Consider the following 70754-nt stretch of genomic DNA (forward strand, 5'->3'; position numbering starts at 1 on the left):
GAACCAGGGGGCTGCTTATTGGAGTCTCATGTACGGAATGTGAATACCTCAACGAGGTATGCTGGGAGCTGTCGTGATAAGTCGACGTTGAGGCCGACTCTGAAAGCTCATTCCTCTCCTGCTCGATGTAATGTCGAGCATCAGAGAATGTTTTCTTGTTACCATTCGGCTGAACATGCCGAATGGCTTTTCTTGCAACCGTTTCTGGGAAACAGAGTCTTGAAAGATCAAACTGAGGCCGAGTCTTGTCCTTGGGATGAGGAGTCGGCTGTCGGTCCCTGATTGATTTGTTCTTGCCCGTTTGGGCTGACTTTTTGGCCGACTGTTCCTTGGTAGGAGTAGCCGACTTCTTGTTGGTGAGTTGTTTTATCTCACCGCGGAGAGTGCTCACAAGCTTCATGAGCTCGTCTCTGGTTACTGGGTCTGATCCTTCTGGTTGGGTAGAATCAGACGGCTTCTTTGAATGTCCGGATGGTTTGCTCGGAGCATTCTGAGAGTGAGGGCGCTCCCGCTTTTCCTTGCTGCGGATGCGCCTGGAGATGAGGGACCCATCTCTGGCAATATATGTTTCAACGTCACCGTCGTCACCTGAATCATGGTCCGACTGGACCAAAACTTCGTCCAGGGACCGATTGAGATCTGGTGGCTGTTTGGTCTCCGGTGGCCGATTGGTTTCCGGAGGCCGATTGGTTACAGAAATTGGTACAGTTTCCAAAGAGGCCATCTTAGAGGTACTCTCCCCACAGACGGCGCCAAATGTTTCGGGGTTTTTTGAGTCCCTTGGGAGAGTTACAACACTAAGACTGGATGCTCGCTTGGATACCTGTACCTGCAAAACAACGGAGCACCGAATGGTCTGTGGTCCGCCTCCGAAGCTTAAGTTAGTCTAAGTCCGAAGAATAAGGTGCGGAATGTAAAGGGTTATCTGCTCGGATTCCGAGCTCGGGTGTACTGTTCTCTTGAGAGTGACAGTTCTAATAATGATTAGTAATCACTGAGTATATCTCACGTAAAGAGTGTCAAGATGTTTTACGCGTTGCGTATGTATGTATTACGTAACGTAACGTAACGTAACGTAACGTAGCCACAAATGAGGAGGTCATCTCCTATTTATAGGCTTCTCGAAAAACGTGCACTCTCTAGGGTTTCGTGCCCTAGGGAATACTCAAGCAGCCTTTGCAGACCTCGGGATTTGGGCCTGAAGGCCGCCAATCCCAGGTCCTTTTATCCGTCTGCCACGTGTCGTTCCCTGAGAGGTCCAAGGTGGCGCCCCTTTCAGTGACACGTGGCGGACTCTGATTGGGCCAACTGGCCTAGGGTATTTTTACCCGAATCATATGCTATGCAATGTTTTTCTATCCCTATGAGCATCCTAAAGGAGGTGGAAAAAATGTGTAGAAATTTCTTTTGGGGGCAGAAAGGGGAGGATAGGAAGACTTGTTGGGTGGCTTGGAACAAGATGTATCGATCAAAAAATAATGGAGGTATGGGATTTCGAAATATGCAGCTTTTTAATAAAGCTATGTTGGCAAAACAAGCGTGGAGAATAATAACCAATGAGCAATCTTTGATGTCCCGGGTTCTCAAAGGTAAATATTTTCCTTCCTCCAATTTTCTTGATGCAAAAATTGTCTTGGGAATGAGTTTTACTTGGAGATCAATTTTGAGTGTGAGGAATGTGATTGAAAAAGGAGCAAGGAAGAATGTTGGTGGAGGTAGTAGTATTAATATATGGAAGGATCCTTGGGTGTCTAATCTCCCAAATTTCCGTGTTATTTCGTCAATGGGTACAAGTGAGACTGCTCCAACCTTTGTGAATGAATTGTGGGATGAGAAGAGCTGGAATGTGAATATTTTAGCAGAATTGTTTACTCAGAGAGAGATTGATGATATATGCAGCATCCCTATCCCTCTTTATGATGATATAGATGTATGGTGTTGGCATTTCTCGAAGGATGGTCACTATAGGGTAAAAAGTGCTTATAATTTGTTAATTGAAGATGAGGAGTTGAACAAGGCGTCTACTTCTGTTGAAATTCCCACTTTCAAATGGAAGAACATTTGGCACGCAAAAATTCCTCCGAAGATAAAATTTTTTGCATGGAGATGCATAAAGGAAGCCCTGCCAGTCAGAATGCGCTTATTTGCTAGAGGAATGGATGTTGATCGCTTTGTGTCCGATGTGTGGGGAGGCAGAGGAATCTACAATTCATATGCTGCTGCATTGTCCTTCTATTAAGTCTATATGGATGCATTCTGTATTGAGGCTCGATGCCTTGTTTGATGATGCTAGCTGCATTCGTGATTGGTGTGTTTTGGCTATGGAGAAAGTCAAGGAGTCTAAGTGGTGGGATAATTTTTGGAGTTTATCATGGGGAGTGTGGTTAAGGCGCAATGTATGGGTTTTTGAGAAGAAATGCAAGCTTGAGAGTGTGATAATTCACAAAGCTGCTGGGATTGTTGGAGAATTTGATTTAGCTATGGAAAGGTGTGAAACCTCAACACCTGGGCAGCATCTTGGATCAATATGGAAGGCCCCTGAGGTGGGAATATTAAAGCTCAACTCTGATGCATGCTTCCAGCAGCAGCAGCAACTTGGGGTGGGGGGTATCTTGCGAGACCATGAAGGGGCAGTCCTGGTTGCCTTCTGCTCTTCGATCAAAGGAAACTTTGAAGTGGATGTTGGTGAAGCCATTGCGATGCGGCAAAGCTTGAGGATTGCTCTTGATGTCGGTTTCAGACATTTTGTGCTCGAAACGGATAATATAAAGTTGTTCCATCACATGAAGAAAGGGATCACACCCCCGAATGCCTTCGGTAATATAGTGAAGGATATCATGCTTTTGTCTAGGGAGTGTCTGACTTGTTCTTTTTCCTTTGTTAAGAGGCTAGGGAATGAACCGCTCATAAACTAGCTTTGTTAAGTAGCAGTTTTACTGAGTATCGTGTTTGGCTTGAAGAGTATCCCCCGGATATTCGTGGGGCGATTTGTAATGATGTTGAACTCTTGATGAATTAATAAATGCTACTGGTTGGTTTGTGTCAAAAAAAAAATGTCAATAAAATTAATACTCGTATTAAAAAAATTCATGCATAATAAATTAGATAAAAATATTGCCAGCCAATTAGTTAAATTAGATTAAATTTCCGTTCAAAAAAAGATAAATTAGATAAATAAATTTTTGTTGAAATAAATAAAATGTCAACAAAAGAAGGAAATTAAAAAAAAAAAGATAAAAATATTGCCAGCCAATGAGAGGATTTGTGAAGGAAGCAGGGGAAACAGGGAGGCCCAACAAAATGACGTGTCCACCCATCATTGGACATAAGACACCGTAACACAAGCTGTTAAAACCACTCAAAATTACGAAACCACCCCTCACCAAACCAAAACAACTAGCTTCAGCACCCAGTAACCCCTCCTAAAAGGACGAAAATACCCTCACCAAACCGAATCAGCAAGATTCGGATCCAATAAAACCCAAACCAAATAGGTTCGGATCCTATTCGATTACAGCTGTTTACAGGCTGTCAGCAACAAGTCCCTGCTTCCCTCTACCCTTTTTTCTCGTCCTCCAGTTTTGGGTTTCTCACTCTCTTTCTCTCTCTTCAACCAACTTCTCTGTTTTCTCTCTCTACTTTCTCTCTCTACTGTGCGTCTTTCTCTCTCTAAAAGAGGCGGAAGGAGGAAGACGAAGCGAGGTTTGGTGGATCCGAGGTTGAGGAGAAGAAACTCAGGTACTTTTGGATGTTCGATCTGATTATGTTTTTGTTTTTGTTTTTTTCAATTTCTGGAAAATTAGGTTTTCTTTTTGTGCAATGTCTGATGTTAGGGTTTCTGTAAAATAATTTCTGATCTGTGTTGTTGTAATTTGTGTGTTGTTGTTGATGTTTGTTTGTGTTTTTGTGGAATTGATGGAATTTTAATTTGATTGTGCGAGTGAATAAGAGGTGGAATTGAAAGACGAGATTAGGTTGAAATTAGGCGAGTTTTGTGGAATTTGAAGTGTTTTTAGTGGATTGGTGAGTGAATTGGTGAGTGTTTTGAGCAGTTATTTTATACATTGATGATGAATTTTGTTGTATAAGTGAGCGAATTCTTGAGTGTTGCGTTTGAGTTTACTGGTGAGGAATTACAGTCGGTGCGAAGAAGATGATAGCGCGGTACCGCAGTGTCAGTTATAGTGAGAGTGATTTGTGGTTGAGTTGTGAAGGAACTTCAAGTAGGATTGAAGGAATGAGGGTTAAACTTTGGACTTTTAAGGAACGAAAGTAAGTTTATTCGATAATTAGTTTGCTTAATTGTTTCGAAAATGAAGAGCAATCAAGACCGAGTAGATTATACAAGCATTGGAAGATATTGGATTTAGCATTGTAGTGTATGACTTTTAGGTTATCAAGAAGAGTGGAGGATTCTTGGGTGAAGACAGAGTAAATTGTTCGAGGTTGATAGTATATTGTAGGAATCTGTTGTGTGGTTATCAATTCTCAATTAATAGAGTGTGTTTATCATGAACATGTTTGTGTGTCGCCGTGTGTGAAGTATTATTTGAATAATCTTCACAAAGGCATTTCGTAATCATTGTAGGTAGTAATGGCTTTGACTGAGACTTCATTGTAAGTGATGGTGTATGCCCTGCAAACTTAGTTGGCTACATGCCGATGTGTGGGACTCTGTGTGAGTTAGAAGTTTGTTAAATGCATTGATGTTTTCCTTTGTTAGTGAAACTTGTTTGTGTTATTTGGATGCACCCTGATATATCTTATATGTGTATATGCAATTGTAACTGTTGGTGCTCTTCTTATTGATATTTGTGTGAACTTTACTTTTTTTATTTGTTGATGTGTTGTGAAGGAATTTGCATTGTAGCCATTTATGTGGACTGGTGGTTCATTGGTCGTTCTTATTTTCATTCTGTTATTCTGTTTTAAACTAATACTTCGTAGCTTATACTAGCTTAGTTACTTATTCAAAATCTCTATATGCCTTTTGTTTTCAGGTGTATTGATTTGGTTAATCAAAGGAGCCTGATTGATATACCGACAAGTTAATAGAGATTGGGTGCAACTTTTTGTCACAAGGCTATTCTGCACCTCATAGTGCAACAGTCACTTGAAGAAGGGATATTGATCAATTTTTTTTTTTGGTTATTGGTGCTGAAGGGTTTATGTCACTTGATGCTGCTAGGGTTGCTCAATCTCATATTGAGAAGGGAGCTTTGGCTTTATAATAGGCCCACTTACTGTCTCCATGCTGGCGGAGAGCATGCGTGGAATTTGTGCTTCGGGTAATGCCCCTGACCAGTCGAGCCGTCGATGCACTCGGTGTGGTGACAATTTCTCTAGTGGTTCTTTTGGTACTTTTTGGCGTGTTGTGCATAATCTACACATTGTACTTCCGTGCTCGTATTCAGAGATCAGAGCTACGTCGACTCGATTACTTTAACGGACCTTGGATAGTTCGGATCGTTTTTATTTTGTTTGGAATATGCTGGGGGGTTGGTGAAGTCGTCCGATTAAGTTTCTTTAGGCAGGAGGGTAAAGTCTTTCATTCGCTAAGCCTAAGATGGCAGGAAGACATATGCAAACTATACATCCTATCAAATCTAGGGTTCACAGAACCGTGCCTCTTCCTCACTATGAGTTTTCTCCTACGCGCATCCCTAGATTGGAGGGGGTCTGGTATACTAAACCGGAAATGGAACTTCAAGACCATTGGTTATGTTTTGCTTTATTGCCTCCCAGTATTCGTCTTGGATATCTCTGTTGTCATGGTTTCCCCCAAGTTCCGATATGGAAAGATTAAAGTGCTGAGTAAATTGCCAGAACAATTCATCTCAGTATATTGGAAATTTAATGTACCAGGCCACCCTGCCGTTGCTTGCACTTACCCCTTGTTGTCTACTATAATCCATGGACTGTTTGCCACCGTCCTAACTACTTATCTGCTATTGCTTGGGAGGCGGATGGTTGTGTCGGTTATCAACAAAGGGTTGCAGAAGAGAGTTTACATACTTATATTTGTTGTTTCAAGTTTCCTCCCTTTGAGGGTTATTTTGCTTGGTTTTTCAGTTTTGGCGAGGCGTGAGCATTTTCTCTTTGAAGCTCTTGCCTTCTCTAGTTTTCTTGTGCTTTTTTCTTTTGTTGTAGTGGGTATTTTTATGCTTGTTTACTTACCTGTTGCGGATTCTTTAGCCCTTAATAGGGGTCTGGGGTTGCCTGGCACAGAGGGAGGACGGTGCTACACCTCCGAGGATTATGCTGATTCTCTCTCTCTTGTTGCTGCCAACCAGAGCCTAATTGAGACCAGTACGGCTACAAGCCTGGGAAGAAACTCTGATGTGTCAACTAAACGGGGTTCCATTTCATTCCGGACTATGATCAAAGATGAAGCTTCTTCTACAAGTGGCGCATATGAGGAAGAAATGAGCACATTTTCCCCAGGTTTTCGGCCGTTAACTTCATCTCCTGGTTCCCCAGTTTCCCTACAGATGAAACTTCCATCTATATAGTTTGAGGCAAACGTCCTTGGGGGAAACGAAAGGCAGAGAAGCTTTTTTTCTTAGTTCTCTTGTCTTGATGATGATGTTTAAAAGAGGGTTCATCTGTAAGGGCAATTTCTGACAATTAATAAGACTGTATCTGTTCATAGAACCAAGGAATTGCTACCCACTTCAGCGTTATAGTCCTGAGTAAAGTTTTGGCATTGTTTTCAGCATTCATTCTTTAATTTTGTCATCGATAGTTATGAGAGTGAAGGGGTATTTTTCCCTGAAATTAAATCTAAGTGTACAGGTTGGACGTTCATGGCAATTTAGTTATCATTACTGCGAATTAATTGTAGTTAATATGAGCAATTTATTTATTTTTTTAAAAAAATATGAGCAATTTAATTGTTAATAATACGAAATAAAATGTAAGTCAGAAAATCAGAAGCCTTTATAACCATAAATCCTTTGTTGCACTCAGTTAACCAGTATACAAATTTGTTTATTTCTGACATAGATAAAGAGTAAATAACTCAGAAATCACTAAAAATTACATGTAACTTTTTTCTGATACAATAGCTATGAACAGCTTTTCAAATTAAATACCCTCTACCTATGAAGATTTTGTTTTCATTAATCACTTATTTTCTTTTCAATAATCACTCGGCATTCTCACAGCACATCACATTGGATTGGATTGACGCTGAACAAGTACTAGCCTTTCAGATGAGTAGGTATGGAAATTTTGGGAAGATACAATCAAAGTTCATAACCAACTAACAACGTTCACGATTAATGAAACGTGACACTCTCTCAATTTCCTTCATGATCATCTCCTTTTCCTCTTCAAATTGTTCGTCCTCAGAACCTAAACAAAGGACAAGCGGGTACTTTAGAAAAGAGCCCGTAAATCATGGCAATAAAGTTTTTGGCCTGTGGCACAGTAGTACTTCTAACCTTTTCCAACAGAAAGACTGCGTAAAAGATCCAACAACTTTTCACAGTTTTTCGCCAAGATGATTTTGATATCGTGCGTCTTGTTAGGGTTTGCGACAAATACCTGCAGACAGATAAATGAGCTGATCAAGGGCTAAATCTTCAAATATAGAATTATAGACAAATAGATCTATGAATTATAACTCCCTAAATGCTCAAAAACAGAGCTCTATATTCTCAAGACAGAAAGCAAATAGAATTTTCAAAGAAAGTTCGCACCTTGAAAATGTGAAAAGCAGAAAGCTGGATATTTTTGCTCGAATCCTGTCAAAAACCAATATAGAAAGGAAATCAGAATCAGAAAAAGTATTTTGAGCTATATTCAGCAACTTAACAGAAGTACAATGAATTGAGAAGATGAAGACATTTTATCAGCTCCACCTTAAGCATTAATTTACCGAAAAATAGATTTCTGCCGGATAGGTTCTATTATTCAAAGATAATTCTAGAATTTATTTATATTCTTTAAATAGAAATTACAAACCAGCAAAAAAGGATGAAATCAAACAAGGCAACGTAAGTAAATTTGATACCTTCAACAATGTCATGATGACTTTGAGGTAACGTATTTCTAGGATATATTGCTTCATTATGTGTGAATTCGGCGGCTCTAGAAGAAAATCTGAAAGGAGCTACTACCCATCAACAGCAAACTATTAGTGGTGTAAATCAAAAGCATAAAATGGACATGTTTAGTAAATGACGTCAAGTCGTCAACAAACCTTTAGTGATTGTCTTCTAGTCACATAGTTCGTGGATATTAAAAGCTTTTCATACATTTCAAAGAACTGGAAACAAAAGACATGGATTAGAACCAAAATCATGCAGGCAACAATCCTTTGTACATGTATGTGCGAGGGGCCGAGGGGGTCGGTGAAAGGTTGTTTTGTTTTAAAAGCTCAACTATTTTTAAAAACAAGTTTATATGGAGTTAAACACATTGAGAAAATATTACAAACTAAAGCTTAACACATCTACTTTGCCCCAAGTTAATTTTGAGAAACAAAAATGCCTGACACAACACACATTAAAAACCAAAAAGGGTAATATGATAGTTTACTAATCTTTTAGATAAAAATGCTACAACAAAACTTGTTTGAAACATGCAAGCTTTTGCGTTTTGCTAGACGGACTCTTACTAGAGAATTAAATTCTAGCACCTGTTATAAAATGTCATAGTATAAGTCATTTAGGCCTGGGAGTAATAGGAACAAGATTGTACCTCATTATAATGAGATGTCAGATATTCAGCAACTTCTTTACTGTGTTTCGTAAGCAGATCCTGTACAAAAATTTGCAGGGTTACAAAAAAAAAAAAATATTCTAACAACATATGCAAACAGATGTCATTGAGCACTGACCTTGAATGTGGCAAATGCATCTGAAGCAACATCAAAGTTGGGAAGTTCTATATACTTGAAGAACAACTCAAAGCTGGTAGACTCCAATATATATCTGAAAGAATACTATAAAAAAGATATTTCAGAAAAAAATACCTTTGAAACACAGTGCATGTATTAAATTTCCAGCGAAATAATATATCTGAAAGAATACTACAAAAAAGATATTTCAGGAAAAAAAACCTTTGAAACACAGTGCAAGTATTAAATTTCCAGCGAAATAATAGTCTAAAAAAAAAAAAAAAAAATCAAGGCTCTCTAAATCTATGCCCAAATCCCAACAACCTCGCACCCCCCTACTCCTTTAATGAGAACATGAAGAAACAAACACTGAGAGAAAAGGCAGTACAGAATATGAAATTATGTAATGCGAAAAAACTAGAATAACAAGAGTAGTAGCATCTGTAATAAAAATTGCATATCATCCTCTCCGAAACACACATCACATTTGAAGTCTCCTATCAATCAAGGTTCTCTATTATGATCAATAAGTTCGTGGGTTCACCAAAATTTAAGTCCATTCCAAGAACTAATGGTACCCTCACTTGATTAAAACACCTAAATAAAAGCAATACGATTCACAGACATGTGATATAGATGAGAAGAAGAAATAGAAAAGAAAAATTTATAGCACAAGAATCTTCCCAAGGTTTGACTCTTACTCATCATGACATTATTATCTAACCACGGGGAAGGACAAAGAAGAAACCTAGAATACAAATATTCATGGTACAAACAAGAAGCGTAAGTCCTAAAAAACACATCTCATCAGGTCATCCATTGTGCTAAAGACCATAATCGCCTAACAGCCAAACAATCCAACCTCCCACCCTAGTAATAGCCCCTCTTTTCTTACCCCACCCGACCAAGGAAATTACACACGTCTTCCAAAGCTCAAAGGAGCACCATGGAGAATTCAAAAGAGACAAAGAAATTACAAGGGGAAACACACATAAATAGATATAGATAATGTCACAACATTATCTCCCAACGACAAGGTTACATCACTTTTCATAATGCCCCAATGTTATGTCAAATGCACAACGCTTCAAGATACATATGAGCATGTAAAAAATTAACCATATGAATTTCCAAAACAACTCTTAGCGACTAAACACAAGTTATACAACCCAAGGTCCTAACTCCTAAGCCTTCCTCAAGAAAGAAATTGCTTATATCTCAAAGGACCAAGAAATGGATTAAAAAGTAAAGGTGAAAGGGTATCTCCATAGCTCAAACACCTCCGAAAAAAACCCCAAACCACCTCCAAGACAATACATTCATTAACCAACCAATGAAATGCATCCCCTAATCCACTTCCTTCACCTAGATTCAAAGCCTATTAATTCCACGATCCCATCATACACTTTCTAAAGTCAAAAGTCAAAATGTTGTTCTAATCCTCTTATTCTATTGTCATCAACCACATTACTCATGAATATGTGATGCTCCACAAACGTTCTCTAGGCCTCCAATATCATTTAAGAAAAAAAAAACCCTTAACTAATTGAAAGAGCCTTTCTTGGGAATTGAGAGGCATACACATGTTGCCTATTCCAACAACAGTGATGCTAACAAGTCTGTAATCCCTATTTTTCCAAGGCTTTACTTTCTTGGAAATAAAGAATAACACACACACTAACGCCTATTCCGGCAGTCACTCATGACCACTGGCCACTATTGCTCAAGGCATCAGCAAAAGCTGACAGTGCTTCCTCTTAAATATTGCCCGCTTTGCCACTCTATAAATACTACATGCAAGCCTCTCTTGAATCATGCGCTTCTCAATTTTATTTTATTTAAGGCCAAAATGACTCTCTTATTAATGTTAGTCCATACATGCAGCCAACATGATATAATCTCATAAAATCAATTAATAACCTTAAAACGGTTAGCTTAATCCAGCTAGAGTTTGTATAATTCCTTATTTCCTTCACTCTCTGGAATTTTATTGCACGCTGCTACTCTTTCTTCACAAAGGCCTTTCACCTTAATTGCCTCCAAAATCAATGAAGAAAGAACATCCCTCAACCTAATAGAAAGAAATATTTCTTCAGAATTGAAATACAAACACGATACTGTCTTATAGATTCGGTATAATCATGGAAATGAGCACAAAATGCTAACCACCTCTTCACATAACCTCCCAGGACCTAATGTGTTGATCACACCCTATCTTAAACCTGACCAACAGGGAGAAGACACATGATGCCAAAGGTATAAACTTTCACAGACAAACATGCGTTGGCCACTTGGCCCCAAGAAACCTGACCATATCAAGACAACCCATATTTGCTATCAACAAAATGACAACAGGAAAGCACCATAACCTCTTGATTCCCAATTCCTATTTCCTACCTTTGCATTCCAACAACACACTAATCCCAAATCCTTCTTAGCCTTATAAGCACTAACAACTGAGGTCTTAAGTGGGAAATAGTAGAGAGGTTGCTTTGACCAGAATTAGCTCCATCAATTCAAGACTACGCGTAAAAGACCAAAAATAAAATAAAATGGTGCACTCAACAAAAACTCTGGAAAAGCTTTAAGTAAGATATGCAAACTAATCAATGAGCTATTTAAAAGCCAAACAACATGAACGTCTTACTTTGCAAGTGTTTGAAATTTGATACATTCCCTCAACATAGTCCCACAAGTCAAGGCAGCATCTTTGTTATCATAGCTGCTCAAGAAAGGAAACACAAATCCATCAATATAAGACAAAGAACGTTAAAAAATTAAAAACACTTATAGACAATAACCACAAAGATGTTAAAATAATGAATGTAACACAAGCAATCCACATCAAACCCATGGCAGATAAGCACTAGTAAAAAAATACATAGATGGTTAATGCATTGGTTTGCCATATTGATCCTTCACTTTCAAGCAAGCCAAACCATAAGGAAGATTTCCATTTGCATCAAACCTAATTATTCATCAACTTGAGACCGGAAGAGGATAGTAGCAAGACATCCCAGCAGTCTCAAAACTCTCAAATTTTATTTTATTTTTTTAAAAAAAAAATACGAAAAATGGAGAGAAGCAAACAAAAAAATGCACAATAATGATACACTTATATATATATATATATATATATATATATATATAAATGTATCATTATTGTGCATTTTTGGGCAAAAAAAGGTATAAGAAAGCACATACAAAAACATCTCATCTTAAAGAGCTTGACTTTAAATTGTACCCCATAATAACTATGATAATACAGAAAAACAGAACAAAGAGAATACTGCCAAGTTTGTCACAAACAGCTTTCAAGTGTTATCATAACAATCTATGGATAAATCTACTAGAACTACTGAAAAATGATTCTGTTTTTTCTCAGAAATGACTAAGGTAAAGAGTGCAAATGTGTGCAATAAGTCAAAAAAGAAGCCTAGGCGCCTAACTAATCAAGTCATATACAGAGGAAGAATGGGGGATTTAGACCGTTTACCTTTCAAGAATACCCTCACGGCCTCACCAGCCCAAACAAGAAACTTTTTTTAACAGTAAGAGAAAGATGGAAGAGGAAAAACTCAATTAAGCACACAAGGGGATATAAGTAAAATAAAATAAAGCCCCAACTAAGCTTACCAGACAACAAGGAAGTCAAGCAACTCCAAATGATTTTCAATGTATTCGATACAGCAATATGTGTCGTCCACTTGTTGCTTCAACAGTACAGACCAACATGAGACTAAATCTTTTCTCGCCTGGCCACATTTAAAATGGTATATGAGAAACCAAGTGAGGATGTACTTTGATAAAAAATAAGTATATCTATGACTTACTTGCCAACCAAAGACATGTAGCTTGTGAACTAGAAGAGGGATAACATCTTCGTTACATATTTCAACAGTAAGCTGCAGAATCTGATCTGTGTTTGGCTCAGATTCGCTATCTCCACAAAGCATCAGCCTCATCGTTGACAAGTTTCTTCCTACTTCTTCTAATGCCTGTATTATAATACATATAAACTTTGGTAAGAGTGGTGAAAGAAAGCTTGAAAAAAATCAATCAATCAATCAATCAATCAATCAAAGCCTTAATCCCAAAAGTGGGGTCGGCTAACATGAACCAAATATGATTATTCCGTGTAGTCATCAACATAAATCTTTCTCCTCCATCCCTTACGATCCAAAACTTCATCCTCACGTAAATCCATGCACTTCATATCCTTCCTCACTCCTTCCAACCAAGTCATTTTTGGTCTCCCTCTTCCTCGTTTAATCCCTCCATGATCCCACTCTTCCACTCTTCGCACCGGTGCACCCACGGGTCTCCGTCTTACATGTCCAAACCAACGCAGACGATTTTCCCTTAATTTATCTGCAATGTCTGCCACACCTACTTTCTTGCGAATAACCTCATTTCTGATTCTATCTCTTAAAGTGTTTCCACACATCCACCTTAACATGCGCATTTCCGTAACCTCCATCTTTTTAATATGCTCTTTCTTAGAAGCCCAACATTCTGTACCATAGAGCAACACTGGTCTTATGGCAGTCCTGTAGAATTTTCCCTTCAACTGTATTCTCTTAAAGCTTGAAAAAAATATTAAATAAAAAATTAAAAAAAAAACAATAATAAAAAACAGAAAAAGAAATGTAGAATTATGCATTGTCACCAAAAAAAAATTGTCTTTCTCAAAATTCCATATGACGATTGTGGAGAACACAAGTATGTACTTGAGAAAAGTAAGCATGAGCAAAGTAAATCATAAGTAAGATCAAGGCATGTGAATCACAAAGTGATAGAGTGAAAACTAAAGACAAGTGTGACACTTACTAGTCTAGTTGCACCATCCTATAATGATCTCATCTATACAGTGTACACCAGACTTAACAGTTAACATTGATGATGAAGGCTCACATGTCAATGCTATTCTGAGATATGTATATAATGTACTCCAAGCATGGGCTTCAACCCTCTCTACAACATTCCCTCCACTTAAAGGGTCTGATTCACTTTCAAACATTGCTGAACCAAACAATGTGAGGCCCTACACACAATTTAAAAGCAAAACGAATGGGGCCAAAGAATATTTTGGACGATCTAGACCTCCCTCCCCCCTTTCAAAAAAAAAAAAAAAAAAAAAAAAAAAAAAAAAAAAAAAAAACAGTAAACCTGCTCCTAATAGATGATGGCAATGTCGACCAACAATTAAAGAACTCTACTTGGATTTCTTAGTCCTTTTCTACGTCTTCTACAGTCTCTTAAATGACAAACATCTAGAATTTCCTCGGTCTTCTTCAAATGAATGAAAGGATGCTCAGAATGCTCAGCTGTAAATTTGTAATCCCAACAGAGAATTGATGGGGATTAATACAGGAAAGAGGAGCAAACAAATAAGTCCCACATTGTCTTGTAATAAGATGAAATAAAAACTGAAGTCCAGTCAAGCTACAAGCTTGCAATAAAATCATCACTAACCACAGATACAATTGCCCACAACATTTGCACAAACCACGATATGCAAGTCATAGGCAAGCAGAAAGTTGCTTTACCCATCCGCATTAAGCTAAACGTAAAGTTGTCAAATCAGGTGTTCAGTATGGGTTGGGTTCAAGTGATTTTGAGTCAATTGGCTAATTTTTCATGTCATCAGACTCGTGTGATCTTAGGTCGGGTCACTTATCGACAGCTCTAGCTAAACGAATACGAAGTTTATATGTCAAACCCCTACACAGTGTCAGCTGCTACTAAGAATTGGCTTAAAACAGAAGCCACAACATTGAGCATTCTACCAGAGATCTAAAATTAAAATCCCACCTTGCAAATAATCATGAATTAAGATAAATTCCCAACATCAACTATCTTACCCGCATTACATTCCATACATTAACAACAAATTGACATTGATCCAGCCCATAACACAATGAAATCAATTCAATCTCAAAATCCAACAAGAAATGCTCCACCAATGCATCAAAATCAACATACCCACATGTAAATACATCACAATAAACAACCAAAACTAACATCAAACTAAAATAAAAACCAAAATTGGAGCAACAAAATCATATATTTTGAAAAATTAAGATTAACCCATAAAAGATAAGGGATCAAAATAGTAAAAAAAATAACCTTTTCAAGAGCTTTAACTTCGACAACGGTGGGAGTGTCAAGGGCCAAGAGGCTATCCTTGGTAGACCTGACAACCTCTTGCGGTGTTTTAGAGCGAGGTTTGAAGAAAAACGACATTTTTAGTTGTTGTTGAAATGTGATAGTTTTCTCTCTCCTCTGTAATGAATCGCCGGCGGTGAGAGTTCAACAGTCAGTTTTTTTTTTCAGGGGAAATGTCAAATTGTGGGACAAGGGAGAGGTGCAAACGATATTATCTTTGTTGCGTTTCGAAGGGATTTGCTAAGTAATGATTACATTTTTTATTTTTTTTTTAAAAAGGTTAAAAATGGAATTTTGTAATGTAACATGGGTGTCATTTTATGGAATTGGAGGGATAAATAGGGTTAAATGTAGAGGACTAGAGGTGATCTACTTCGGTCCGGCCTGCTAGTTCGACCCAATTCGGTCTGAAAATAAGACGGGTTTGGGCTAGCCTAAAAATACAACTTTAGTTAAAAGCCCAAACTCAAGATCTCATGTTAAGGTCTGAAAATAAGGCGGGTTTGGCTTGTTAAGCCTGCTACTTTTCCCGGGTTTGGGTACAAGGTCTCATGTTAAGGCCCCGACTCGATCCGACATCCGAGATTTAGATTACCTCTAGTTAAATGGCTTAATTGCTTAAAGCTTCAAAGGTAAAAGTCATAGTCATATTGATTAAGAATGAACCACTCGTGAATGGTTTGGATATGAATCAAGATGTTTTGTTAGGTTAAACCATATAATTTTGATCCAAATAATTCAAATCCAAATGCGGGTCTAGGCCGGTGCAGAAGGAGCGACAACTTAGGGCCCCCCAAAAAAGGGCTTAATTTATAAACAATTTGTTTCACAAATAATCATATAAAACTTAAGTGAATCAATGGTTTTGTGGGTTTTTATTCGATTTTTTTTAAAAAAAAAATAGAAAAAAAGAAGAGTAATAGCATATCAATATTTTCCTAAATTAATATTCCCTACAAGATTTATTACAGGAATAATATAATCATTAACACGTGTCATTCCAAATGTGTCTTTTAATATTTATACACTTATTGTACTAAATTAATTCAAATTTACGAACTATTACTCCTTTCGTTCTATAATTTTATTTTATTTTTTACTTTTTTTTTAGTGAAAAAAACAAGGTTAGCCCTTTTGATTGGGGATGCCTAAAGCATCATTTTGGATGATAAGGGAGAGGGAACACAAAATTATGAAAAGACCAAAGTAAAGTTTGATGGTGGTGCCCCTTCTTTACCATGTAGTCTGCCACTCTCGGGTTAGAGCGTAAGCCAGTGATGCTTTTGGCTATTGGACTCAAAAAAATTTTGTTTGCCTACTAATTCACTTACTTGGAATAAGTCAGGATAACAAATTAAGATTTTTCAAGCTGTTTAAAAGAAAAATGGATAGGGCTCGACTCCACTCCTCCCCTCATATCTTTAGCAATTGCGGTTAGTCTAGCAACCTCCTTAGTTGCCGGATGTGGAGTCCCGAAACACAAGGAGACTTTAGGTTGAACTGCCTTAGGAACCCATTTTCTTTTTCTGCTTTTTTTTAATGAGACAAACAGCTTTAAATTGGCCTATTTATCTTCCTGCAACAATGGTGAACGGAGTGAGAATCAAGAGTGTTCAAAGCTACTTCTGTGTCACATATAACGTTGTTGATCTCCCATGAAATTTGCCACATCATCGGTTAGTAAATGACCCTCCGTTAATGATTAGTGACACACTTTAATTTTCTATTTCTATTGTGTGTGTGTGTGTGTGATGTGTGTGTATGAAGAAAGACTAAAATTCTTGCTAATGCATTAATATAAATGTTATTCCGTATCATGTAACATATTTTTTTTGGGTTTATTTTCCATACATGTAAACTAATTGGTATTAAAATGAGTTTTTATAATGTTAATTATTTATATCAAATAACTTTTTTTAATATATAATTTATCAATGTCAAAAAAAAAAAAAAAAAAAAACATACTGGTATAATTTTATATTAGGAATCAAATCAACACATTAACAAATGTGTCAAGACCGTATCAATTAAATATAATATCAATCAATATACCTATACTAAAGGCGAAACCAGAAATGACACTTGTCATAACCTGGTTAAAAATTTTCCCTCCACAAGGTTTTGTTTTTTTTTTTCCAAAGCTTCTTAGAGAAGTATTTAATTTAATACTTTACAATAATATTTCTTTTCTATTTGGCAAGTATATTCATTTTTACACATTCAACAAAGATTTATTTATTTATTTTATGACGGGAACAAAGTCATATAATACAATAATGTATTCTTATCTATAACTTTGTAATGTAATCCATAGTTATTTTTATTAGTCGTGCATGCATTTCTTCCTCCGTTTTCTTTAACGATATTAAGATATTGTAATTGCAGAATTTTCATTCTATTTTGCAATTTGATATTATTTTTTATAGTAAAATAATTGTATTAAACTAATGATAAATATTGCAATTACCGTGCATGGCACGGGATCTAACCTAGTTTATTTTAAAGCCAAATCAATTCATTAATAAAAACAATTAGATACATGCATCGTGTGTGGCTAGAAATGATTCAATGAATCGAAAATCGATAAATTAGACAAGTATTGCATGTATTTAGAAACAGAGGAATACATAAACATAATTATACGGAATAATCAGAAAACTTCCTCCCTCTCTCTCCTCTCTCCCACTCTCTCAGTCCACCATTGAAGCGCGCACTCCACGTTCTCCATTGAAGCGACTTCTGGCATTTTAATCCTCCATTGAAGCATTTTCCGAGGTACTTTGTTGTTTCTCTTTGTAATCATCGAATATCAATTTCATAATCTAGGGTTTACCGTTGACATAATTCTCATTTCTCAGTATAGTGGTTATTCTAAAGTTGATTATTGAACATTTGGTTATAATTACTAAGGTTATGAAATATCATTTTGTTGCTAAAGAAGAATATCATGTGATTTTTTGAGTTTAATTTGATAATTGAATCAAATTTGCATTTAGTGTTAGGTTGGAACTATGAAATTGGAGCATTTTTCAATGAAATATTGTGATTTTTCGAGCCAAATTTGATAATTGAATCAAATTTGGTTGATAATGTGTTGCAGAATCCTTTTAATGTTAGGATGGAACTATGAAATTGGACCTTTTCTCCATTGGGTCAGGGTCGGGCCTGACCGAACCCATGCAAGGAGGCTCAATGAGTTCATTTATCTAATTCCTTGAATGTTCGCATCGGAAAGTCTTAATTTTAAATTTTTAATTTTCATTTCGTCGTTGCTCATTCCCACTAGGCCGGAGTGTTTGGCCTTTTCTTCTCCGCGCCCTCTCACACTTGGCTGTTTTTTTTTACTAGTGATTTTGGTGTTATGTTATTGTTAAATTTTGATTTATTTACTTATATGTTTTTTTTTGTGTTTGTATTCAATTTTTGGCACATTGAAAGACTATATTTAACTGTAAAATTTGTCTGGGATTATATGTTGATGGAATATTGGTGGAAGAATTTTTGGGGTGTTTGGTTAGCTGTATGAAAAGTTAAATTCCCTGTAATTGTTTTCAAATTAATGGTTTGTCGTATAAGTAAGCTTTCTTACGGACCACTTTTTAAAATTGTAAAGACGCTAGGGAGAAATGGACGCCTACTCTGAACCAACATCGTTTTACTGGGTTGAAGATAGTAGGGGGCAAGCTTCAACACCAAGACCGAGAAAGAAGGTAAAAAGGAAGAAGGAATACGTGGGTTGGGGTTCAAGAGAGTTGATTGCATTTCTTGAATCATTGGGCAAGGATTGCGTCAAAGAGATTTCCCAATATGAAGTCACCAATATAATTAATCTTTATATTAATGATAACAATCGTGTCCACCCAGAAAATAAGAGGAGAGTTGTGTGTGATGAAAAGCTGTTTTCTCTCTTTGAAAAGAAGACCATCTTCCGGAATAAGATACATGATTTATTGGAATCACACTTCGCTGAGAATAAAGAAGATTCAGATGACGATAATCTTGGCAGCTCTGATGAAATTGATGAAAATGGTTATTCTGTCCCTAAAAAGCTTAAAATTGTGACAACTCAGTCTAAGAAAAAGGCTCCAGAAGTCTCGAAAAGCTGCTTAGCAGCTATCAATTCTGATAATATCAAGCTCTTGTATCTGAGAAGGAGTTTGGTCCAAGAGCTACTCAACAACCCAGAAACATTTGAAACTAAAGTAGTTGGGAGTTTTGTTCGGGTAAAATCTGACCCACATGACATTTTCCAAAAAAACTCTCATCAGCTTCAACTTGTCACAGGTATCGATCTTTGTTTTGCTGATTCATTCAATCCGCACCTCTGTTTTGCTGATTATTTTAACTCCTACCTAATTTTACTATATTAGAAAAATTCACTTATTAACTTACAGGTGTCAAGGAAGGTACTCCAGCTTGTGAAACAAAGCCCTCTATGCTTCTGCAAATTTTAGGCATGACAGATGTCATTAGCATATCTGAACTTTCAGATGACATTTTTTTAGAGGTAAATTTGGTCGTCTGTATATAAACTGATTAGGACTTTAACCAATTATATATATCTTTTTTTGCAAGTTGGTAATTTACACTGTATATTGTAAGTTTATGCACTTGAAATACTTTTTACACTTTTACTTGTCCTGCCTGTGCAAGTCACTAGTCTGGTGTTAAGGATTAGTTCATTTTAATTGATTCTGCATATGGGATGTGAGTATCAGGTGACAAGCAACTCTAAGTATCATTAATCGTCACTGCAAAAGAATTCTCTAAATTATTGAGTGTAATGTTGGAAATTGTCTTAATCTATCTTCTTACTGTTTGCATGTTTCCTTTTGTGTAATGATCTCATGTCTTAGATTAATTCTTATACAGGCAGCTTTAAATGTTCGCTACATGGAACAAAGCTGATATCAAACCCCTTTATTGTCTACTCAGCTGATACTTTCTGTACTGTAGGAAGAAATTGAGGAATTGCGTAGTAGAGTTAAAGACGGTTTAATGAAGCAGCCTACCATTGTAAGTTGTGGAGATTTTGTTTGTTCTTGATTGTATTTCATTTCCCATTGTCCTCTTATAAGTTTCCTATTTTTCATGGCTTTGCTGTAGTAGGATTTTCATTCATCTTTACTTGCTCGATTTTTTGAACATGAACAGGGTGAACTTGAACAAAAAGTAGTTGTTCTGCACGAGGATATAACTAAGCATGTATGTATACTTTTCTCTCATTGCATTTGATATATTGTCTATGCTGACTATGTAGGCTTGTATTCTTGTAATTTAAAATTTTGTTGGCAAGCTGTCTAGCTCTCTGTTGGTCCGTTTGCATTTTTTTTCCAAAGAAGAAATTGTGCATTTATTCACAAGCTTCTTTATGTCTTCTCAATCTTAGTTTTTACTTGTCTGATGCCATATTTAATATTTCATATCTCCTTAACTTCTTTTGATCTCATCCCAAAATGGAACATAATTATGCAAGGAGTCTATCACTTATCTGGTGGTGCTTTTGAATTTGAAAACTTTCCTTGATTATGAGACATATCCCAGAAACGGAAGAGAGAGAAATGCATCAAAGGCACAGACTACCTGTCGCTGGTTAAAGTTTTACTGGAGTTTTTCAGCTCGTACTTTGATAAAACTTTCAGCTTTAACCTTTTGATAAGATTTTGTTTTAACATGTTAAAACTGCAGATATTCACGACTTATATGAATGATTGGCGACCTTCCTGTTTTCTAAACAACACCAGACGTGCTTAGAACGATAGTTATTCACGACTAATATGAACGATATTATTAATTATACAGTAATATCTTTGTAAAGAAATTGGTGTTGGATATGATAATGAGACCTAATTCCAAACACCCTGTTTTGTAGACTGAATGGTATGAAAGTATGAATCCAATTTGGGTATGTACTGAATATTCAGAATCTTGCCTTTTTCCCAAATGCCCAAGTTGACCTGAAGAGTAGATATAAGGTATAAGTGTATAACTAAGTTACTGGACTCTGCGTGCTTAGAACGATAATCATTTGTTAGTTATTCACAACTAATATGAGCGATATTATTAATTATACAGTAATATCTTTGTAAAGAAATTGGTGTTGGATATGATAATGAGACCTAATTCCAAACACCCTGTTACGTAGACTGAATGGTATGAAAGTATGAATCCAATTTGGGTATGTACTGAATATTCAGAATCTTGCCTTTTTCCCAAATGCCCAAGTTGACCTGAAGAGTAGATATAAGGTATAACTAAGTTACTGGACATCCAACTCTCCCCCCCCCCCCCCCCCCTCCTCTCTCTCTCTCTCTCTCTCTCTCTCTCTCTCTCTCTCTCTTAGCCCGCTTGTGTGCTCTCAATGTTCCTTTTCCTTTTTATTTTTTTTTAAACTTGTTTTAACCTGCTAGTCCTAATCTGATATTATACCATCCAAAGCTTGCATGTATTTAAGTCAATTGTTTGATGACACAGCTGCTTGATAATTTCATAACTTGCTGACACATTTGAGAGGTCTAGTTAAACTAAATGATGCAGACTCTGTTTGGTTTGACAGAAAACATTTCAATAGTTAAGATTTTTATGGAAATCATTTTTTTTAAAGGAATATACAATTGGAACATACAATTGTATTAGCTCTTCTTTGTTTGGTTCCTTACAAGAAAAGTTAGAGAAAAATGGAATTAGAAGGGAGAGCCGGAGAGGAGAGATGGGTGGAGATAAAAAGGGAGTTAAGGATTAGAGAGGGTAGTGAGGCTTCCCTTCCTCAACAAAGGTAAATGTTTTCTACACTTGGCAGAGTTTTTCTTCACCTTTGGGATTTTTTTTTTCTATTCCATTACAAACCAATTTAAGGAAAAATGGGAAAATAACTTTCCTGGATAATATTTTTTCCCATCCAAACTCTCTCATATTAGATATTTCTGAAAATGTGTACTCCCATCAGGATGGCTACAAATTTCATGATATATGTTCCTCTTAATTATTTTGTGAGAGCCCAAAATGCATAGTTTCAGCAGGATATTCTAGAAGAATGTGTAAGGCTTTATGCCCTGAAGAGAACCCAGTTTACCAATAATCTTTCTTGCCAAGGTTCATATATGTGGATCCTTTATGTTCCGTTGCTTCAAACAATTTTTCTTTGGAGTTTAAGAAGATTCACCAAATATGCCCTCTTTTTTTGAAAATAATTATAATTTGAATGGATTGGAAATGAGTTTAGGGCATGAGAGAAAGTTTAAGTGAATTCTCACAGTCTCACTTGTTATATTTATGACATTCTCCAAGTAGGAGATAGGGACATTATTTCCTAGATACGTGTATTCTTACTAGTCTGATTTATGACATTCTTGCAACTTAAAAGTGATGACATTCTTTTTGACGTAAAGAGATAAGTGAATTTGGTAAATGTAGTTATGTTAATTTTTGCTCCTTCATGTAACACAGTCATTACTTGGTTGCTGCTATCTACTCTGTTGAAGTGCTTTTCCTAGTTATTATGCTGTTAACTTGATTGAAGTACACACACCTTGATCTGAGTTTTTTTACTAACTCATTATACTTTGAGCTCTGGGAAAATTTGGATATGCCATGATGTTGCAAAGCTTTGTTTGCTGATTTCGTCATATGTGATAAGTCACGCACTGTAAATCCCTATCTAGCTATTCTACATATTGTTTATAACATTAAATTGCTCCCTAAAATCACAGTTTCAGCATCCATATCCTTAGTTGAGTATGTAGTGACTTGTCATATGAGCTTGATACTTCACATGCTGAACGAATACTATAGTAGTCAAATGTAGAGTAAGAACTTGAAGTTTTTGAATCATTGTCTCATTAGGTTCTGTAGTGGTTGTTAGGTGCCTTTTTCTTATCATGTCGAGTGTGAACCTGCTAGGAATGCATAAAGCTGCTGCTTCTTCTATTTTTTATTTTTTTATTTATTTTTATTTTTAAGATTGTGATATGTAAAAATTTGGCAATAAAATATTTAACATGATATATTTGATTTTTTTTTTTTTTTTTTTTTTTTTTTTTTTCACAGTGGCTTGCAAAAGAACTTGTACTTCTCAAGAATCTTATAGATCGTGCAAATGAGAAGGGATGGCGTCACAGATATCCTTTACTACTGTTTCGCTAACTTTCACAATTGGTTATAATGTAAAAGTAACGTGGATGATAGACCTGATGTATTGGTTTTGAATCTTTGTCTTGGGATACCATTTCTATTGTTTCCACAAGCAGTATTAAATTCGGTACATGGCGGAACAAATCTGTGCTCCTCTGTTGTCTTATGTGCTCACATTTGAATAATTATGATGCTCTTGCTTATCCTTTACTAGTTTTACAGTGAGAGAGTACTTGGACAGAAGGAAGTTACTTCAGTCACCTGATGAACAATCACGCCTGCTCAGTGAGATTCCAAAGGTGATGGCAGAAGAAGTAAAACCAGAATTAGTTTCTGAACCTGCTCCTGATGATTCGCCAAAAGCTGCTGACTGGGACTGGGAACCTTTTAATTTCTCATCAACTAAAAAAGATGTGACAAAGCCAGAAGTCTTAATTAATCAGAATGGTCAAGGTATGCACTTTTACTTGAAGTTTTGTCTCTGTTCAGAATAGGGTATGTCTCAGGCTCTCTCATTTGGGGCACCACTTACCTGCACTTGCAGTGCATTTGAGATCACTTGGTATGGCTTCTGCAATGATCATTCTGAAACTTTAGAAGCCTTAGTAATTACTAGTCAATATAATTTTGAATTTTGGTAACATGGGTTTTAAATTTTCTACCCTGCTTATTGCTAGCCCCAAGAATTCGAAATTTGGTTTATCTGAAATTAAATTGTTAGTAGAATCTCGTATTAACTTTTTTTGGGTAGTGTTGAAAAATTGATAGCTTGTTATCATCTTGAGTGTAGAATTGAAGTTTTAAAACCTTCTTACATGATCAGTGCAGCCATCATTGGCTAGCAATACAAGGAAAAGTGACTCTTTATTATAGCCAATCTCCTTTATTGGGAGGGCCAAGTTTCTTTCTATATATGAATTGCCAATTTAATTTTATTTTTTAATTTGTTTTGAATATTTCAAAACATATTTGTCAATTACACATAACTATATCAAGACCTACATTTTCCTCGAGGTAGTCAACTCAGCTTGAAACATGTTCTTGATGAAATTATCCAGTATACCAATCAACTCTATCATTCATCTCTTGTCTCATGAACTGAGTAGTTATATTGTCCTAAAATAGGTCCAAGGGTATATAATTAACACTTTGCTTTCTATCATTTTTTTTGTTTTCCATCTATGGGATATGCTTGAAGCATTTGCTAAATCTACCATGAAATCTTAATGAGGTCAGGGTTCAAAGCATTTATTAATGTCTCTGCTTTATTTGAATCCTGTATGTCATGTTATGTAGTGATGAAATCTTTCCTAGTTACTCCTTGTTCATTAACACTACTTTACTTGATTGCTCTTGAAGCAACCATCAGTGCAGGTAGCATGTTTCCTTTATTGCCAGTTATTTCTTTATGGTTGTTAACCAAGTTCCACAACTTTTTGCAGCAGCAGCTGTGGCAGCTGAAACCAGCACAAGAAGCAATGGTGATGCACATACTTATAGCCCTGAAGAAAGAGGCCAGCTTGGAACTGGCTCTTTGGCATCAGTACTTAACTTATCTGCTCAATTTTTAGAACCGAAGGAAAGAGAAGCTCCTAAAGTAGAAGCAGTTAATGTCAAAGGCAATGGCAATGGCAATGGTTACATAGAGTTCTCAAACTTAAATCACCTAGGCATCCCTAACAATGGGACAAGGAAAGAAAGCAATGGCCATGTACAGATCCCGAGCTCAAAAGAATTGAAAACGATTCAACCAGTGGTAATTGATTTGAGTGATAGTGATGAAGAGCAAGAAAATCCTAGTGTTGGGACCCAAATTCCAAGACCACGAGAAAATCCTGGTGTTGGTGCCCGTATTTCAAGACCACAAGAAAATCCTGGTGTTGGTGCCCAAATTCCAAGACCTCGAGGAAATCCTGGTGTTGGGACCGAAATTCCAAAATCTCATGCAGAGCAGTCAATGTGGCATTACTTGGATCCTCTAGGAAGAGTCCAGGGACCATTCTCCTTGATATCCTTAAAGCGGTGGAGTGATGCAAACTATTTCCGACCGGATTTTAGAGTTTGGGCAAGTGGTCAGGGCCCTCAGCAAGCGGTTCTGTTGATCCATGTTCTTCGGCATATTTTCCCAAATTGATCAAGGATTGTGTACATAAAATGCTGTCCAGAGCAATTTTTTTTCAACTGTAACTTTATGTAAAGATTGCACAAGTTTTTAGGTCTAGCCTTTCTGTATGAACCTCAGTTTTAATAGTTTTTTTGAGATGAACATTTTTTAGGCTGATGTGTCTTCTTCAGTCCAAGTTACATCTCATAGTACTAGGCTGGTTCTTTTTTCTCTCACAGGTCACAGCCAACCTTGTTCCAGTGTTACATGATTTGCGAATCCTCCTAGGAACTGGTTAATAAAAAACCGGCGATAGTTGAAAGATGTGCTTTGTAGCCAAATAAGTTGGTGAATTGTGGTAATGATATTCTGAATTTTATTTAAAGAGAAAAAATTAAGGATGAATGTCTAGACCATTGTAGGATGTTAATGCTGATTGTTTGGTTCGTGCTGATTGAATTTTAAATGTTCCTTACTTTCTCTCCATTATTTTTAAATCCTTTATTCATGCTAACTAACTTTAGCCTTTATTTTGAAAAGAAAAGAAAATTGGTAAGAAATTGACATAGCCATGATGCATAATCCATATGATTAGGATTTTAATTCTCGATTTTCATGATTAGTCAACACAGTATACAATTTATCTCTGAATCAGTGTTCAACAAAACATTAGCTGTTTGTGGACAAATGTATTATCAACTAACCATAAAGTCAATACTTAGTGTATGAAGTAATCCATTAATACACTATGAACAAATTAGTATAGTATTTGTACCTTAAGACCAAGAGAGCAAAGTGATCCTCACAATATTAGCTCAAGCTCAACTACCAACCAAACTTAGCTTTGCGGTACCAATTTTTTTTTTTTTTTTTTTTTTTTTTTTTTTTTTTTTTTTTTTTTTGGAATTGAGGGACAGTTCTCCCCTTTATTCCTTAGTAGCTCCACCACTACTTGTTCTCCTAATCCCGTATTAAATATTCTTATTGTATTAAGTGTGGACAAAATTTAAAAGAAACTGAAATTAAAGAACAAAACAAAAAAAAAACAAAAACTAAGAGTATCAAATAAATACTCATGGCTTTCTCCAAAGAAAAAATTAAAAAAAGAAAGAAAAAGAAAAAATTCTCATTGTATTAAGTTGGAGAAAATGAAAGAAATAAAGATTAAAGAACAAAAAATAAATAACAATATCAAATTAAAACGTCAACACTTGAAAAACAGAGAGTATTAATTACGAGTAGTATACTATAAAAATGGAATGTTGTTGAGGGGATGACTGGATAAAGCTCCCCCAAGAATCCTTGCTCTTTTTGCTTTTCAAATTCATGAATTTGAATCACAATCCCTCTTATAGCCAAACAAGCAGCAGTCCTGTTAGCCGCGTAAATCAAAAGCTACAAAGTTAACTAATCATGTCTTGATTACCCCTTTTGAATAAGACCCTTCAATTCAAAACATTTGAATTTAATAAGTCTTTAAGGGATGACATCTTCATTAGGACTTTAACTACACAGTTGGAATATCACAAGAGGTTTCCCTCACGAAAAGGAGATTTGACAAGAAAATTCTACAAAACACGGCTTAACATATTATTGTACGGCTTAAAATACATAATTCGGCCTCAAGCAATGAATATCGCCTAACACGATAGGTAACCTCAACTTCAAACAAATATAATTAGAATGATTATGTGACAGATTGTTCATAACAATAATACCAAAATGACATTAACTTGTATAATTAGAAAGATAATGCAACAAATTGTTCATAAAAAACAATACCATAACGACATTTCAATTGACACAGTTTGACACACGAAAAACCAAAAAAAATACACACCCACCACGATCCAGCTGGTTGCTGACTCGCTTCCAGCCAATCACTTATTCCAGAATATAGAAAATAACTGACTTAAAACCTTGCATCTTAATAAGAGTACTTAGTATGACATTGAATAAAACTGGATATTAGATATCACTCTTCTTCAGACTCGGACTCAGCACTCTGGAGCCACTCCACAAAAGGCTTGACAAACTTCCAAATAGACGAGCTCTTGTTGTTGCCAGCTGATCCCTTCTCGTACCACTCGACAATGAATTCTTCCTCCAGCAAGTCGGCATCATAAAGAAACTTCAGAGCCACTGCTACCTCCTTGACAGCATCAGGACTAGCTTTTCCACAGAAAGACTCGATGGCATGCAACAGGATTGGCTGTGAACCTTCAGCATAAGCTAGGGCAGCACCAACGTAGGTCTTTTTCTTATTGACCTCCTTTGCAAATCCCTTCTGCAAACCGCCAAAGAGAGCCTCAAACACAGCATCCACTACCTCTTGGGGGGTACCTGAGCACGAGGTTAAGTGGGTATTCAACTGATTCGCAGTTGGACCTTGCTTCAGGTATTCCTTCAAGTCCTTGATAAGAGTCTCTTGTGGGTCAGCAGAGAGAGTGCCATTCTGTTCTTTAACCTCAGGTTCTGGTTTGGGAGGTGGGGATTTCTTCCGAGGAGGAGATTTCTCTTCAGTTGAGAGCATGACCATGTCAGCTGTCACAGCACTAAGCTGCTCTGTTATCCTCTTCTGAGCTGCCTCCATAGATGTGTCAGTTAGCCATTGAACATCGTCCCCATCGTCGTCATCCTCATCATCAACATCAACCAAAGGTTCATTATCACCAGCCTGGCTCCCAGTAGGAGAGTGGTCTTCATCAGACCCCTGAGTCTTCTTCTTGGTTGACTTGGATGCACCTTCTTTTGAGGACTTCTTCTGCTTCGCTGCCTTGTCGGCAGCTTCACCATTCTTGAGGCGTTCCTTCTCAGCCCTTCTCAAGGCCTTCTTGTCCTTGGATGATTTCTTCACTTCAGGTGGGTTCTTAAGAATAAAAGTCGTGAGCTTATCTCTCATATCCACATCAGACACAAACCCACAAGCAGCACATTTAAGCTGCAACATCTGAGTCTTTGTTATCAGAATCTCAGTCTCAGGGTTGCCACACCCATAGCACTGAACATATTTCTTGATAAAATTCTCCAGAAGTCCAGCAAGTTTTGCTGTGTCATGAGCTCCATTAACAAGGGAAATCCCTGTCTTTTCGTCAAATTTGGATTGAGCTCCGAGCTCACAACCAAAGTACTTTGTTGTGTAGGCAGCAGGCCTAGCCAAGGCTTTCGCTATGTCAACCATGTTGACAATGTTGGTTTTGATGCCATTCCCACGACCTTCAATCTTTGTGACCATCCTAGGCATCTTATACCTGTAGAAGGCATCATCACGGTTTCCAGCACCAATGTTCTGAAGCGCCATCTTGCCTTATGAAGGGATTGGAGTTTGTTAGGAGGCAATGAGAGGAAGTGCTGATATCTGAAGGAAAGAAGGCTGCATATAAGTGCAACCCTGACGATTAAGAGAATAACCCTCAATATTCCCAATATGCATACAATTCAATTTCCCGGAGGTATGACTATCCTTTTTTCTAGACGTAGGACAATATTCTCCAAGCAAGCCGATTGTTGACAAAAAGAGAGAGGCTCGTTCAGACATAAAAAAGGCTTCGAACTCCACTTTTACGAACTGCGGCTACAGCACGGCTATTGCCAATCCTACAAACAAGAACACTAAGATAAATAAGTCATAAACAAAAAAGGAACTCAATCATCAGCAACCAATATCACCCCCTTCCACCAAACTGAAACAGCAAAAACAACATGTAGACAAGTAAACATGAAACCCTACAGCTCAAATTCGATACATTAAGAGTTAAGGCTTCTTAAAAGAATAAACCATCCACAAAGAAAGCACATCGACATCAGAATCAACATTGGCCATATAAAAATAAAATAACAAGTTTATCCTTACACAATAAAGGTTCATATAATCATCAATTAAGGTTGTTCATAAACCCTAATCAAACGCAGTAGGTTCGGCAACTCATTTACACGAAACCAGCGATTCATTCACCAAGGAACACTCAAAAAAATAAACAAACAATTTGTTTCCATGTTTATAATGTTATCGACCACATTAGGATAAAAAGTACAGCAAAAAAATCTATTGACAACCACCTATTATGGAAAAACATCAACTTATCAAAAAAGAATCTCAAAAAAGCCAAATAATCATTCAGCCGCAACCAAATTTCATTGCAGATCTTAAAAATAACCAATAGATGCTCAAAATATCAAAATAACCTAACATCAATTTCATAAAACCTCAAATAATCTCACCTCACAAATTAAATTAGCACAACAAAAAAAAAAAAAATCAATACTCCTCCATAATCATAACAAATAGGTCAACCCTAATTTCATACTCCAATCAACAAATCCAAACACGACGAACACATAGCTCAAATAAATCATCAACTAATCCAACAAAAGCATCAAAATCAATGCGTGAACAAATTTAGGTCAAATAATCTTGCATCGGATTCAATTAATCGAAAATCGAACAACAAACCAATAAAAAAAGCACGAAATCGACGAAAAACAAACATATAAACAGATCTAAAAAAAACTGATTGGATGAAGAGATAAATTGCAATAAAAAGTGAAGAAATTAGTGTATGATTGATTGAGGAAGATGAATACCTGGGAATCGAGGAAAAGGTGAGGAGAGAGAGAGGTGCAGGCAAGAGAGAGAAAGAGGAGAGAGATTGAGTCGGCAGTAACGTAGCGGCGGTACATTAGAAGGGCAACATGTTTGGTCATATTTATATCCACAAAATCACACAATTTTTAATCCTACTAATATTGTGATTTGGGATTATTGTTGTTTAATTTTAGGAAGTGGACAAAGGAAAAATATTGCGATTTTGAGGATTCTAACCCTAGTTGCTTTTATCTAGAGTTTTGTAAAGTTTTATCCCATCCACTTGTTTTTTTTATTTTTAAAAAAAAAAAAAAAAACTATTTTTTTTACAAAAATTGTTAAATATAATTTGAAAATTTGATAATGGGTTTATAGTGGGCTTATCATAACTCGATTTTCGAAATGGGTTTATTGTAATCCAAACATTTGCCCTAAAGTTAAGTAAATTTTGCCATAATTAAGAAATCGTCTTAAACTCGCTTTTAGGAAATTCAGAATCAAACCCTACACAAAGCGAGCTATTCGTCCAAATTAGAGCCCAATACCTTTTTTTCCCCAAAATCAAGCCAACTTGAATTTCGAGCCCAGTAGCCAGTACTATCGAAACCCACCATGTTTTTGAGCTAGGTTATGTTTGATCATTGCTCACACAATCAACATTTTTATTTTTAGAGAAAATCATGTCCATTGTCATCACTTATTTCTTGCAACCCACTACATAGCTTGATATGCTCTTTCGGTCGTCCTATCAAGATGTAAGTTGACCATCACTCGAATCAATCCAATTTGAGTCGACTCGATCGTCATTTCTTCTCCCACATAATCGACTAATCAATGTTTTTTTTTCCCAAAATAATGTAGCTCTCTTTACCAACAAATACGTGGTTGGTATATTTTCATACTGCATTTATTAAATTCCATTTAACTTGATTTATACCTTTCCCATCCCGTTAAAAGTTTTGTGTGGATTAGATAGTATAGTATATGAGCTTTTAGGTGGTGGCGATGAAGTTTAGATTTGTTGTGGAAACTTTTGTGAGAATTAACTGACATGTCATTGGTAAATAGGGAAATTCTACGTTGTATTGTTGTATACAATATGACACTAACTAGTTTATCCTGAAGCATGGCGATAAAGGAGAATATTTCAAGAATAGAAATATAAAACATAAGATCAAATTATATCATTACAAAGTTTATCAAGTAAAGACAACTTTAATAAGGATAAAACATACTTTAAAAAACCGCATATTTTTTTAAAACAAACTTATGTCTATGTTAATCAATTTTCATCCACATGTCGCACACACGTATTGGAGAATGTATGAGGTATAGAGAATACCATTATTCTAGATTCCTTAGTGCTTTAAGTCATCTAGATAGATGTAATATAAGTTAATTCATTTCCTGTTAAAAAAATTAAAATCTAACAAATTGGATTTTAAATAGCATTCAAAGAAGTAAGACTGGAGCAACAAATCAAATTTCATTCGTATGTTTCACATTGACATGAGTAAAAGCATACAAAGTGACAAAGGAAAATATATCTTAACATTTGGTTGGTTTAGATTCGTCTTACATTGCCCCAATACTTCGTAAATTTTTGCTCTATCACATAAAGAGGCATGAAGACTTCTTTGGGAATATTCTTGAAATTATTCTCATCACTTGCATAAAATAAAATGTATTAAACACTCTTTAATGATCTTCTTTTTGAAATATCTTAAGCTTCTTGTTTTCTATCAATTCAATTTTTTGTCGCCTAAAATTTTCTTAATTTCAAGCACTTTGTCGACGTACAATGTAATTCACATAGTAAATTACCTATGTCATTCTTTGATGATATCTCTACTGTCTTTCTTGAGATTTAAAGTCATAGGCTCATAGCATTAGGCATGGTTGAATTTGACTGAGATTTTTAAGAGCATTAGTCCGTAGTAAATAGTTAGCACCACCATAAATGAAGGCATTTATATACATGTGTTATATTAATTTGGTTTGATTATTTTTTTCAGATAAGGTGCACGGGGAGCCCCCTCCTATCACAAGAAGGGGTATGAGGTTTGAACCCCCGTCACATGGGAGAGAGGTAAAGGGGCTAACCATCCCTCCATCTCCTAGATCCTCAAAGGGTCCTAACTCCTAAGTTATAGAGAATGGTTGATGAAACATATACTTGTAACTTTTTCTTAAAAAAAGGAATTAGTTTAGGCAGGAATACAAGATATTAAGATGGATAGATTCAATAAAATTTAAGAGGCATTCTTTTTTTTTTTTTGGTGAAAAAAGAGGCATTGTGTCAGATTTCATTACATTCTACATAAGACTATATAGTTTCTTGTGTTTTGAGTACCCTTGTCTTGCTGTTACGTTGATACATCTTCTGACAATTTTCAGACGATCCTAAGAAAATAGGAAGAAAATTGCGACAAACGAACTGGATAATAAATGATGGGATTACACAAGTTTATGAACATACATCATCTAATTTAATGGAACAAATCAAAATCCTAATCCTTATTTAAACAAAAAAACCAAAACTGGATTAATCTTAATCTCAGATTAAATCATGCATGCTTTCGGGCCCGTTCACATTTACTTAATTTCAGTTCAGTTCAGTTCAGCTCCAATCAGTTCAGTTCAGTTCAGTTCCAATCAGTTCAGTTCAGTTCAGTTCAGCTCTTAATTTCCCTCTCACATAAAATATTCATTTCAGCTCAATTCAGTTCAGTTCAGTTCAGTTCCAATCAGTTCAGTTCAGCTCCAATCAGTTCAGTTCAGTTCAGCTCAGTAAATATGAACAGGCCCTTCCATGCTCTTATTTATAGAAGATTCATACAGCACATGATCACTTGATAACACCACTACATCAGCACATGAAATAATTTGTAGGCTGCAATAGAAGAGATGAGTTTGGTGAAGATGATTCGATTGAATGGTGTCAAAAACGGACCAGCAGCGTATGCATGAGCACCTACAAGATAGTTGATCTCAGAGATAAAATAAGCTGAATTCCAAAATCTTTAGGTCAAGTTGAAACTTGAAAATTGGAGCAGGCCAGCGAACACTGTTGTATTCATCTGTCATATGCTCATCAAGGACATGAGAACATATTTAGCAACTGGAAACAAATACTACCTCCATCCGAAAATAATAATGTATTTTAGAAATAGTAAAATCCATACATAAATAAAAATTGAGGCAATGTGAATATGGAGTATTAAAATTCTAAATGTAAAAACCATTTTGAATGTTTTCAATTAAAACTTGCAATTCTTGGCTCACAGTAACGGTTCCTTCTCTTTCAGGCTCACTCTAACACAGTTCCTTCAGTCTTACTTGCATGTTCAGAACTGCCAGTGACTTCAGATCACTAAACATCTGACACAGCAGAAATTACCAGTCAGAAAAAGCTAGAAATCATCATACCGAAGTTACATCGGACACTGTGTCTAACGCGTGGTTAAAGATCACATCCTTAAGGACATTTTCTCTGCTCAGATAATCATGTACTAGTAACTGATACATATGTCATGTTACAACAATCTAAATTTTGTAATATCAAGCATCAATATTAACATCTTTCATCTAAAAATCAAATTTCACAACCAATAATCAGATAATAGTTTACAACCTTGACCACCTGTAAGATTGAATTTGAAGCCAACTGCAATACACTATGTAAAATGGCACACCCTTGCTTGGACATCTGTAGCCCAGAAAAAGTATAATCTCGTCACAAACGCAAAATATAAAAGGTTCAAAACTTCTATTTATATATCAACCACCAAAGCTACATGAAGTACTTAAGAAGCAAAGGAAAGAGATGACCAATATATGTTTCAGGTTGCCACAAACATAATGCACAACTAATACTCCCTCACCAACGACCGTACATGAAGTACCAATACTTAAGATATGATCAATTTCGCCCCAATACTTGGTACTTCATGTACGGTCGTTGGTGAGGGAGTATTAGTTGTGCATTATGTTTGTGGCAGCAGAGATATATGTTTCAATGTCTTGTGAAGCTCCAATACAGCAGCAGAGATATGATCAACACATACAAGGACAGCCAGTTATGATTGTAAGACAGGACCACAATACACAATAAACTAGAAGAGTAACAATGTACCCCAACTCCACAATTAAAGCTGAAAACTTAGAAATATGTTTCTCCACTAACTGTCACTGAGGCATGAAGAAAATTGTTTCCAGTATAGTTGATTTGATTGCAGCAATTTCTTGCTAAAGTAAGTGTACTTAGCAATAAAAATGAGCAGGATGACTTAAGAAAAAAACCGTAAAATGACAATCTTCATGATACTCCATAACCAGTCACAAGATCACACCATAATGTACATGGAAATAATGAAAATAGATACAAAAGTTTCTCCAAATCAGAAGCCAATGAAAAAAAGAAGGAAAACAAAATTATGATCAAATAAGAAATTGTTACTTCACACCTTTGTTATTAATTCAGCAATGCAACTCAACTTTACTTCCTGAATTGCTTCACAAAAGTCATATAACCCTACATGAAGGAAAAAAAATATATCCAAACCCAAAAATTAATCACATACATCAACAGGTTGCACAAAAATGTAACAGCAAATTAGATGAGATAAGAGTACTGCTGCAGTCTGTTATATGAAGCTCTGCCCGATATCATCTGATTACTACTTGTGTAGAAACCTACAATACTGGTGGGAAAGTAGGCATGAACTCCTTGGAATTGGGAAGAGGAACTTCCTGGAACCAGCAATGGTTAAGAGCCTCTTTCGCTGTTATCCTCTTCTCAGGATCATATGTTAATAGCCTGCTCAACAAGTCAAGCCCTGAGTTAGATAGTGTTGGAGAGCCAATAAAAGATGCACGGGGAAACTTTTTATGCAATAGATTATATGGTTGGTGAACAAAGTTGACCTTAACCCCTGGCAACTTTGAGTAGCCTTCCCAAATATTGTCATTAGGTGTGCCCAACAAATTGAATATCTTACCAATCTGCTCGAACTCAGTTTTTCCCTCAAATAATGGTTGGCCAGTCAGTAGTTCAGCCATTATGCAACCCACTGACCACATATCCACAGCTGTTGAGTATTCTTTGGCTCCCAACAGAAGCTCGGGAGCCCTGTACCAAAGCGTTACCACCAGAGAAGTATACGGTTTCAATGGACTACCACAAAGGCACGACATACCAAAATTACAAATTTTTACCTCTCCCATATTATTAAACAAAATATTTGCTGTCTTCAAATCTCTATGAAACACACAATTATCATGAAGATATTCAACACCCTCCAAAAGTTGAAGCATCAAGCACTTCACTTCACTCTGACTAAAAGGCCGCCTCCTTGCCTTCAGTAGTGCCCTAAGATCATGTTCCACATACTCCATCACCAAATAAACATTATCAAACCCATGAACACCATCATCTACCACTACTTCTCGAACATTCACAATCGAAGGATGGTTCAATGACATTAAAATTTTAATCTCCCTCAAATAACAAACAGGAAATCCCTCATTTCTACTCCCCAACTTCAACTTCTTCAAGACAACTACCTCTCCACTCTCCTTATCCCTTGCTTTATACACAACCCCATAACTACCCTCATTAATCTTACCAATGTTCTCATACTCAACCACACTTCTACAACCTCGAGGCATAACTCCCCTCCCTCCCCTAGACACTCCACCCTCGACACCCTCATACGAGCAATTCAAATCCGAATCCAATGTAGCGCATTCCTTATCATGATCACTTACACCAATTTTCATACAATCATCACCATTTACTCTCATCACACACTCACCAACTAACCCCTCCTTTTGAATCACCCAACTCTCAGGACTCCACCTCTTCTCCTTCACTCCCGCCGCTTTAATAACAACTCCACCCCTCTTTACCCAACCACAATCACCAAAATCATCCTCAAATGCCCACCGAGACTTTGATAATTTCGGTACACGACTAATAATACCCTCCTTATCAAGATAATTACATAACTTCTGCCTTTGAGGAGCGAACTTCCTCCTCTTTCGAAGCGAAGAAAGCACAAATCCATTATCAATTTCGTCACCAAAACCGGTTTCAATTTCGCCCCTTTTTCGGCCATACTTAAGATAAACCCCATTACTGTGAGAACTAATCTTACCCCCATAACCAAAACCTTGACAATAATTAGAAACTTTCCTCAAATTACTAGCTTTTCTTGCAGCCATGATTACAAGCAAGGAACCTCTTAATTATGAAATTGTAAATTGTATGATAATAATTTGCTTATACAATGAAATTGATCAACAAGTCACAAATTCGGAAAATAAAACAGAAATTTAAGAAAAAAAACCCCTAGAAATTTACAATAATTAGATTTCTAGGTCAACAGATGATAGCGGTGACTGGAAATCTTACCAGAAGGCTAAAGTTCGGGAGTTCGGCAGAGATTGATTGAGGAGAACGCTGAAATCACGAGAATTCAGTTTGTTGACGGTAAGAAGATGGAGACCGTATTTATAAGTTTTGGCCCCTTTTTTACCATGGGTCGGTGAAATTAATTGTCTTGTACGTCAAGTTTAGCTCAAGACCATTAAAAAAAAAATAAAATAAATAAAATAAATCAATAATATCTTTAATTGTCAATATTATTTGAGTATGTATGTTAATGTAAAACTTTGATCAATAAATTTTTTTTTTTTGAAAGAATGACCAATAATATCTTTAATTGTCCGTAATTATAAATTATAACAATTGATAATTAATAACTTAGGGTTCGTTTGACATCGTTGTGGTTATCTGTTTTTTTTTTTAAAGTATATTACATATGTCACATAATAAATCAAAAAATATTTACACTTATTAAAATCATGATAATTTTGAAAACTAACAACAAAAGAGGAGAAACAAAATTTTCTTGTTTCTTGATTCTGGTTTTTAGTTTTTAAAAAAAAAATAGTTTTTTTTTTTAAAAAAAAAAAAAAGAAACTAAAAACCAAAAATGATGTCAAACAAGCCTTTATTTATTGAGACAATTGAGTATAAGTCACAAACATTAGTCAAATTACATCGAATGAATAGTGCAAAAAGTGTTAATAAAACAAGTATTAAAATAAGAAGGAAGTACTTCATCGTAATACCTGTTATAGTGGGTGTCCAATTCATTTAATTTTAGCTTGCTTTTAAAATTAAACTTGAGTGACCTTATTAATTTTTGACAAAATTTATGGAATTTATTTCCTCTACACAAGAGCATTTTTATGAAGTTAAGATCGTAAGGTTATCGTGAGTCTGAGGGTGAGTTTGGAGTTATTCCCGAGGAATATTTTCATGTCAAGAATTCAATTATGTAAAGGTGAGTTTTTATTATTTATTATTTATTATTTATTTTTATTGTTAATCTCATCGCGTGAATATTATATGCATGTGAAAAAACTGAAAATAGTAAAAGAAACATGCTCTTTTTCAATCCACCCAGATAACCAGTAACACATTATCATTAATTTCATGAATTATTCCCTTCAAATAATGGTAAGTTCGAGCGGGCCTTGTCAAGGTGAGTAGGTGGAGTCGGGAGAGTTTTGTGTGAATTTGAATTATGAAAAAAAATACTCTAAAGACCTGTTCACATTTACTGAACTGAGGTGAACTGAACAGATTGAAGCTGAACTGAACTGAATATTTTATGAGGAAAGGAAATTAGGAGCTAAACTGAACTGAAATTAAGCCGAAGTGAACAAACCCTTAAGGTAAAAAAACTATTGTGGTTGAGTTTCGAAAATAAATTTAGGATCGTGGGAATTGAATGGTGGGATAAACTCATCGTTTATGTAAACAATTAGTATTATATACACCTGGATCACGATACTCCACTACTCCATACCTAATACACTTGAGTTATTTTGCCTAAATCTTATGTTATTTTGCTTAAAATTAAACCTTGTGTTATTTTGCTAAAATATTATGTTATTCACTTATTTACTTTAACACAATGTATAAAAAAACATGCATTTATTAAAATAACATGTACTTATATAATAAATAACATATATATAAATTGAAATAATAAGAGGTTCACATCAAAATAACATGAATTTTATAAAATTAGAGTACAGCGAAAGAATCAATGTTGAAAAAAAAAACAACTTACAAATATAAAATAACATATACTTATTTTAAAATAACATAAATAGATTGAAATAACAAGAAATTCATATTAAAATAACATATATTATATAGACCTGGAGTACCATGCACACGGTACTCCAGGAGTACCATAGAATTTGCGTTATGTAAATTTATTGTTTTTAGATCCATCTTGGTCGAACCTATCTCTCTTAAACAAGTGAAAAAAAATATAGTCCTAAGTTGAAAAAAAGAAGTTAAACTAGCCCTATATGGATACATTTACGATTTTACCCTAGATGAATGAAATGGCCAAAACTCAAAACTCAAAACTCAAAACTCTGGACCGTGAAAGGATCCAACTTGACCTAACAAGTAAAAAGTTCAAACGAAAAACTTCGAGGGTTTTCCATTACATAATTCATATAGAGAGAGGGAGAGCAAGTGAGCAACACAACTTAGAACACAACTTCACACTCTCTCTATAAACCAAACCCTCTGTTTCTCCTCTCAAATTTCTGCATCTCTCTCTCTAACCAGAAATCATGCACGCACCAGTTGTCGTTCTCAGTAAGCATTCTATTTCTCTCATCCCTCCTTTGATTTTCTCTCTTTTTCGGTTGATTTCTTCGTTGTTCACTTTACAATGTCTGTTAAACCTAATTTCACTACCAGATTTTTATTGATTTATGCATATGTTTTTTTAATTTTTTTTGTTTAAATTAGTTCGATGTTGCTGATAAATGTGAGATTTGAATTAGGGTTTTGTTTAGGGTTTTTTGTAATTTTGTGAAAGAACCGGTTTGTTAGATTGGTAGAAGATCTGATCTCGTTTGTTTAATCATTCTATGGATGTAATACGAATGTTACTGTGAAAGTTGTTATTTTGTAGTACTGTAGTTTATTTTGGTTAATTATTATGGTTCATGGGAAGGGAGGCGGTTTATGCATTTTAGCGTTAAGCAACTTTGTAATTGAATAAATATTGATAATATGAGCTTAACTGGTGCGATTCTGCTTGAGTTAGTTAATGAAAGATGGGAACTTTTGGTACATGGTTTTGAAATTGGTTTCGAGATCTTGTAAAGGTGGTTTATGGTATATCTGTGTAATGTGAATTTGGGTTTTGTTTTTGGTTATATGGGTATTGTTGTGTATTGAATTTGGCAATTGATTTCCATTCTAGGCATCGGATTTTTTAAGTGAACTTTTGTAATTGGAATTTTTGAAATTGCTTTTGATTTCACTGGTTGGAAGTGTAGCTAAGTAGGATTTGAATAGATTAATTATTTACGCCTATAATTGTTCTTCCAAGGTTAAGCGTAGTTGATAATATTAATTTGTACCCATAGCATTGCATGGAAATACTAAAGCCTGCGAGTTTAGATGTTTGCTTTGCTATATTAGGGACAGTGATGTTAGTCTTGACAACGCTAGAGCTTGAAAGCTGTATTAATTGGTACAAGGCATATCCCTCTGAATCAGGAAGAACACAAATCATATTATACCTATAAGGCTATAACCACTGCCCAGTGTATAAATATAAAATAGTGGATAAAGAGACTTGATTATTAGGTTTGAGCGTTATTGAATTTTTGTTTTTATCTTGGTTGTTAATGTTTGGGTCTTCTTTATCTTCCTTCTGTTGACCTATTTTCATACTATCGTAATTTGCAGAGGATTCCACAAAACGTGAAAGTGGTACTAAGGTCCATCATGCTAACATTCGAGCAGCAAAGGTAACAATCAGACTCTGTTTTCTGGTTAATGTTTTGTCTCCTTGATCCTCCACCAAAAAGTTTTTCATTTTGTATTATTATGTTAGTCTCCCTACTCCCTAGCCTTCTGAATATTCTTAGTTGTCTGAATTTGTATCATAAATCATTAATCCTAATGGTTATATGTGTCAAAGTGAAACACATACTTACTGCCCTATTAACTCATGCAAGCTCTGCACTCATAATAAGAAAACAATATGTGTGATATATGTGACTAATTTCTGTAGAAATCAATAATTTAGCTCCTCTTAGTCTTGTCTTGGGTATAAAAATAATCTCTTTTGATTGTTCATACTTCGTGTTATCAAGTTTTTGTAGGATCTGTCAGCAATGCAATTTTTTTTTTTTTTTTTTTTGCTTCTTAAGTTTTGTTTGAAGGGGTTTCAGTTGTTATACTTCTGATGTCTTGTGCTAAAAAAATAATTCATGGCTTATCAAGATATGTGCTATGTGTATCGTGACAGGCTGTTGCTGAAGTAATTCGAACAACACTGGGTCCACGTTCGATGTTAAAAATGCTCCTTGATGCTGCTGGAGGTGATATATCTTTCCCGCTTTAGTATGGGTGGAAAATTGGTTTTTTTTAATCAATTAGATTGCTGTCGTAGTTGTTTGATTCAAAATGTTGTTTCTTTATATTATCATTGCTAGCTTTGAATCTTTAAGATTTATGCATAATCTTGACAGATTGAAGATATTGGGATGTTATTTACTTCAAGGATGAAGGATTTTTTTCAGTAAATGCCTTTTTTTTATTCATTAACCCCAAAAAAAAAAAACACCTTTATTACTCTTGGGGAGGAGGGGATGAGGAAGGAGAAGAATTGCTTGGTGTCTGGCTCTGCATGAGTGCATTCTTTATGTAATTAGGTCTTATCTATTTCTTGTATCTTAATAGATAAATCATCAGCTAGGTCATCTGTGATCCTATATTATGTTGAAATTAAGGTTGGAAAGTTGAATCATTTGTTGGTGTGTTTGTGTTGTTGCACCTTTGTTGTTGTTGGTGGTGGTGGTGAAGGGAGACCAAAGATATAAGAAAATTTGGTAGTGTATAGATCCTTGCATGATGGGGTAACATCCTTTTTTTCTGCTGTAGTTGATTGACTCACCTTTTTGCCTCTGTATTAAGTTGCTCTTCATGCTATGTTGGTGATTGCAGGCATAGTTGTGACAAACGATGGGAACGCTATTTTACGTGAATTAGATCTTGCACACCCAGCTGCCAAGGCATGTACTCTTATCTTTCATCTCTTTACCCAATTAAATAAAGGTAGAAAGTTAATGTAATGTACATTCCAGAGGACACACTTGATTCTCATTGTGTGCTGGTTGTGTCTAGGGATAGCTATATAACCAATTTCACTAGTTTACCATTTCTTCCCCTTGTTAATTTGGTTTATTCTTATATCTGGCATCTTGTGAATTTTATAATTATCTCGTGACATTTTATTAATTTCTATCCACTAATATGCATTTTCCATTGCAATAATAGTCTATGATCGAACTTAGCCGAACACAAGATGAAGAGGTGGGAGACGGAACAACTTCTGTTATTGTTCTTGGTAAGAAAAGATTCCTCCTCTCGCTTTATCACTGGATTTGATTTTGGGGTATTATAGGCATATTAATGGAAGTAGTGGTCCTTATGTTCTGCTTGTGGGTTCAATAATTATAAGCAGAGAAGAATATTTAGAAGTCCTTCAATTGTACTTGTTGTAAAGCAAGTAGAAGATTGAACGACCTGAGTTTGCATATGATGTATCTACTCAGTAGATTCTATTTTGTGCTTCCCTATAAACCTTGAAACGTTTCTACCAGATTCACTTGTATTCATCAATGTTTATTTAACAATTTGGTCACAATTCTGCCTCTGCCCCTCTGCTGGTATTTCATGCATTCCTTATAGTTATGAAAAATTTATCAATTCTTGGTTGAAATTTGTGTTACAGCTGGAGAGATGCTTCATGTAGCTGAAGATTTTATTGATAAGAATTTTCATCCTACTGTTATTTGCCGAGGTATTAATTTTGCTGTTACTCTCATATATGCATTTTCTGATGCACGATTTTGTTGTGGAGCATTGAACTTAACTCTGAATATGGATGTTTCTTAGCCTATACCAAAGCTCTGGAAGATGCAATTGCAGTTATTGACAAGATCGCAATGACAATTGATGTGAAGGATCGTATGTTCCCATAACTCGTGATTTTGTCATTTTACATATCCTTTTGTTCTTTCATCTTTTCAATTGGTTATGATGCTTTTATGCTATCTAAGTGCTTGGATTGATGCAGGTGCTACTATGTTGGGACTGGTCAAAAGCTGTATTGGCACAAAGTTCACTAGCCAGTTCGGTGATCTGATTGCAGTGAGTTCTCTTCCTTCTGTTCTCCCCTCTCTCCTCTCTACCATGTTCGTTTTTTTTGGTTTCCTGGATTGTTGCAAAACAGCTGGTTTGTCTTAGCTGTTGCAAACAACATTAAAACTTTCCTGATAATTCATGTCTCTACTATTATTAGGGTGCTTGTGCGTGTGCGTGTGCCTGTGCGTGGACATTAGACACCTAGCTTCTTGTACTTGTGTGTAGAGTGTTAATGGGGCCAATTTTGCTTGTAAATCATACTACCTCCGTTCAAAATTTCTTATGCTTTTCATTTTAGTTTTTGCCTGAAAGTTGCTTACACTTACGTATTCTCTTATACTTTTTCCAATATTTTCTTACACTTCACTCACCTTTTTATACTTTCTCTCCTACTATATCCACCTTTTTCTTACACTCACCAACCACATCAACTGTCGATGTCAAAAAAAAAAAAAAAAAACCAACCACATCAACACTCTCTCACCAATTACATCAATTTGTGTGTACATAGTAACCACAAATAATTTTTGGGTTCAAAGGTAATAATATATTGTCTCCGAGTGCCAATAGTCAATAATTTTCTTCCTTCTGTGAGTTATTTTGTTGGATGGCCAATTATGCCTTTTATGGGAGGGGTATGTTTGTAGCTTTCATAGCTGTTACTGGCAAATGTGCTTATCTGATCTATATAGGAGTCTTTCTGCTTTTCTTTGTTATTGCAAGATATGTTCATCCAATCATCCATGAATTGAATATTAGTACACTGTATATTCTCGTAACCTATAGTATACCTGTTTGTGTTGGAATGGAGTTAGCATCCTACACTGATGACCTCCCCAGTTCAAGGTTGGTGTGTGGACAAGGTGTGTTGGGAAGGTTTGTGTATGTGGAGTAGCTGTTTATCCAGCTGCAAAATCAGTATAATAGCAGGGATTCTGACTTGGTGTAGGAGTTTGTGAATTCATTGTTTTCTGTATGTGGTTATTTTTTTGGGTGTTTTGAGATCAATCTCCTGCAACATGATGTTATGGTGTGGTTTCTGCTCTTGGGGAGCATTAAATACTTAATTAGTTATTAGCATGTGTCTGCCTTGTGGTAGATGAAGCAATGAATCAATCAATCAATCAATCAATCAAAGCCTTAATCCCAAAAGTGGGGTCGGCTAACATGAACCAAATATGATTATTCCGTGTAGTCATCAACATAAATCTTTCTCCTCCATCCCTTACGATCCAAAACTTCATCCTCACGTAAATCCATGCACTTCATATCCTTCCTCACTCCTTCCAACCAAGTCATTTTTGGTCTCCCTCTTCCTCGTTTAATCCCTCCATGATCCCACTCTTCCACTCTTCGCACCGGTGCACCCACGGGTCTCCGTCTTACATGTCCAAACCAACGTAGACGATTTTCCCTTAATTTATCTGCAATGTCTGCCACACCTACTTTCTTGCGAATAACCTCATTTCTGATTCTATCTCTTAAAGTGTTTCCACACATCCACCTTAACATGCGCATTTCCGTAACCTCCATCTTTTTAATATGCTCTTTCTTAGAAGCCCAACATTCTGTACCATAGAGCAACACTGGTCTTATGGCAGTCCTGTAGAATTTTCCCTTCAACTGTAGGGGAATGCTGCGGTCGCATAACACTCCCGTGGCCGCTCTCCATTTAAGCCACCCTGACTTAATTCTGTGGGTTACGTCTTGATCAATGTCACCATTCTTCTGGATGATCGACCCAAGATACTTAAAACATTCACTCATGGTCAAATCCTTTCCATCCAAACTCACCACTTCATTGCTTGTCCCCCTCTGAGTGCCAAAACGACATACCAAATATTCATAAATAATTGTTATCCATTATTATGTTTTTAGAGGAGCTTTACACAATGGGGTTTGACACAAATATCAACTCTAATGTAGTCGATGGTGTGGTTGTGGCATTATCAGGGTAAAAAAAAAAAAGAAGAAATCATCCTTTTAAGTTTTGTGCTACTTAGGGTGTCTTGGGCAATGGTTATTTAACAATGCACCTAAAAAAGGAGTGGGAAATTTTGGATGCCATAATTGTTTTTTTGTTGGACCTGAAATTAATATTCATAAACCTATATTTCCTCTGCTCCATTAATCTTGCTATCATGTAGTGTTTCATGCTCTCTAACACACAAATTATATTTTTTGTTGAGAGTATATATTGAGACAAATCTAACAAGATCCCGCACAACTAAATTGGAGAGTGTGATTAGTGTATAAGTTCAGATGTTGCAATATATATGGAATGTAGAAAGTAGTTTGTTGTGGTTTGTAAGAAGATTTGAAGATTGGTTGATCTGGTGAAGAAGTTAACACTGGAACTGTAAAAGTAGTTTTTGTTTATTTGGTTTGGATTCTTTAAATAATAAAAAAAGGGTCTCACACTCTCACGTCCATGTGGCATGAATTCATACCTCCGGGATCTCATCCAATCATCCTTTTACAAGTTTTTTCTTTATTGATGTTGAACAAAATGCATGGTTTATGAAGTGTGCGTGTCATTGTTTAATTTCACAGCTGTTTTGTTTCTATAGTTGAAGGAATAGACGAACCTATAGATACTTTAGGTATTGTATTTTTTTTTAACTGTGCCTTGCATGTCTTGTAGGATTTAGCAATTGAGGCCACATCAATAGTTGGTGTGGACCTTGGCCAAGGTCTGCGAGAGGTGGACATTAAGAAGTATATTAAAGTTGAGAAAGTGCCTGGAGGCCAATTGGAAGATTCCCAGGTGCTTAAAGGAGTGATGTTCAATAAGGATGTGGTTGCTCCTGGAAAAATGAGGCGGAAGATTCTCAACCCACGTGTCATTCTTCTTGATAGTCCTCTTGAATACAAGAAGGGTGAAAATCAAACAAATGCTGAGATAATGAAAGATGAAGACTGGGAAGTCTTGCTAAAAATGGAAGAAGAGTACATTCAGAATTTGTGTGGACAGATACTAATGCATAAGCCAGATGTAGTGATCACTGAAAAAGGGCTAAGTGACTTGGCATGCCATTACTTAAGCAAGGCCGGAGTTACCGCAATTAGGAGAGTGAGAAAGACAGATAATAACAGAATTGCTAAGGCATGTGGGGCTGTCATTGTTAACAGGCCAGATGAATTGCAGGAGTCAGATGTAGGTACTGGTGCTGGGCTTTTTGAGGTCAAGAAAATTGGTGATGAGTTCTTCACATTTATTGTGGACTGCAAAGATCCAAAAGCTTGTACTGTGTTATTAAGAGGTGCTAGCAAAGATCTGTTAAATGAGGTGGAAAGAAATCTCCAGGTATCGCTATAGACTAAACTACTAAAGGCTTAATTTTGCACTAATTAAGGTATAATAATAACTGACATATTCCCTTGTTACAGGACGCCATGTGTGTGGCAAGAAATATCATAAAAAACCCAAAACTTGTTCCTGGAGGTGGTGGTACAGAGCTGACTGTATCAGCAGCCCTGAAGCAAAAGAGTGCATCCATCGAAGGCATAGAAAAGGTGACCCTCTCTTCCAGACTCTGCTCTCTCTTTCACTTGAACAATAAACATAAAAGTCTAAATTTTTATTCTACAACAGCCTTTTTACTATGCGCTAAAGAAATATATGACATGAACCTGCTGGCATAGCTGTGCTTACCTGGCATTAGTTGTAATCTTTCTTACTCCTTATTGTGCAACAGTGGCCATATGAAGCAGCTGCTTTAGCCTTTGAGGCTATACCCCGAACATTGGCCCAGAATTGTGGTGTAAATGTTATAAGGACTATGACTGCCTTGCGAGGAAAGGTCAGGATTCAATATTTCTGAAAAACTTGTCTGGATTAAAAGAGATAATTGTTAATGTTGATTGATTTGATCTTAATTTGGGCAGCATGCAAATGGTGAAAATGCTTGGATTGGCATAGATGGAAACACTGGTGAAATTGCAGATATGAAAGAAAAGAAGGTATTTTGTGGATATGTTGTGTAACATTTACCCCTCTTTCAATAATTGCATCTGCATCACTGCATGTTTTGGTAAGGATTATGGAACACAATTTGTTGTCCATGTTAGGAATTTTCTCCCGTCTGTTAGGGTCTTGCATGCAGCATGCTACACCACTGAGTTATTATTTCTGTAAAAAATTAAACCTGAATATTGTGGTCCCCCCCCCCCAACCCACCTAGGATCAGACATTTCTCAACTTACTGCTGAATAGGATTTTTTTTACAGTTATTTATTCATGCTATTTCATATGTACTTATTTTGTCAGATATGGGATTCATACTCAGTAAAGGCTCAGACTTTCAAGACGGCCATAGAAGCAGCCTGCATGCTTCTAAGAATAGATGATATCGTTAGTGGCATCAAGAAGCAGCAGGCTCCTGGAGCACAAGCTCCCTCTAAACCAACTGTTGAGCAGGCTGATGATGCAGACAATGAACAAATGATTCCAGAGTGATTTGCTTAGGATGAAGTGCTTAACTTTATTATCACTTTTGCCCCTGGGATCATGTCACCTGAGTATGGACTTTCTAACCTGAGTGATGATATGATGTTCGGTGGAAGGTTCTTCGAACCTCGTGGGTATAAACTGATCCCTCCCTCTTTGTATGTCTTTATGTTTCTTTTCATTTATTTTTGTTTTGAGTTTTTTCGTGTAACTTAGCCATGGAAAGGTAGGGCATCTTCTTTTTAACTACTGTAATTTTTGTAGTGGAATTGTTTTCAGAATCAGTCTCTCTGCAAATCTTTTCACCAAATTTGCAAGAGATTTCTCATATGGATGCCCAATATTGCTTATATGCTTTATATGGGGCAAAGATTTTGAATTAGTCAGGTGTTTTTAAGAGATGATTTCTGTTTGAAGTCTATTTTAAGCCACTGTCCTCACTTGTTATTTATCTGGATTGGAAATTTATATACTATTTCTGTAAATAATATCTAGTCGCCTCTAATGTTGCAAGCAATTACGGAGAGCAACTTTCTGAAAAGGAATACGTTCCGATTAAAACAATGAAGAAGATAATATGTAATTATGTAGGAATGTATCTATCATTGCATGATATCCCCACCTCTTTGAATTTCACTCAAAAAGGCATCAAGCAACAAATCTCAGCCTCTTTATTGTTTAAACATGAGCCATATCTTTTTCTATGACAATATAATTGATTCATATCATGTGGTGTTGAGTTTATTTATTTATTTATTTTGAAATTTCTTCGTTACACTTCAGATAACAGAGAAAATGACGCACAAATATACGTCAATTATTGGTTGTACTTATTGAAATGCGATGTTTGCGGAGTCTTCAACAAATATAAATGAGAAAATGACGCACATTGATTTTACTGTTTACTAACTAGCGGTATAATCAGCGGTTTATTTCATAATTAGCAGTTTTTATTTAACATTTTTTTCATTTTATAATTGCTCAAACGCTACTATTTGAAGACTCCTTTCCAACTTCATGATGCTCCAATTCTTTAGAACCGCTAATTTATTAGAGGTTTTATACATAGAACTATTAATAGCATTAGAGGTTCTTTTGAACTAAAACCGTTCCAAAATAAATAAATAAAATAACAAAGTTTGAAACCAAGCTTATGTGGACATTATGCACAGAATTATTTTTTTAACTGAAGCATATACAAAAAAATAGCATTATATGTGGATATTCGCTCCTAAATCTTAGATGAGTACATTGATGTTAGGAGAAATATAAATACCACGAGTACATATATACATATGAAAAACATGATACTTGTTCTAGAAATAAGTTGTCCTTAGATAGACACTTTCTCCATTTTTACACGAATTAATTGTCACATTAAATTTTCGATACATTATTGTTTGTGGTTAAGTGTCTAAAAAGGCTATATAAAAGGGTAGTATTGGTTAAATTTGAATGTGTATACAATTAGGAATGGATTTATTCATTACTTGAAAAGGACACCCCCAATATTTTCAATGTATAATTGTTAGCTAATTTTTTTTTTGGGTCATTTAAAGTGTTTTGAATGTGTTTGATACGCCAACCCTATATTTTGTGGAATTGTCAAATAAGTGTTTACAGCTAATCAATGTGTACAATTCCAAAGTTATTGTTTCATCGATTTCTAAATTTGTTTGCTTATATGAGTTATATCATGTCACATAAACAATACAATCTGTCTTATCTTCCTCAGCTCATTAGGGTTGCACATCAACGGGAAACGGAAATGAGAAAACGAGGAATTGGTAAATGGAAATTTTCAAATTGTGGGAAACATGTATATTGAGAGAGTGAGGGATAACTTAGTTAGTTAAAGCTTTCCTCTCCCTTATCAATTCTCATCACCTATCCTTATGACTCTCTAGAAAAAGCATGCATGTAGAGTTCAATGCACGGAAACTTTTTTTGGGATTAATGGTTCCGTTTCCAAAATTTAGAAAGTTTTCCAAAATTTCAATAAAAATCAGGCCCTTAGAGATATGGATTTTTAACTAGAAAAATCCATAAAGATTTTCTATCTTTTCCAACACTGCTTATTTTCACAGCTATATTTTGCAGAACACGCCCTATATATAATTTTTTTTTTTGCTTTTATCCTTTGTCATTAAGAAAATAAGCCCATTATAATATAGCCTTTTTAAAATATTTCTTTTTGAAATAATTTAAAATGATTTTAAATACGGAGTAGTATTAATTGATTATCCACGACTCCACGAGCCACAACATATAGAAAAAGGCACTTTTAAACGTTTAGTTATCTGTATACGTGTATGTATACTTTGATAATTAACGAAGAAAGATGCACATAATCTTTCCAATTTAAGAAAATATTTAATTTCTAGTAGTGACCCTTGCACCATTTTTTTTAAGACACCCGTACAAAGTTATAATTTTGATTAGTTTTTAAAGCATTTTCTTCAGTAATGACGATCTGTATAAATCAATCTGCACTTGATAATGTTTGGAGGCATATGATCTTGGAACGTAAGAATCTTGCTTATCTGATCTTATTGTTAGTGAATCAATAATGTTAAGGCACTACACATGTGCCAATACTTGCATGTATCTATAAATAAATATACTCAACTCTTTTTTTTCGTCTCATATGGAATACATACTTCGTTTAAGTAGACCAAAAAACATACACTCACGTAATAGATGTCTTTTTATATTTGTCTGAATGTACTATTTCAATATATTAATTCTACATTAGTTTTTAACTTGTATTGAGTTGTTTAGGATAATGTTGATCATAACATAAGTGTTATGTTGATGAATTAGGTGTTAGTATATGAGCAAATTAAACGAAAAAATACTTATCTCAATGTTGTGTAGACCAATTGAAAATTGCCGCGTCGTGGTAAACCACTGACCTAAAAGACGATTCCGCGCTACCCCGGTGCAGTAGACATCAAGCGGTCGCCCTCCAGGATAAGCACGGCGCCGGAATTTGTGTGCACTCACAAACCCGACTGGAATTCAGAATACTTGCCCAAAAACCGAAGGGATATATTTTAAGAGAAGGTAAAAAGTTAAAGATGGATGGTTTTGTTGTCATATCTTTCGGAGGTGAATAAGGTTGATTTATAAGGCAATGGAGGGAGTAAAAACAACCAGCAATTAAGGGGAAAATGGTCATCAATCAAGTGGTGTAACATCCACCCATTAATCCCCAATAAGAGCTAGCTTTAATCAACATTAAAAGGGTAACGGCTAGTTTTAAGTAACAACATTAATCAGCAATAATGCCCATTAAATTAGCAATAAGAGGAAGCTAAAATTAAGGGATTCCAACAGCCATTAAATCCCAACAATCAAAACAATAAACACCGTAACTTTCTTGGTTTTACTTCAAGAACTTCCAACAATCCCCCACAGGTTCGAAGAAGTGAAAAGAAAGAAAGAGAGAAAATTGGTTTTGGGCAAAACAAAACAATTGCATAAGTGTCAATGTCTCGCGACTTGAATTAACACATAGTGGACATCAAGCTATGATCCCTCACCTACCAAGTGACCTTCGTCTTGAACTGAATAGGGAGTTAGGGACCCGTCACTTTGAGTCACACAATTGAACATGTATAATATTCTGAAATTCCGCGAATAAAGGTGACGCATTATACTGGCCATACGTCCAGCCTGGATGCTCATAGGTGCTCTAGAGTATTAGCCCACCCAATACTCATAGGAAGCGGCCACACTTCCACACCTAAGTAGGTGAATCCCATCAAGTGTGAGCTACAACACACCACCAAAAATATGGATATGGGTTCATTAAGAGCCATTTGCTCATCCTCTTTCCATTTGTAGCAAGCACAAATCAAACATCTAGGGATGGACAAAAATAAAATTTTGTGCTTCCGAATTATTTCATAATGTTCCCCTTTGAACTCATGATGAGTAGGAGTTGATTACTCATAATTCATACTTTGGGCTTTTAGTCCCATCCCTTCCGATGTTACCAAAACTAGTTTTGTACAAGGCCTTTACTTAACGGATCCGTAACATATCTTTTAGACTTTTTCTAGTCTAGTGATATCACCCTATTCGACAATTTATCTTTGACATCAACCATTATAGGCATGGTTCAATCAAAAGTAACCACGACTTGCAAATCACAAGGAATTCTCCTTCAATGGGACATTTGCAAGCACATGTGCTCATAAGAGCCATATACCCTTGACCATCTTGCCTCATAACCTGTCAATTCAAAAGCAATAAATTTAGATTATTCCAAAACGAATATAGCAAAACAAGGTTGCTTTGCACAATTTCCAAAACATAGCTCCACCACTTAGTGGTGTAGACATAACCGCTTGAGTTTGAACTCATCGTCGAACTCCAAGACTCATGGAAACTTGCATTTGTGCAAACTCTAATCTTGTGTACTTTTCAAGTATCTATGCAACCTCCTCAAAACGATCTAATAATCATTGCTCGACCTGCTTAATCTACTTACATAATAAGCAATGTTAGATTAAGCATAGCTCCCAAGAAACATATATAACACTACTAAATGGACACAAATTGCTCCCATATAATCAATAAATTCAAAAAATTTATCTGATAGCAATGACTCATCCAAATAAAATGTTTAGCCTTAAAGACTTCCAACGAGAACTCAGTGAATTAGCAACACAATCCATAGAAGAGATATTAAGCATCACAATCCCAGGAAAAAGATTGTAATATTCTACACATAGTTAGACATAATCTAACTAATATTCAATGACTTCTTCCATGGAAACAATCACTCATGATATTCCACTGATTTAAAGTAGATACTCTAAAGACATAGAGACACCAAAACAAATTTGTAAGGCAAACACCATCAAATTAAAACCCGTCTTTAGCACAATTAATCACTTTCAGGCTTTGCATTAAACAATAGAAAACTCTAACATTAATGTGCATTTTCAGGCTTTGCTCAAAGAAGAAAGAAAGACATATGGCATTCCATTGTGCATATCTAATCACTTGAAACATAGTGCTAACAAACATACATATATGCTCAAAGACAAATTATCCATATAAAGGATCAATCAGGCTCAGGATAAAATTACTCCAAGACTCGCATAAAAAGTCATGAACTAAAATGCAATTACCAAGCAAAAACTGAGCCTAGACTTTGAGTCCAACACTAATTCTTTATTATTTCCCCCACATTGGACAACAAAGTCCGATTCAGATCAAAGCCCTTAGCAGTACGCCTAAAACCTACATTCTCAATGAATGAAACTCCCTCCAAAATTCATATGGGGTCTTTAATGATGACATAAACTCCTTATATAGAAATTTTATAAGTTCAAAAACTTATAACCCCCACATAAAAACATAAGGTCCAAATCCAAAAAAAAAAAACCACAACTATGTCATAGAACTTGGGAGTAATAACATGAGTAAAAATAGATTTTTAAAACATTGAATTAATTAAAGATAATAATTCAACAACACTTCAAAATATTAAATTTTCATGCCAACATATGAAATTCAGGGCGTTTACAAATTACTCATGCTTTATCCATAAAGAATTATAACACAATAAAGAGTTATAGGCGGTAACACTAAACAATCACAAAAATTGGAAAAAATTGTAGTCTAACTCCCAAAATATACTTTACTTGAAAATCCTCCAAAGAGAAAGTCATATAATATCCTTACAGAAAAATTATCATATAATTTCCCTTCACAAAACTCAACTAGTTTGAGAATTATAAATTTTACACATGTTAATGAAATACCGAAAATAAGGTAATGAATCAAATGAGAACAAAGCTTCTCAATACGAGTATTGCATATCATGGGTTCAATCAATGGACATAGTATGTCTCAACTCCATACTCAACACCATAGATGAATCATGCTAAAAAGTAGTACTTAGAGTACATACATGCACCTCAAAAACATGTTAAAAAACATTGTTCAAAACATCCTACTGAATAACAAGTTAATCCACAAAATGTAGAACCAACAAATTAAAGGTAACTGATTATATGCAATATAATGTCATGCTCATAAAATATCAACATTATAACTTTTACTTTCTATTAATCATTCAACAAATATTTAATTGACAAATTCAACATTCAACATACTTTGTCAACCACCACAAAAGCATATTTCATTAAGATGATTACTAGGAATTAATCCAAATGATAAACATAATATCATGAGACTTGGTTTAGAATGAACCTCCCTTGAATTAAATCAAGTAACATGTGTGAGACCTCTATGAGATGTCCAACCGTCTTCGTTGTAAATAAGGGCCTCAAGATGTCATCATAACTCACTAATTTGAGCAGCTAGTGAGAATCCAACCGTTGAAAAATAAGCCTCATGTGTCCCAAACATGCTCCTAAAATTTCAGCCCAAACCGACCAAGGATGACCTTTGATCGGGGGTGATCTTTGGGACTGCTCCCGGAAATCCGCGAATAACAAACAAGTCCTAAAGTCTCAAAAATATTTGCAAAGGCATTAGAAAATAATAACTACAAGGAAGAAACATTCCTTTGTAATTGGACTAAACCAATATGAAAATCAAAGTTTAGGAAATACACACTAACCATATGTAAACAAAATCAATCCAAATTGAGATACAAAATATGAGAACATTAGGCCCAATACAAAAACAAGGAATCTAAAATATTGCTTACAATCATCTCAACAATACAACCTTCATTGCAATACTGTATCACAATACTTCATAAAAATTCATGAATAATAATAAATAAATAAATAAAAACATATGCTTGGTATTACCCAAGAAAAGTCCCAGCAACAACGAACCATCAAATTGAAAAGTTCAGAGGACAAAATCCCATTATCCCAACCTAACTTTCCAGAATACAATGCAACCCTTCTCATCGTAAGTGACAATCAATTATAAAAAGAAATTATTTCATCATCAGTCTAACAACATATCTACGCAGCATAAAAATTGCTCCAAATAAAATAAAATTGTATACTTATTAACATCCCAACATTCACCATCTCAAAACATTAGCAAAAAATAAATCCTTAAAATCACCCAACCATCGCCTAAAGTAGAGTATACTAAGGATCTTGGAGTATTAAAAATAGGTGTCCAATTATTACTACATAGTACATACATATTACATAACATAATGTATAGTATACACATACTCACAATTCTCTACTAACCAAAGTTGGTATTGAAGCAGCAAGCAGGCGGCTTACATATGTAACAAATTAATACCAATGCAACATAATTGCCATTATATTAATCATTGTAAATAAAATTAACAATCATATATATAGCATGATATGGACATAAAGCAATAATATCACCATCTATAATAAGGATTGCTTTATTCATCATCATGAACAGCAGGAACATTATACACAAAAATTGGTCGGAATAAAACCGAATCACAACATTGTCTAAATTTGACATATCAAAAATTCAAGTATTTAGAAATCATATCAATCGTCTTTTAGATTGTTAGTATATGAGCAAATTAAACGAAAAAATACTTATCTCAATGTTGTGTAGACCAATTGAAAATTGCCGCGTCGTGGTAAACCACTGACCTAAAAGACGATTCCGCGCTACCCCGGTGCAGTAGACATCAAGCGGTCGCCCTCCAGGATAAGCACGGCGCCGGAATTTGTGTGCACTCACAAACCCGACTGGAATTCAGAATACTTGCCCAAAAACCGAAGGGATATATTTTAAGAGAAGGTAAAAAGTTAAAGATGGATGGTTTTGTTGTCATATCTTTCGGAGGTGAATAAGGTTGATTTATAAGGCAATGGAGGGAGTAAAAACAACCAGCAATTAAGGGGAAAATGGTCATCAATCAAGTGGTGTAACATCCACCCATTAATCCCCAATAAGAGCTAGCTTTAATCAACATTAAAAGGGTAACGGCTAGTTTTAAGTAACAACATTAATCAGCAATAATGCCCATTAAATTAGCAATAAGAGGAAGCTAAAATTAAGGGATTCCAACAGCCATTAAATCCCAACAATCAAAACAATAAACACCGTAACTTTCTTGGTTTTACTTCAAGAACTTCCAACATTAGGGCCTATTTGATTTACTGAAATGAACTGAAGTGAATCGATTGGAGCTGAACTGAACTGAATAGAGCTGAAATGAATTGTTTATTAAAGAAGGAAATTAGAAGCTGAACTGAACTGAATTAAAATTAAGCTGAAGAGAACAGACCCTTATTATTACTAGCAAAGTTGTCATCCATTGGTGAGTTATGAAGTGTTATTATGATTTTACTTAGCAACTTTTGTAAAACTCGAATTGAATAACTTATTTCATTTCCATAGCCATTCAATTTAATTACCACAATTTTCTTTTGCTAGAGGTCCATTGGCCTGGCCAAGGTAGACAAGTAGTTGTAAATTAAAATTCTCTTCCGATTCAGTCCCAATACTCAAATATTTAATTAAGACTATAAATTATATCCTAATACAAGATGGAGATTACATGGTATAACTGTAGCCAGAAAATAGAGGGGGGGAAGGGGTTATGGATCGGACAATACATTTGTTCAAAACCCTATACAAGTATGGGACTATCGTGTATGCACTTAAATATGTTGTCCAATTAATTCTGAGTTGATGCAATAATACACAAGTTGTAGCACAGTAACACACTAATACACTATATACCTGATTAACCCAATTTATTCATAGTTTTCTGTCATTTTCTTTGAAATGTAAAAATAAATCACTATCACTTTTCTTAATCATTAAGGTCAGCTCAGCTTATGGCGCATAATCATAGAATGGAAAATTGTTGTATTTAATACGAGTACTGTGTTATTTGAAGTTACCCTTAAAAAAATTACTTCCTATTTACGGAGTACCAAAATAATAATAATAAAAAAAAACCTGTATATAGGAAATTAATTATTTATACGGAGTATTTGTTAATTAGTGTTGCATCTATGTGTATACGTATCTCTAATTTAGTTGTTTTTGAAAAACTTTGGAATTATTCCATTCAGTTTGTTTCCTATAGACTTTGTAATTGTCTTTTATTTATTTATGAAGTTCTTTTTGTCAAAACCAAAAAAAAAAAAAAAAAAGACCTAAGTTGCTTTTGAATTTTTATTATTTTGTATTTCTGTGAAGGATATCTCTAACTTAGCTTGAGGTTGGTGGCCTACATTTTTTTTTTTTTTGAAAGAAAGGTCAGTGGTCTACATAAAGCAAATTAAACTCATCATTTGGTACAAGATAATAATAATAATTATTAAAATAGTAATATTGTAATAATAATAATTATAACTATAATAGTTTCTCCTTTTTTAAATATGTATGTATTCGTTCATTTCAATTATCTATATTGTCGTTTGAAATATCATTGAAATTCCGTGATGAACTATTTTTCAATCGTTAATTAACTTTAAACTCAATGTGAGGTCTTGGATGATTCTATGGTAGTCCTAAAATTTCGCTGCATGGCTAACAACAACTCATTAATTTGTATTATTTCAAACGGAAGTGACGACTAAATACGGAGAATCACACAATTGAGTGCTACAAAAGATGCGTGTAAAAGAAAAGTTATTAATTACTACTTTGAATTGATATAAGTAGTAGCACTAATCGTTAAAAGATTGGTCTAATTAAGTAGCTAGATTCTTAGATGATGCAATTATCAATAAGACAAATTGCTACTTTGCATTATAGTCCAAAAAATGACCCTAATTTTTGGAGACATATTCCCATTGAAAACTAAAAATATTATACGTACTCCCCTTTCAACAAACAATTTACAATGTAACTATATGCATTCTTTTTAAAAAATTATTTGGTCAACATAAATGAAATTAAAGTTGATAAATGATAACCTTTTGATGTGAAGCCGAAGGTTGCGTCCCAATCTATCTTATTATGAGTACTAAGACTGTCCCTCCACCGGATCAATCTTTTTCCTTCCATAATTTCCAAAAACTCTCTATAATTGCTTTTATTTTCATATATCAATTAGTAATAACTTATTACTTAGGGCCTGTTCTCATTGATTGAACTCAGCTGAACTGAACTGAGCTGAAATGAATATTTTATAAGAGAACGAAGGAAATTAGAAGCTGAACTGAACTGAACTGAATTTCAACGTATGAGAACAGGCCCTTATTAGGCATCAAAGTAGTTGAAATTCTCACATTTTTTGTACTTGCAAGCATTGATTTCTCAATTAACTTTTCATCTCATTTAAGTTTCCTCGGACACACCCCCATTGCTAGTAGTTAGTGGTACATGCTCTTGTGTGCAGCTATTCTCAGCCCACTCAGACACTCACCAAGGTTCGAGTTCAGTCTTCAATCCACAAATAAAGGTCCTATTCTTGACCACATTGGTCCACCTAAAACATATAGCTAGCAAATCTCCATTTGGTCTTATACGAAGTATTCCTTAATTAATCTTCTTACGTTTATTAGATTATTTAACTTGAGGTAGATTGAGATGAAAAGTTGATCAAAAACAATCAAGTTCAAATTCAGAAAAAACTTAGATAAGTACAAATTAACACCTCATCAAATCGACATAAAATAAAAACTCGAAGAGAGTAAATTTAAACATTGACTTTAGTTTGGGTATAATGTGAACCAATTAACACACCTAGAAAGGAAAGTGACAGCCAAAATCGTGAGGCCAGTTTCTTAAAACAAACACAAAACAATAAGGCACATGAACTCATGTTCGTGAGATATCATCCACAAATAAGACATAGGCTGCCAGCTTAGTTCCTACAAACTATAATATTAATCCAATAATTAAATTCTTTATTTTTAAATTTTTATGTTACGGCCAAAACTTCAGGTCTTCTATGCATATTAAAGATTAAATAACATAATCTACATACTGGAAAAAGCTACTATACGATTACATAATTTAATCAAGCTAGATAATGTCATTTTACGTCAAAATATTAAAGAATCTAATGCCGTTTGCATTTAAGTTAGGTTACAACTGAATCACCTGTAACGTGTGAGGCTAAGAGTGAGCAAATTTAATTTCCTTTATTTTTTTTTTCTTTATTATGAATTTATTATACTTGTACATAGACCGTATTAGTTTTGTTCACCTTATGCTCACTTATTTAATATGGGATGCGGCTCAAGTTCAATTTATAACTAGAAGTATAAGTTTTAATATGATCTGATAAGTTCAAAAGATTTAGATTAATCAGTTCAAAAGCCTAAAAACTAGGTATATACAGAGTATACATATAAGTGTATATCATTTGTCCTCGATCTTCAACTTAATTTACTTTTTTTCATGTCTAAATTCTAGTAAAAAGTATAAGTTCAGATAACATTGAATAAGAATTAATAAATTTAGATAAGGTAAAATAATGAATTCCAACAATATTTTTTTGGATGGTAAATTTAGGACCTGTTCACATTTACTGGAGCTAACTGAATAGAGCTGAACCAAACTGAACTGAATAAAGCTGAACCGAACTGAATAGAGCTGAACCGAACTGAACTGAATAAAGCTGAAATGAATATTTTATGAGAGAAGGAAATTAGGAGCTGAGCTGAATTAAACTGATTGGAGCTGAACTGAATTGAAATTAAGATGAAGTAAACAGGCCCTTAGTCTACTACTCTACTTTATTGTTAATCAGGTAAAAAAAAAAAAAAAAAAAAAAAATATTGGACCTTCCAAAATGATACACATGATGAAGATGAAGGTGATGAACACATGGATAACGATTTGGGAGGGGGTCTCCTGTCTCCACGGCATGGCATGTATGATGTACCCCTTCTCTTTTCCCAAAAGCCCAAACCTTTTTTCACATTCTTTTAACACTCCACATACACGAGTAATATCAAACATTTTCAAATTTAAACATTATACATTTTTTTATTTATTTTTAATTTCATTAAATTAAACACTGTTAGATCATCTTAATTTGTACTCCCTCCATCCCTAAATTACATTCCTTTTTCTCTCTATTATGTGAGGAATAAATGCTAGAAAGACTGAAAGAGGAATGTAATTTAGGGACGGAGGGAGTATGTTTCAAGTATCAAATTTTTATGATTTTACTGATAATTTTATTTTTGGACCAAATTAAATACTCTCTCTATGTTTTATTTTTTCCTCTAGATGAGACATTTTATTTTACTGTCTAACGTATCTTATTACAATTTACCAAAAATTGTCTGAAATTACTTTAACCAGAAAATTAAAACAATTAACCATCCTAAGCACTAATATGTATATTCCTGTCAAAAAAAAAAAAAAAAAAAAAAAAGTATATTACGGAATAATTTTTGCTCACTATTCTGCTTCGAAGTACAGTATATATTATGCTAAGACTTTGCTACAAATAGCAACATTTTGGACCAAACCTTGTTCCAAGAATTCCAACCAAAGCTTTTACTTTACTACGTGCCTTTTTCCTTTTCTTTTATTATTATTATTATTGTCCATTTATTAATTTTCAATTTCCCTTAATTTTTTAATAGAATTTTTAATTTTCCCTTCATTGTTGTCATATTATTATTATTATTATTATTATTATTATTATGCAACCTACATTAGTACATTACATTATAATGCGACCACTCAATTAAGATTAAAATTATCTAATTTCTACAAAGTGTAATATTTGTTTAATAAATAAGTTTAGAGTAGACCATCTTTATCTCAAATACGTATATTCTTTTCTTTGAAAAAAAATATACGTATATTCTTAGCCTTGCCCTACGTGAAATTGCTTCCTTTGAACGCATATTTTTTTTCTTTCTTATAATATATATATCCATGGTTTTATATTTCTAGTTTTAAATATATACTTGACTTGCCCCATCTTGGGTATGAAACGATCAATTTAGTTGAATATTAATCTAGTATCAATGTATCAAACTTATTCATTTCATTCAAAAGTCCAAATATCATATAAGAAATTAATATATGTACATATTTAATTGTAATATATAAAATAAAAAAATTCATAAGCTAATAAGGTAGAAGAACAACAATAAAGTATAGACGGCCACCGACCAATATGGTGATAAGGAATTGAGGATATGTTTTTTTAGGAAGAAAAATTAAGTTTGTGGAACTATTGTAATGTTCTAGAGAAAAAAAAATTAGGTAAAATCAAGGATTATTGTTCAAAAGATCCTATTCTACCACTTATAAATATTACATTGATTTTAAATTCTATGTCAATGCTTTATTCATTATAAAGAATTTATATTATGTTTATTGATGAACAATTCAAAAGTGATTATTGTTAAATAGTTGGAGTTAAACATTATTTGAAGACTTGATACATACTCCCTCCGCTCTTTTATGATATGCAAATTAAGAGATTTTAAAAATTAAGAATAATGGATGTAAATAGAGTAAGAGAAAATGTAAAAATTTAGGTTTGTGTAAGAAAAAGTTAAATAAATTATGATAGAATGTGTGAAAATGTATACAATAATAATTATTGTGTATGGAAAAGTTAAGATAGTAGGAATAAGCGAAAAATAGAATAAAACAAAGTGATGAGTAAAATAAAAAAGAATAATGGACTAAAATATTTTTTTAAATTAATTAACATTACTTGTGTACTGAATTTGGATTACATTTATAGAACAAATGAGGTTACTCTTATGAATAATAATAAGGTTACACCAATGAACAAAAGACTTACTTATATTATTATATATACTCTCTTTTTTTTTTTTTTTTTTTTTTTTATATGATGCTGAGTAACATTTTTTTTTTTTTTTTTTATACCTCATAGTATTTTAGTGTGGAGTATATATATTATCTATATATGACTACAGTTGAAATTAGTACAATAGATAAACAGTTCAAAAAGTAAAAAGATATGACAATTATTTCAAAACAATAATAGTACTCTATAGGTATAAAATTTACGAGAGATTGTTATGTACATCCAGGTGTATCGTACACCCATGACTATTTATTCTCATTTTGATGATTGTTTTTCATTTTATCATCATATGAAGAGCAAAACTAACCTTCCCTTAGGTTAGCTGGTTAAACGGTACACCTAGACATATATAATAAATTCTATATTTTATATGTACAACTTTATCCTAAGATTTGGTGATGACTGATGAGTTTGTAGGATAACATTTTCATGTCCAATTTTTTAATAAAAATGAAAAAAAGAAAATAAAGCATGCTTTTCTCTCTCTCTTTTTTTTTTTTTGGACCAAAAAAAATAAAAATAAAAAAGGCATGCTATTTAAGACTCCCCATAATCCAAGTGATTCCAACAAATTCACAAGCATCATGTTCTAAACCCCTGAATTACATGTTCTCTCCAATTTTAATACGGAGTACCCCACATTCTTCATTTGTTCTTCACAAACAAACAATTTAGGATTTACTCTTCCCGAAATTTTCTCTCTCCAATCTCTAAATGCCAGCTTGTCTTCTATTTCTTGATTAAATACCACATCTCTATTTTGTGTTGCCTGAAATTTTTTATTCTAAATCATCGATGATTTTGTTGTAATTTTTTCTTTTGAATTTCCTAAAATTTCTTCTTTTACAGTCATAATTGCTGGATTGGATTTGTTTTTCATTGGGGTTGCTTCAATATCACTCCAACTTTTCTGGGTGTTCTAAATTCTGCTGATTGATCAGAGGTATGTTTAAAATTTCAGTTTTTTTTCCTCCAAAATTCAATCTTTTTGCCTTTTCTATTAATGGGTTTTTGGTTAATTCAGAAGATCGTTTCTGGGTTTTTCTGAGATAGTTTCTATCTTCATTCTCCCTCCAAAACTCAAATCTTAATTAATTTGCTAATTTGTAATTAAAATGTTGTTTATGGGTAACTTCATATTAATCATGTATTATTAGCATGTTTGGATTTATATATTTTTGTTATTAGTTTACTTGAAGAATTATATTATAAAGCAAGTAGAAGTTGACTTGTGATCGTCATCTAAGATTTTGTAGATGTTGGTATGATTTGATTTGGTGGTGTTCTTAAATTAATCTGGTTGTTGATGATAAAAAGCTTATGTACTTTATGCATGTTGCATATGATTACCTTACCTGCTAGAACTTTTTGGAGCATTCTGTATGTTATTTAAAGTAATTAAATATAAATTGATTAGTTTTTAAGTAATTTTATTGCCTTAAATTTGGAGCCCATGTCTCCATTTTATGAATCTAGTCTTTTTGATATATTCATAATCTTGCCATCATGATCAAACTAAAATCTAATCAGTTTTATGGTATCTCTAATTCATTTAGAATGTATAAATTACTTTCAATTTGAATTACATATTCTGACTATACATTGGTTTCTGACTGTGTTTGACCATGAATGTGTTGCATGATGATTAACAGCTTGTTTGGATAAGAAGAAATGGAGAGAAAGGAAGAGAAGGGAAAGGGAGGGGGATTAAATCCATTGTTTGGATAACAAATAAAGGGAGTGAGGGAAATGGAGGGGAATGAAATGAAGGGGAAAGTTTTGTTTAATTGTTAATGAATAAAATCCTTCCAAATTTGAAAAGATTTGGAAGGAAAACAAATGATTAACATTCAACTGGAATACTGCATTCAACCTATTATATAATCTTTCTCCTCTATTATTTTCTCTATCCTCCTCCATATTAGCATATTGTTCTCACAATTATTTTCCCCCAAATTCCAGGGTTTTTGCATTTTTAATTTATCTATTTCAATCTCTTGAATTTTCAAGGTAAGGCCAATTAATTCACCTTATTCTACTCTGCTTCTCACGAATTTTATCCTCCAATTTCTAGGGATCTGCTGCTCTTCTTCATTGCTAATGTTTAATTGATTTTCAATTTGTTTTTTTTTTTTTTTAATCTTTTTTTTTTTTTAATGTATTTCTTTGATTTTTTTGTTTGAAGATCAGTTTTGGAAAATTTGTTTGAAAATCAGTCTGATGTTTTAGATTAATTTACATAAGATTTTTTTTTTTTATTTTTATTTTTGGAAGAACATAGGATATTAAATTATCTGTTTGAGTTTTGCTTGATTTTAATGACATTTATCAATATATTTTTTTTTTAATCAGGTTTATATTATAATACAAATAACTACAATTTTTTTCTGAAAAATTAGTAAAATGTTGATTGTTGAATGCAAGCAACCCACAAATTAAGAAAAATAAAAAATGGTGAATGTCCCTCCCCTTCCTCCCTTTTCTCCTTTATCCAAACAAGGAAGGTTCAATTTCTTCTTCCCTCCCCTCCCATTCTCTTCCCTCCCATCCCTGCCCCTTCCCTTCCTGCTAGTGTATCCAAACAAGCTATAAGTTACATTTGTTTTGCATTGGTCATTCTGTTTTTTTGTTCGTTGATTGAGCCTTGTAATTTGATGTATGTTTTCAGGAGGACTCTCGAATATAGGAGCTTATTTGTGGTAGGAAGGTGATCCTATACATACTATAATTACTTGGGTATGGAGCCGCAAAATAATGATGTGAACCACAATGATGAAGAGAATGATGTGGAAAACCTTGGAGAATCGGATGGTAGGGAGGAAGAGAAATGGTCATCCTTGTCGGAGAGGAACATGTCAATGAGGATGCCACTTCTGAGAAAAAGGACAAATACTACCTCACAGATTGCTGTTATCGGTGCCAATGCCTGTCCCATTGAGAGTCTTGACTATGAGTAAGTAGATTTCTTTTATTACATACTATAGTTACTACGATATATACATTTAAGACACATAGTAATAACGCGCAATATATTGCTTGTGAAATCTTTTCAATACCTAACAAGTCAAATCTTTCAGTGGCTAGTGAAATGTATTGCTTGTTTTATTGCTTCTCTCCTCTCTATTTCTCGGTGTTACATGCTCATTCTTGTCATTCATGATGAATTGATAAGCAGAGTTTTTGAGGTTTATAGATGACATTTATCGGACTGTTATATTCTTTTATTCTATGTTACTTGGACATGGAAACAAGGATCTGGTAGTTTACCGGACTGTTGGTTTATTATACAGTCCAGTGTTCAGATTAGCACTTGCTTTTGCTGCTGCTATGTAGATTCCTTATATCCATTATTATTTGGCATTTCAGGATGATTGAAAATGAATTGTTTAAGCAAGATTGGAGAGGAAGAAAAAAGGTTCAAATATTTCAGTATGTGTTCCTAAAGTGGGGATTGGCTCTCCTCATTGGTCTTACTACTGGACTTATTGGCTTCTTCAACAACATTGCAGTTGAAAATATATCTGGTTTTAAATTGTTGCTCACTAACAAACTCATGGTTCAGGGAAGGTAGGTTGCATTAATACATGTACTAAATTTATATGCTTCAATATAGTCTATTGTTGATTAATAGTGTTCCAGTTTGTTTAATACCTCATCTTTCTTGTGCTAAAGTTGTTACCATCATTAAGAATGCTACATCAATTAGAAATTGAAAATTTTCCTCTGGTTCTTATAAATTGTTTATTGTTTAATGCATTATGGTTCTAGTGCAGTTACTTCAAAGCTTTTCTTGCATTTGCTGGATTGAATATAACGTTTGCTGCTGCTGCTGGATCACTTTGTGCCTTTTTGGCTCCTGCTGCTGCCGGATCTGGTATCCCTGAGGTCAAAGCTTATCTTAATGGTGTTGATGCTCCCTCAATCTTGGCTCCTAGCACACTCTTTGTAAAGGTAAATGACTCCCTCAATATCCTGAGGGTTTTTTATTTGGGAAAGGGGGGGGGGGGGGGGGGGGGGGGACAGTGACTGAAGATATCTCATTCTTTTCATGATAGTCTGATGAATAGTGATCTAGAATTGCTTATTATGCCAACATTCCTTCTTCCAAAGAAGGGATCTTCACTCTGATAATACTTCTATGTAGTTATATATGTGTATATCTCTGAAAATGATCATAATGATAGATTTCTTATTCTTCATCCGTACCTGCAAAGAAAGAACGATTAAATTATTTTTTCTGTAAGGCAATTCATGATTTGAGTGATTATTCAGTCTCTTTAATGAGGCTAACTAAGGATTGTTAAGCATATGCTCTAAAATTTTAACCAACTGGATTATCATATATGAATCATTGCTAGAAGTTTTTTAAGTGTATGCACGAACAGTCAGGAGGTTTCTTTCATGTGATTTTATATGAACTAATTGCAACATTCCTGACCTTGAAGTGTTTTTTCCCATCTGTATAAAGCAAATAAATTTCTAGTATTCAGCTCTTATGCCTTTACTAGAGAAGTTTTTTCTTTGCTAATCAATGTTGTGAATATTTAAAAATATGAATAGTGAAAGTGGGTGAGTTTGGCATAAAGAAAATACTAGTTATAACTGTTGATTCACACAATGTTTCATGGTCAGATCTTTGGTTCTGTTCTTGGCGTTTCTGCTGGGTTTGTGGTTGGTAAGGAAGGCCCTATGGTTCATACTGGGGCTTGCATCGCCAATCTACTTGGTCAGGGTGGCTCTCGCAAGTATGGTTTGACCTGGAATTGGCTAAGATATTTTAAGAATGATAGAGACCGGCGAGATTTGATCACCTGTGGTGCTGCAGCTGGAGTGGCTGCTGCATTTCGTGCTCCTGTTGGTGGTGTACTTTTTGCCCTTGAAGAAGCAGCCTCCTGGTATGCTTACTCTTGGTTACCAGCAAAGCATTTTTTGTTCAATTTGAATCAGGAATTTGATGTATCATATAAGGTTTCATGCATGATAGCTTAGCATAGAACAATGTATATAAAGACTTAAAGTAGAAAATTATAAGGATTCAAATGTGATGAAGTATGTCCTCAAGAATCTATCAATGGTCCTTTGGTCTATTATTCCAGAATTTCACAAAATTGGCTGTTTTATATATATTCCATTTACCCATTCATTTCAACATATTTCAGGTGGCGGAGTGCTCTGCTTTGGAGAACATTTTTTACCACAGCTGTAGTTGCCATAGTTTTGAGAAGCTTTATCCAATATTGTTGGAATGGGAAATGTGGTCTGTTTGGTCAGGGTGGGCTAATCATGTATGATGTCAGTAAAGAGGTATCAAGTTATGGTAGTTATGATATCCTGGCTGTGATAGTTCTTGGAGTTATCGGAGGTGTTCTGGGAAGCTTTTATAATTATCTTGTTGACAAGGTCCTCCGCACTTACAGCGTCATTAATGAGTAAGTTATTCTAATTTTCTGTCATTGAATAGGCTTTATTTTAGGAATTAACCATTGTGGTATGCGGTTTTTTTAAATAGTGTAATGTTTTAATGTATTAGTAGGCCTTTATTCATTTTGTAATATAGAAACTGGAATTCGAAATTCATGGGGCTCTTAACTTCTAATGATTACTTAAACATGAAGCTCGAGTAATAGAGATGGCAAAACTCATAAGATGATTTTAGTCTGTTGAGATTTTGAAGGCACAAATATTACATGCACTATTGTTGATAATGCATCTGTCTGAGTCTATTGTGTAGTTTTTATATGATAGAAAGCTTCTTTTCTTTCCCCCTCTTTTCCTGTTTAGAAACCTTAACCCCTGTGTTTAATGCCTTGCAGAATTTGTCCGTCCTTCAGAGTTTTGCTGGTTATAATTTTATCTGTCCTGACAACATGCTGTGCCTTTGGCCTTCCATGGCTCGTAAGTTGCACTCCATGTCCTACAGATTCAACGATCGAGTGCCCAACTCTTGGTGAAATCGGGCATTACAAAAGCTTTCAATGTCCACCTGGCTCCTACAATGATCTTGCTTCCCTCTTCCTCACCACAAGCGATGATGCTATACGCAATCTTTTCAGCAACACCATCATAAGAGAATTTCAGATGTCTTCACTCTACATATTCTTTGTTACAATTTATTTCCTTGGGATCATCACTTTTGGGATTGCAGTACCCGCAGGACTATTCATACCTGTAATATTAGCCGGAAGTGTTTATGGTCGTATAGTAGGTAGAATCTTTCACTCTGTGTCAGTGCTTGATACAGGTTTATTCTCTCTACTGGGAGCTGCCTCATTTCTCGGGGGAACTATGAGAATGACAGTCTCTTTATGTGTGATACTTCTTGAGCTTACCAATAATCTACTACTGCTTCCCCTTGTGATGATAGTTCTCCTCATATCAAAATCAGTGGCTGATTGCTTCAACCGTGGTGTATATGACCAAATAGTGAAACTAAAAGGGTTGCCATATCTGGAAGCTCATGCAGAGCCTTATATGAAGCACTTGGTGGCCGGTGATGCTGTTACTGGTCCATTAGTCACCTTTTCAGGTCTGGAGAAGGTGGAAACTATTGTACATGCTTTGCAAAGTACAGGGCATAATGGTTTTCCTGTTATTGGTGAACCGCCTTTTTCAGAGTCACCCGAGTTGTGTGGATTGGTTCTGAGGTCACATCTGCTTGTTTTGCTGAAGGCAAAGTATTTCTCCAAAGAGAGGAGGCTTTCGGGTAGAGATATCTTAAAGAAGTTCTCTCCCTCTGACTTTGCTAAGCCTGGGACCGGGAAAGGGCTCAAGTTGGAGGATATATCTTTAACAGAGGAAGAGATGGAAATGTGGATTGATCTTCATCCAATAACTAATGCATCTCCATATACTGTGCTTGAGACTATGTCGTTGGCCAAAGCTATGATTCTCTTCAGGCAACTTGGACTGAGACATATGTGCGTTGTACCAAAGAGTCAAGGGGTAAGTTATTATATACATTTTTTAAAATGAGTTCCGAACACCCCCCCCCCCTCCACTCTTAACAACTATTTTTAGCTTCATTGCTTGGAGAAATCTTGAACATCTGTATGCTGTGCAATTAACTGTGTTTAAGATTATGTCGCTGATATTTTGACCTTTTTTGGAAATCAATTGTTGTTGGTCCACTTGGCTTGTATGACTAGCTCACATCATTGGCAGTAATTACAAGCTGCTTGAGTGTTGTCTTGACTTATTAAACTTGTATTGTTAACCTACATTACATAAGTTATAAAAAGTCAAATCAAGTATAGTATCTGATGACTCCTTTTCTTAATGCAGAGACCCCCGATTGTTGGAATTTTAACGCGACATGACTTCATGTCTGAGCACATACTCGGACTCTACCCCCATATGAGGCAGCACAAGTAAAATTATCTATGGAGAGCTCAATATCCGGTGGATATTCTGGTTGAGTGGTTTCTCATTTATACAGCTATTCTTTTTACCCATTTCCCCCCTATTTGCCAAAGCATGTGAAGTCGCGACTTTTGAAGTTGGTTTGGAATTAGGTGACATATCAAGTGGTCCGCCTGGAACTTAGAAGGGCTGCATTTTCAAGCAAGGATGACGGTTGATTGGTGTCTCACACTCCTATGTCATGTGAATATTCATCATAATTTCTATTACTTTAACTTAGGAGTGTTCAAAAACTTCCATCAGAAAATCTCAAAATAGGCCCCTATGATCATGCTTATGGCTTTAATATTAGTTGGGAGATTTTTTACATAATACTGGAATGTTAATAATGAAGTTTTGTTTTCAATTTTCTGAGGGGTAAGGATGATATATCCATATTCACAGAATCTGTACCTGAAAATTTTCAGTCTTTTTTTAATATTTTATATATAGATTGTATGTAAATTCAGGACAGAATTGTCCTAAATAATTAGTTAATTACTGGTATCTTAATATCAGTGCCTTGTTACATATGTAGTAGATTGTATTTGTGTTATGTTTCAATGTCAAAGTATGTATGGCTTTCGCAGTTCAAATTATCATCTATGCGATTCTCTGTTCTAGTCTCGTTTGTTATTTTTGTGTTCTTGATGTCATCTGCCTTTGTTCTGGTAAAGAGTACAGAGTGCCATTTGTTTCAAGATCAGAGACTGCATTGTCAAATTTCTGTTAACACAATCAATTCATTGGTCCAACCTTCTCTAAGCAATCCTACTGTGAGAAGTTAACAATCGCGGGTTTGTAATGTTCTTAAATCCTTATGCAACATGAATCAGTCTATTTTATTGCCCTCAATCGTTTATTTGTACCTCGATTGAATGGTTTATGTACGTTCATCACTTCTCTTTATTGGTTCTATCTCTTCACTCGCCTCTTTTGTGCCTAGTACAATATATTGCTTCCCTTAAAATCTCCCTTGTTAAAACTTGTAAGTAGGAAACTCAAGTATATGCTGCTTCTAAGCATGTTAATCAGTATGGGTCAGTATTCACCTTCACAGGTTGGTCATGCGTGCGAATAGCGAACCACCTTTCTCCTTTGTGTCACAAATGTTGTTACAGTTGCATCCCTTTCTGGCCCGAAACTAGAACTTTCAATAAGTATAAAAGATGATTGGAATTGAGGAGAATATAAACGTGTTGATGTGACGAAAATAAAATATCTTTCAAAACACGGAACGTTTTTTCTAAAACCTCCTGAAAGAAAAGAAAGTGAAAAGTTATACTCCGTATTCAGAACAGAGGTAATAAAATCTAAACCAAACTCCGTCACCCTCGGGCCCGGACCCTGTTACCCTCGGCTCATTTATGATCACTTGCTGCAGAATATACGAATTGACTACTAGGTTAATACAGGAGGCTTCCAGAAAAGGCAGAAATCTGAATTGAAGAATGAACTGGAAACTCAAATTGTCAAAAAAATATGGAGTATACAATTTACAGCTTTTACAGCATGTGGGGAAACAAATATAAATAAGCCTAACTAACTTACCAACAAAACAGAAATTTCAGGTATAACAAATTTAAGATACAAGTATGCCACGTCACTAAATCCAAGTAGCTGACATGAATGAAGGTGCTTATTGGAGCACTGCAATAATTTAGGAGGCAGTTGTAAGATAGAAGATCCTTTAACTGAGACGGAACTTAGGTCGGACCATAATTGCACCTGGCCTTGCTTCATCAAATCGATATCTGCAATATCGAGTTGCCATTTTATTACAAAATACAAAATAGCATTGAATTGATATGCAACAAGACATGCAGACTCACCCGTTGTCGGCAAGGAAGGTCCTCACGGCTGTTGGAAGTGCAGCCCCGCCCCGGCTATGATTTCCTATGCCTGCCAATGAAGAAGCCAACTTTAATAATAAGGCAAAAGCAAAATTAATTTGAATTTGCAAGCAGTGGGATCCATACTATTTAGAGAGGCAATTGGCAGCTATACCTGTAATGATTTCCAACCATATTGGCTTCAGCCTATTTAATGCACGATTGTCTGACTTTTCCATGTTATTGCAGCCATCAGGATATGAAGCACACCGTTCTTCTGTTTTGGTCCTGAATCTGTTTGGAAGTACTGAAGACCTTAAGCCCTCAGACAGCATTTGGGTTTCAATCATATGCAGGCGTTCCTTCACTGCTTGGACTGCTTCAGACGCATGAAGACCATGCAAGTCCAGCCTCCAGATTCCATTATTCTCATTTTGTATGCTCAATATATCACAGGCAGCCTTTGCGTTTAGACTTTGTGCAGCTCCCCATTCCTCCCGCGCTTTTAGAGAGAACTGTTGGGCAGAGATATGATCACCTCTTAAAAAAGAGTTAGTTGCTGCCTTGGAATGGCGTGCAGCAGCCCTGTTGAGAGAAAAAGGGACTACATAAAAGTAGAAGTACGATTGCTTATAATTAATATTCAAGCACTAAGCTACTAAAATACCCTAGTTGATATTCAAAAGCAGGAAGTCCATGATCCAAGGACCAACAAGAATGACAAGTAATTAGATTTGCAAATGAAATGGTGTAAATCAAACCTAAAAAAAGCCTCAACTTACCCTACTCAAATTGGGAAGTATAAGATGAAGCTCTACTACAGAGCAATCTAAATTTAATTGATTCAATTGTCGTAATGCATGCTATAACTCGTATAATTATACAACTACACCCATCAACAGCAGATATTACTCCTAGACAGAAAACAAAACAACATTCCCCAGCCATTCTAATGTTAATTATGGGAGATGATTTTTTAAAACCTAAAGCCTATGACATCCAACTAATCAGAAAACCTGCTTTAGAAAAGGACATGTTCAAAGCTACGTCAATTTTGAAGCGATGCTTCTTCTTATAAGTACACGTACACCACATGTGACTTCTCTTTTTAACTAGATTCAAATCAGAAAGCAGATACACAAATTTTGCAAGCAAACTGAGCATTATTAACATGAAAAGCAGGTATTAGAAACCCAAACCTCATCATTTTTATTGCATCTTTACGGCTGCTTAAGTACACATCATCCTCTTCCCACTCAG

General features: G+C 35.0%; 8 protein-coding genes and 1 pseudogene across 11 annotated transcripts in view; 5 read left to right on the plus strand and 4 right to left on the minus strand.

Moving 5' to 3' along the window:
- Window positions 1–2249: 2249 nt before the first annotated feature.
- Window positions 2250–5231, plus strand: LOC145606285 (uncharacterized). Its single transcript, XM_081662309.1, has 2 exons — window positions 2250–2817; window positions 5164–5231. The coding sequence occupies exons 1-2, from the start codon at window positions 2250–2252 to the stop codon at window positions 5229–5231; spliced, it is 636 nt and encodes a 211-aa protein (XP_081518435.1).
- On the plus strand, window positions 3570–6722 carry LOC145605608 (uncharacterized). Its single transcript, XM_081661681.1, has 2 exons — window positions 3570–3738; window positions 5001–6722. Exon 2 carries the CDS (start codon window positions 5292–5294, stop codon window positions 6510–6512), a length of 1221 nt encoding a protein of 406 aa, XP_081517807.1. The 5' UTR covers window positions 3570–3738; window positions 5001–5291; the 3' UTR covers window positions 6513–6722.
- A 201-nt stretch (window positions 6723–6923) lies between these two features.
- Window positions 6924–15238, minus strand: LOC145605078 (uncharacterized). The gene is made up of 11 exons (XM_081661095.1): window positions 14975–15238; window positions 12679–12843; window positions 12482–12600; window positions 11493–11567; window positions 8846–8939; window positions 8707–8766; window positions 8207–8272; window positions 8018–8116; window positions 7704–7748; window positions 7446–7548; window positions 6924–7356 (listed from the first exon to the last, which is right to left on the minus strand). Exons 1-11 carry the CDS (start codon window positions 15089–15091, stop codon window positions 7265–7267), a joined length of 1035 nt encoding a protein of 344 aa, XP_081517221.1. The 5' UTR covers window positions 15092–15238; the 3' UTR covers window positions 6924–7264.
- Window positions 15239–17645: 2407 nt separating this feature from the next.
- Window positions 17646–25424, plus strand: LOC145605842 (uncharacterized protein At5g08430-like). 2 transcript variants are annotated; one of them, XM_081661903.1, is made up of 8 exons: window positions 17646–17788; window positions 18627–19297; window positions 19408–19520; window positions 19970–20029; window positions 20168–20218; window positions 23060–23130; window positions 23364–23596; window positions 24586–25424. In XM_081661903.1, the coding sequence occupies exons 2-8, from the start codon at window positions 18640–18642 to the stop codon at window positions 25275–25277; spliced, it is 1878 nt and encodes a 625-aa protein (XP_081518029.1). In that variant the 5' UTR covers window positions 17646–17788; window positions 18627–18639; the 3' UTR covers window positions 25278–25424. The 2 variants fall into 2 exon arrangements, with proteins under 2 accessions (XP_081518029.1, XP_081518030.1); XM_081661904.1 differs by having other exon boundaries at window positions 24589–25424.
- Window positions 25425–27009: 1585 nt separating this feature from the next.
- LOC145604485 (putative eukaryotic translation initiation factor 5-2) lies at window positions 27010–29988 on the minus strand. Of its 2 annotated transcripts, none has more exons than XM_081660367.1 (2): window positions 29832–29988; window positions 27010–28844 (listed from the first exon to the last, which is right to left on the minus strand). In XM_081660367.1, exon 2 carries the CDS (start codon window positions 28546–28548, stop codon window positions 27223–27225), a length of 1326 nt encoding a protein of 441 aa, XP_081516493.1. In that variant the 5' UTR covers window positions 28549–28844; window positions 29832–29988; the 3' UTR covers window positions 27010–27222. The 2 variants fall into 2 exon arrangements, with proteins under 2 accessions (XP_081516493.1, XP_081516494.1); XM_081660368.1 differs by having other exon boundaries at window positions 27010–28859; window positions 29832–29957.
- A 4387-nt stretch (window positions 29989–34375) lies between these two features.
- On the minus strand, window positions 34376–36057 carry LOC145606286 (cyclin-dependent kinase G-2 pseudogene; annotated as a pseudogene).
- Window positions 36058–38367: 2310 nt separating this feature from the next.
- Window positions 38368–47003, plus strand: LOC145603788 (T-complex protein 1 subunit gamma-like). The gene is made up of 13 exons (XM_081659772.1): window positions 38368–38524; window positions 39632–39693; window positions 40197–40269; window positions 40895–40962; window positions 41228–41297; window positions 41685–41753; window positions 41849–41920; window positions 42030–42103; window positions 44742–45404; window positions 45488–45613; window positions 45796–45900; window positions 45986–46060; window positions 46368–47003. The coding sequence occupies exons 1-13, from the start codon at window positions 38500–38502 to the stop codon at window positions 46554–46556; spliced, it is 1671 nt and encodes a 556-aa protein (XP_081515898.1). The 5' UTR covers window positions 38368–38499; the 3' UTR covers window positions 46557–47003.
- Window positions 47004–60816: 13813 nt separating this feature from the next.
- LOC145604675 (chloride channel protein CLC-c-like) lies at window positions 60817–68175 on the plus strand. Its single transcript, XM_081660588.1, has 8 exons — window positions 60817–61207; window positions 62933–63217; window positions 63631–63831; window positions 64038–64215; window positions 64897–65159; window positions 65424–65693; window positions 66078–67206; window positions 67546–68175. Exons 2-8 carry the CDS (start codon window positions 63003–63005, stop codon window positions 67633–67635), a joined length of 2346 nt encoding a protein of 781 aa, XP_081516714.1. The 5' UTR covers window positions 60817–61207; window positions 62933–63002; the 3' UTR covers window positions 67636–68175.
- Window positions 68176–69101: 926 nt separating this feature from the next.
- LOC145605821 (uncharacterized) overlaps window positions 69102–70754 on the minus strand; it is a 10387-nt gene continuing 8734 nt past the window's right edge. For both annotated transcript variants that reach the window (XM_081661886.1, XM_081661885.1), the window contains exons 2-5: window positions 70694–70754; window positions 69670–70079; window positions 69495–69564; window positions 69102–69416 (exon numbers count right to left, since the gene is read on the minus strand). The exon at window positions 70694–70754 is cut by the window's right edge. In XM_081661886.1, the coding sequence (XP_081518012.1) occupies window positions 69353–69416; window positions 69495–69564; window positions 69670–70079; window positions 70694–70754 (605 nt within the window). In that variant the 3' untranslated portion in view covers window positions 69102–69352. The remainder of the gene's footprint in view (window positions 69417–69494; window positions 69565–69669; window positions 70080–70693) is intronic.

Source organism: Chenopodium album, chromosome 22 (genome assembly GCF_948465745.1).
Source record: "Chenopodium album chromosome 22, dcCheAlbu1.1, whole genome shotgun sequence".
NCBI lineage: Eukaryota > Viridiplantae > Streptophyta > Magnoliopsida > Caryophyllales > Amaranthaceae > Chenopodium > Chenopodium album.

Bases quoted from the DNA above. Each gene is read 5' to 3' on its own strand.
- LOC145603788 (XM_081659772.1), top strand. From the start codon at position 38,500: ATGCACGCACCAGTTGTCGTTCTCA. The intron at 41,754-41,848 runs GTATTAATTTTG...GATGTTTCTTAG, and splicing joins TCCTACTGTTATTTGCCGAG to CCTATACCAAAGCTCTGGAA. The intron at 42,104-44,741 runs GTGAGTTCTCTT...CATGTCTTGTAG, and splicing joins AGTTCGGTGATCTGATTGCA to GATTTAGCAATTGAGGCCAC.
- LOC145605842 (XM_081661903.1), top strand. From the start codon at position 18,640: ATGGACGCCTACTCTGAACCAACATCGTTTTACTGGGTTGAAGATAGT. The intron at 19,521-19,969 runs GTAAATTTGGTC...TCTGTACTGTAG, and splicing joins CAGATGACATTTTTTTAGAG to GAAGAAATTGAGGAATTGCG. The intron at 20,030-20,167 runs GTAAGTTGTGGA...GAACATGAACAG, and splicing joins TAATGAAGCAGCCTACCATT to GGTGAACTTGAACAAAAAGT.
- LOC145605608 (XM_081661681.1), top strand. From the start codon at position 5,292: ATGCCCCTGACCAGTCGAGCCGTCGATGCACTCGGTGTGGTGACAATT.
- LOC145605078 (XM_081661095.1), bottom strand. From the start codon at position 15,091: ATGTCGTTTTTCTTCAAACCTCGCTCTAAAACACCGCAAGAGGTTGTC. The intron at 8,273-8,706 runs GTACAATCTTGT...TTTTGTTTCCAG, and splicing joins TGACATCTCATTATAATGAG to TTCTTTGAAATGTATGAAAA. The intron at 7,749-8,017 runs GTATCAAATTTA...GGTTTTTGACAG, and splicing joins TCATCATGACATTGTTGAAG to GATTCGAGCAAAAATATCCA.
- LOC145606285 (XM_081662309.1), top strand. From the start codon at position 2,250: ATGCATTCTGTATTGAGGCTCGATGCCTTGTTTGATGATGCTAGCTGC. The intron at 2,818-5,163 runs GTAATATAGTGA...TTGGTGCTGAAG, and splicing joins CACACCCCCGAATGCCTTCG to GGTTTATGTCACTTGATGCT.
- LOC145604675 (XM_081660588.1), top strand. From the start codon at position 63,003: ATGGAGCCGCAAAATAATGATGTGAACCACAATGATGAAGAGAATGAT. The intron at 63,218-63,630 runs GTAAGTAGATTT...TTGGCATTTCAG, and splicing joins ATTGAGAGTCTTGACTATGA to GATGATTGAAAATGAATTGT. The intron at 67,207-67,545 runs GTAAGTTATTAT...TTCTTAATGCAG, and splicing joins TTGTACCAAAGAGTCAAGGG to AGACCCCCGATTGTTGGAAT.
- LOC145604485 (XM_081660367.1), bottom strand. From the start codon at position 28,548: ATGGCGCTTCAGAACATTGGTGCTGGAAACCGTGATGATGCCTTCTAC.